This window comes from Anas acuta, chromosome W (assembly GCF_963932015.1).
Source record: "Anas acuta chromosome W, bAnaAcu1.1, whole genome shotgun sequence".
Lineage (NCBI taxonomy): Eukaryota > Metazoa > Chordata > Aves > Anseriformes > Anatidae > Anas > Anas acuta.
Window position 1 is genome coordinate 426787 of NC_089016.1, and position 71612 is coordinate 498398.

General features: G+C 48.4%; 2 protein-coding genes across 2 annotated transcripts; one reads left to right on the top strand and one right to left on the bottom strand.

Annotated features, from left to right (window-relative positions):
* Positions 1-17247: 17247 nt before the first annotated feature.
* LOC137847456 (olfactory receptor 14C36-like) lies at positions 17248-18174 on the bottom strand. Its single transcript, XM_068665725.1, has one exon. It carries the CDS (start codon positions 18172-18174, stop codon positions 17248-17250), a length of 927 nt encoding a protein of 308 aa, XP_068521826.1.
* Positions 18175-56178: 38004 nt separating this feature from the next.
* LOC137847457 (olfactory receptor 14A16-like) lies at positions 56179-57117 on the top strand. Its single transcript, XM_068665726.1, has one exon. It carries the CDS (start codon positions 56179-56181, stop codon positions 57115-57117), a length of 939 nt encoding a protein of 312 aa, XP_068521827.1.
* Positions 57118-71612: the final 14495 nt, after the last annotated feature.

A 71612-nucleotide genomic window follows, 5' to 3' on the forward strand; every position in this document is an offset into this window, starting at 1 on the left:
TTCAGCCTGTCAGAGTGATCCAGCTCCTGGAAAACAAATCACAATTTTATATGGGTTTTAAAAAAGAGGTTCTTATGTTATTTTCTTGGGACAACCTGACCTTAGCATGGGAGAAGTCCAGTCGAGGCCCTCTCACTCAGCAGTCAATAGCCATACGGGTTGCTTCCCTCAGTAGACCATACACACTGCAGTGGAGGGTCCTGCCCCGGTCTTGCCTTCTTCCTTTCCTCCCTTCAGGCTTGTCCCCTTTATTTGGCATCCTTAATTCATGCAGAGCCTCATTGTCAGAATATTAGTTCTTCTTTAGCTTTAATTTCAGTTCCCTCCAAGTTTTGGTAGTTACTGGTACTTTTCATTTCATATGGTGATAACCCAGTCTCACTGTGTGGTTTAGTTCTTATGTTTAAAAGTGCCAATGGTAAGCATTTCATTCAGGGCATTTGTGTCTCGATCATTAATTTAGCCAAATGTTGTTTTATTGTTTGATTCAGTATTTCTACTTTCCCTGAGCTTTTTGGGTACCACAGAGTATGTTATTCCCACTGAATACCTAATAATTAACATAAGACTTTCATTATTTTAGAAGTAGTGTGTGCCCTGATCAGAATCAATGTACTGGATTATCCAGTACATTAGGTGTTCTAATAGATTTTTTACCACCATTTGTGCCGTAGCTCGTGCTACTGGATAAGCTTCTACCCATTGTGTTAAATGATCTACTATTACCAATAGATATTTTATCCTCTCTACTTTGGGCAATTCAGTGAAATAAACTTGTATTTTTTCAAAAAGCCCATACACTGTTGTTTTTTTTTCTTTTTCTTTTTTTTTTTTTTTCTCCCGCCCGTGGCTGCTTGTCAAAACACTTTTTTATTTATCTTCTGACAAGTTAAGCAACATTGGGTAATTTGCTTTGCTATTTCAAAAAACAAAAAACAAAAAACAAACAAACAAACAAAAAAAAACAAAAAAAAAACAATGCAATCAAATTGGTTTAGTAAATGATCACTTAACACCTTTGTACCCCAATGTGTTTGTGCATATAAACGTCCCAATAGTTGCTTCGCATAAGCTTTTGGCAATATCTCTCACCTGTCTGGCAGTGTCCATTTTCCTTGTTCTAATTTAGCCCCTATTTTCTCCAGTTTCATTTGTTTGTTTCGTTTTGTTTTCCATCGCATTTCATAGTCACTCCAAAAATTCCATAGGGGTTTCTTTTGGATCTTGTTGGAACTGATTCTCAATTCCCAATTTAACCAGATGTTGGTATTTAGCGTTCATTATTTCCGGGATCACTATAGTTTCAGTGTGGGGTTGGTCAGGGGAATGCAATTGTCAACAGTTTCCTGAGCGGTCCCATTGGCAATCTGAGCTCACTCATAAACTCAGGTTGTTTTAAGAGTTAACTGCTTTTCTGTTTCCATGACAACTCTCGGACCCATCATGGTCCCTCTACCCCAAAGGGCTCACACTGGTGATTTTGAGATCACAGCCTGTTGTTGAGGCAGAACTATTAACATTTCTACATCCTCTTCCCCTGCACATTCAACTTCAAACAGCTCTGTTAAATACTATATGCCACACCTTTAACACCTTCAACAACTCTTTAACCCTTTTTTGTCTTTCTCCAGCCTGTACTTTTCTCATGCCAACACCAAAGGCTGTCAGGGGCCAACTTAATTCCACTCCTTTTCCCTCTAAGATCCTGAAACAATACATCAGTATAATACATTTCATCCTATTTTCCTTCTCTCCTCAAAAACAACATTAATTGCAAGATAGTGTTATAGTCAATTGATCCATAAAGTGGCCATTTAGTTTATATAGAGGCCACCACTGATTGCAATACTTAGTGAAAGTGCTCTTGCTTTCTGTGCTCCCAGTTCTAACAATATCCTTTGAACATGCCAATATGCACCCAAGGAGGCTTTCTTTAAAACGTCTTTGTTTTGGATATTACTCATTTCCTTGATTTCCGATTCCCTTTTATTTATTTATTTATTTATTATTATTCCTTACTAGTTACTGTCCTTTGTTTCAATTTCCACGCAAACCTTTTTACTGCAGGTTTTTACTATCTTTTCCTAATCTTCTTCCCAAATGTCCCAATTCTCTGGGATTAAACTCTTCTTCCCACATACAAACTTTATTATTTCAGATTATTAATGAGCCCCGTTTCAATCATAAATCCACAGAACTTCAGGAAAAGAGCTGAAGCACTCAGCCTTCTGTCTTCTAGACAAATATTACCATCTTTTCCACAAAAATTTACATTTCAACAGGACCGAATTTCAAGCCGAATGACAATTTTTCTCATGCACTTTGTTAGTAAGCCCATACAAAACAAGGAATCACTCCTGTGTATCCATCAATATGGGGGTTTAAAAGGTATTGACACCTAAATAAATTCGCTCTCCCCCTTCTTACCAAATTCCTAGGGCTCAAGCCCGAACCACCAAAGAAATGACTCTCTCCGTTCTACCGCTCTGATAATGTCTGCCCCCTCCCCCTGCCAGTACTTGGGAAACTGACCAACACCACATTAAATACACCAACACTTCTCAACTGTTAGTTACTTAGATAATGCTCCCGCCTTTTTTCTTGTCACACTCAAAGCATTTAAGAGCAAAAAATACGATCACAAGATACACTGCCAGGCCCATATATTAGACACCACCAATCAAAACTTGGATAAAACAGCACTTCTTTTTGGTCTATCACGCACTTCGTTCATCTCCGCCCACTCCCCTCGCAGAGAATACAGAACTGTGGATCAGAACTCTGCATCCATTTTGCAGTGATACTGTGTCTCACTCACACAGCACAATCATGCAATCACACAGAGAGGCCTCTAGCACCTTTAGGTCAGCTGCCCTGGTGATGTTTCTTTTCTCACTTTTCTGCCCACCTGCTAGGAGGGTTAGAGAGAGTCCTGATGCTGTGCCAGCACTGCTCAGCAGCAGACACAACACTGGTGTGATACCACTGCTGTTCTAGCTCCAAGTGCAGAGCACAGCACTGTATGGGCTGCTGCAGGGAAAGTTAACTCCACCCCAGCCAGACCCAGTAGACACGGGAGCTCACTGCATGAACTACCCTACCTGCATGAACTACCACGCAGACCACCACACCATACCCTGACTGGCCCCTGTGGTGGTTTTACTCAGGTGGGCAGCTGAGCTCCACCACAACCGCTCTCTCACTCCCCCTCTCCTCAAAGAGGAAGGGGGAGAAAATACAGCACAGAGACATTGCTTTACATACTAAACCCGAGTATGCTTATACATATGTACAATCAGGAAAGGTAACAAAAAATCCTTTAAGTTCCATAATTTACTAAATTTGAGTACGCCTATACATAGAAGGTAACAAACAATCCTTTAAGTTCCATGACTAAACAGTCTCCATTTTCCATTCTTCAGGCCTTATGTATCCTGTTCTTCCCAGATCGAAGAAAAGCAAATCCATCTCCTTTTCAAGGCCAATAGGCCTGGGTCAAAAGGCACGTCCAGGTCAGCAGGGGGCATAACAGCAAAAACCTTCGATGGCTGTAGCAGCAGGGGAGCCCATGGCGTAGCAGTCGGATAAGTAAAGAAGCCCACAGCTCCCTCACTATCTGGCAAACCACACATTTCTGACTGTGGTCCCACATGGCTTTTTAAGGCCTCAGAGACTGCTCGCCAGGTGCCAAGCAATCCTACTGCAACCTTGCCATTTTTAGTTGCAGAGTCCCACACCTTGACCTCAGTTTGGTCCCATATTTCAGGCTCATAAACTGTCCGATTGTTAATAAGGAGAATAAGCTGTAAGGTTACCAGGACAGTCTTTGTTCCTAAGGACGTATGATTCCCCATAATGCGCAACTGCTTACCAGCGAGAGGCAGTTGTGTGCACAGGTCCGCTTCTCTCAGCTCAAGCTTCTCTCCAGCTCCAGTGCCCCTATTTCCAGCAACTTTCTGTACGAGCTTCTCTGAGCAGTTTGCTGAGTCTGGCTGAACCTATCTTCATGAGGCAATCAAAATGCCTGTCCCCGTCCTGGTCTCCATTCTGCCAGCCTGTTCCTCTTCACTTCTTTTTCCTGCTTCTTTATTGATGTAACTTCATTGTGTTGCCCCTTTTTTTTTTTTTTTTTTTTTATTTTGAGGGCAGGCTCCCCTCTTATACCCTTCTCTCCACAGCAGTTCTTTTCAAAACAACTTTTCATTGGTCAAACAACTTTGAATGTAACAACAACAGCAAACACCCAGAAACATCCATGCCTTAATGGCTGGAGAACAAGAGAATGAGCTGGAGAACAAGAAACTGGAGACTGCATGAAGTCTCCTGAATCACCCTTCTTTGTTCCCTCTAAACTCTTTTATTTTCCTGATGGCCTTGTCATTAAGAGTCTAATGTTATCTCAATCATGGGGTTTTCCAACCCCCATGGCCACATTCCTAAATCTCCCCCTTCTTTATTAATATCAACCATTTTCTTGACACGAATTACCACTTCATATATAACACAGCAATAGACACAACACTGGAGTGGTATCAGTGCTGTTCCAGCTACGAGTGCAGAGCACAGCACTGTGTGGGCTGCTGCAGGGAAACGGTGACTCCAGCTCAGACAGACCCAACACAGCACCCCATGCCCTGTTTGCCTCTTCTGTGCACAACACTCCTGGTTGTTTACACTCCCTAGAGGCTTCCTTCATACTACAGAGGGGGTGCTCCTGAAGGGAAACCCCTCCACACTTTGATCCTTCTGCAGAATGCCTCTTCCCTGGAGCTAATCACCTCAGCAAGTGAGAGTCACTGTAATTGGTTTAAATTGGTTTACATACACAAGGCACAATGAAAAATGAGGTTTAATGATGAACAACAATTCTAATAAAACTGGGGAAAAAATACCACAACACAAGAATATAAATCAGGTTTGGCCTATCATGAGTAACATTGTGAGTGATTTTCCAAAAAATGCAGTGAACTTATGGCTTATGAAATACACCCAGCCATCAGTTTCCACATTACATCCTTGAGCTCCTGGTTCCTCATGCTGTAGATGAGGGGGTTCAATACTGGAGGCACCACCGAGTACAGAACTGCCAGCACAATGTCCAGGGAAGTGGAAAAGACTGAAGGGGGCTTCAGGTGGGCAAACATGACAGTGCTGAGAAACAGGAGGACCACAGCCAGGTGAGGGAGGCATGTGGAAAAGGCTTTGTGCCGTCCCTGCTGGGAGGGGATCTTCAGCACAGCTCTGAAAACCTACACATAGGACAGAGCAATGAAAGCAAAACACCCCAGCAGGAGAAAAGTAAAAAGCACAAACATCACAGCTTCCCCTAGGTAGGAGTCTGAGCAGGAGAGCTTGAGGATCTGAGGGATTTCACAGAAGAGACCCCAGGCATTCCTTTGTTTGAAAAGTATTGAAAAAGTATTGGCAGTGTGCAGCACAGCATGAAGAAAGCCATTGCCCCAGGCAGCTGCTGCCGTAGTGGCACAGGCTCTGCTGCTCAGGAGGGTCCCATAGTGCAGGGGCTTGCAGATGGCAATGTAGCAGTCATAGGCCATAATGGTAAGAAGAGAAAACTCTGCTAAAAAGAAAAAAAGTAGCAGAAAAATCTGTGCAGCACATCCTGCATAGGAAATGGTCCTCTTGCCCCAGAGAAAATTGTCCATGGCTTTGAGAACAGATGTGGAGATGCCTCCAAGTCAAGGAGTGCAAGGTTGAGGAGGAAGAAGTACATGGGGGTGTGGAGGCGGTGGTCACAGGCTACAGCTGTGATAATGAGGCCATTGCCTAGGAGGGCAGCCAGGTAGATACCCAGGAAGAGCCAGAATTGTAAGAGCTGCAGCTCCCACGTGTCTGTAAATGCCAGGAAGAGGAAATCGGTGATGGAGCTGCCATTACACATTTCCTGCCTCTGGACAAGGGAGCCTGACAAAGCAAAGAAATGACAGTGCAAAATTTAAGGACTTTGACTACAATCCACTGCATATCTCAGCAAACAACACACAAAGCAAAACATTGTCTCATTCATTTCAGGAAGAGATTTCTGCCGTTCTTTGACTTTTTTCCGGTTTGTGTGCTGAGGGGGCCCTGCATGCCCTTCAGCTCCAACACCAAGTGTCCTCCTGACAGCTCCCATCGGCTTAGGGATGTGCCAGCTCCAGGAGAGCCTGGCAGGGTGCACAGTGGCATTGCCCTGCACCCAGAGTCTTACTGTGGGGAGGTGGCTGGGAAGATTTCTCCCCCCGTAACCTCTCCTCTCCCTTCCCACCCCAGGCTACCATGAACCTCTCTCCTTGTTCTTTCCTCTCCCCATGTCAGCTGCAGGCAGTGCCCCCAGCCCTGCTGCACCTTGCAGAGGAACTGCTCCCGGGCAGAGCTGTTTCTCTGCAGTGCTGCCTGCTTGCCAGGAGCTCCCTCATTCCACCCCACCAGCCATCCCAGCTCAGTAGCACAGGCTCAGCCCAAAGCATTTTACTGAAGCCCCCAGTGGATTGGAGCAGAGCCCAGGAGCCTCAGACTCTGAGGGGAAATGGAAGACAATTCTCAAATAGTCAAAGTCTGATGCAAACTCCAAGGCTTCTCCCAGTGGTAATGAGTCCCACCGAGGGACATTACTGACAAAGCCCCCCCATGGGCTTGTTAGAGCAGAAGAGTGCAGGCAGTGATGACACGGAGGCAAAGGTAAAGTTAAGGTAGACTTGAAGCTGAGCAAACCTCGATGTGTCCCATCAAGTCCAAGAGTCAGGCCCTAACCCCAGCTTCTGGGAAGGGAGATCCTGTTCCTCCAGTGGGGTTTAGGGCTCTCGCTGGGTCAGTGCAGTGTGGGAATGGGCAATGCCAAATACAAGGCTACAGGAGGATATCTCCTAGGCTCCTGGAGGGGGATGAGGAGGCATTGAAACCCTATTGCTGTAAGGATAAACTCTCTCCTTATAGGTGTCATTGACAAAGACAAGAGTCAAGATCAGCAGATAAAGATGTTCCCTCTGTTGGGGATTTTCAGCCTTGCAAAAGAACCTTGACCATAACCACCACACACTGGTCTATGCTGTCTGCATCTGTTTCCCTGCAGGACTTTTATCCACCCTGCTTCCCCACGTTGTTCTCACCTGAGCACCTTCCTGCCTTGACTGATGTCTCTCCATCTACCCTCAGTAATCCATGAAACACAAAGCCGGGGCTCTGAGTGACCTCTGTCCTTCAATAAACTTTTCTCCTCCACCTCAGTCTCAGTGCTCACAGCTGTATTTTGTGATATTCATTCTCTCCCATGCTCTTTCCCATTGGGAAGAAAAGCACCTATACGTCTGAAGCCACCCCTCAAGCAGTCTCAGCCTATTTCTCTATTTCCTGGAGCCTCCACGTCACAGGGCCAAAGGAGCCCAGGTCTCTCAACCTCTCCATCTCATGTGCTTCAAGCCCTGAAGCCCACCTTGGCTGACCTCTGCTCCACACTCTCCAGTTTCTCTGCATTTCTTCAAAACCAGGAGCTGCACCCTGGGCCACACTGCTCCAGAAACAGGCATGGCAGCACTGAGTCAAGGCGGACGATAACTCAAGTTGGTCTGGATGGCCCTCACTGCCTCTAGTGCAGCCCCGTAAGGAGCTGGCTTTGTTCCCTGTCAGCATGTCCCACTGCCTCCTATGGTGTCCTTGTAGCACCCAGGCCCTTCTCCTCAGGGTCCCCCCTCGGCTGCTCACGTCCAACCCTGCCCTGATGGATGCAGGTATTCTGCCCCACGTGCAGCACTATCCACTTCTCCTTGCCAACTTCAGGGGAGTTCTGTTGGCTGAAGTCTGGAGGTTCCCAAGGTCAATCCCCCCACACTGAAGCTCCATTTTGTCACCTGTTCATGGTTGGGTGCAGATGGCTCACCCTAATGGTGGTGTCTCTCATTATGTAACACTGTGAGGAGTGACAGCACTCTAAAGGCACTAAGGGAGGTACTTGTTTAGTGGAATTTCCTACCCAGGCAAGAATTACCATGAGAACCATCTCTGAAACACCCAATGTCACTACAAAGCAAGCAAAACCAGGACCAGAGAAAATGAATGTTGGGCTGTTTGTATGCTAGGGTATTTTACAGGAAAATATATACCTACATATATTATGAGCTAGAAGTCTTGGCCTTGGCCTTGGATGAGCTAGAAGTCTTGGCCCAGTCCCACAGCTATGACATCATTGGCATAAGCAAAACCTGGTGGGATGAGTCCTGTGGCTGGTGTGTTACAATAGATGGCTCTTTAGGAGGGACAGGCAGGGTAGGTGAGGTGGCGGGTTGGTGATGTAAGTGAAGCATGGGCTGGACTGTGTGGAATTTCAAGTTGGCGATGGCAAAGTTGAGAGCCTCTGGGTAAGGATTAAGGGACAAACAAATAAAGGGGATGTTGTTGTGGAAGTCTATTACAGACCACCTGGCCAGGACGACAATGCCAATGAATTATTCTTTGCAGAACTAAGAGATGTCTTCAGATCAACCCCCCTTGTCCTTATGAGGGATTTCAACTTGCCAGACATCAACTGGGATCACCACACAGCTGACACAAGCAAGTCCAGGAGGTTCATAAAACACCTAGATGATAACTTCTTGGTGCAGGTGTTAAGGGAGCCAACTAGGAAAAGTGCCCTCCTAGGTCTGTTGCTGGAGAACAGAGAGGGTCTTGTGGGAGACATGGCAATTGGCGGCCATCTCAGACATAGTGACCATGAAGTGGTTGAGTTTAGAATTTTTGGTGACGGGAGGAAAACTGCCACCAAAACTTCAGCCTTGGATATGGGGAAAGCAGACTTCTACTGGAGCTTAGGCAAAAAAAGAAAGTGTACAGTTGCTGGAATGAGGGTCAAGTGATGAGGAAGGAATACAGGGATGCTGTACATGTTTGTAGGGAGAAAATTCGTGTGGCCAAAGCCCAACTAGAGTTGAAGCTGGACATGTCTGTGGGAGACAATAAAAAAGTTTTTTTTCGATATGTGAACAGAAAAGGGAGAACCAAAGAAAGTATAGGTCCACTACTTGATGGGTAAGGTCTCTTCACAGACAATTGACATAGGCAAGCAGAGACATTTAATGCCTTCTTTGCCTCTGTCTTCAACACTGATGATGGACTTTGGGACCCAGGGTGCCCTGAGCTGGAGGACCATGATGGTGAGAATGACTCCCAACAGACCCTGAACATGTGCGCGATTTGCTGCTCCACCTGGATCTATACAAATCCATGGGTGCAGGTGGGATTCATCCCAGGGTGCTTGAAGTGCTGGCTGATGTCATTGCGGGACTTCTCTCAGTTATTTTTCAATGCTCTTGGGAATCTGGAGCGGTACCTATAGACTGGAAGCTGGCAAATGTTGTGCAAAGTTAAGTTTCAAGAAGGGTAAGAAAGAAGACCCTAGCAATTACAGGCCTGTCAGTCTCACGTCAGTGCCTGGTAAAATTATGGAGAAGATGATCCTTGAAGTTATTGAAGTGCACCTGGGGAACGATGCAGTCATTGGTCCCAGCCAACATGGGTTCATGAGGGGTAGGTGCTGCCTAACAAATTTGATTTCCTTTTATGATAAGATCACCCATCTAGTCAATCAAGGGAAACCAGCTGATGTGATCTTTTTGGACTTCAACAAGGCTTTTGACACGGTTTCCCATAGGATCCTACTGGATAGAATGTGCAGCATACAACTTAACAAAAACATCACAGGATGGGTGAGCAATTGGCTGACAGGCAGGGCTCAAAGGGTTGTGGTAAATAGGGCCACATCAGGCCGGCGGATGGTCACTAGCGGGGTCCCTTTTAGGCTCCATTTTAAGGCCAGTCCTCTTGAATGTTTTTATAAATGATTTGGATGTAGGATTAGAAGGTGTTTGGAGCAAATTTGCCAACGACACCAAACGGAGGAGTTGTGGACTCTGATAAGGGTGGAAAGGCGTTGCAGATAGATCTGGACATATTGGAGAGCTGGGTGATCACCAACCACATGAAGATTAACAAGAACAAGTGACAGGTCCTACACCTGGGATGGGGCAACCCTGGCTATATGTATAGACTGGACGACGAGACACTGGAGAGCAGCACTGCAGAGAGGGATATGGGGGTTGTGGTTGACAGCAAGTTGAATATGAGCCAGCAGTGTGCCCTGGCAGCCAGGAGGGCCAACCATATCCTCAGATGCATCAAGGACCACATTGCTAGTCGGTCAAGGGAGGTGATTGTCCCACTCTACTCTGCGCTGGCGTGGCCTCACCTTGAGTACTATGTGTAGTTCTGGGCACCACAGCACAAAAAGGACATTCAACTGTTGGAGAGTGTCCAGAGGAGGGTGACGAAGATGGTGACGAAGATGGGTAAGGGCCTAGAGGAGAAGACATATGAGGAGCAGCTGAGGTCACTGGGGGTGTTCAGCTGGAAGAAGAGGAGGCTGAGGGTGGACCTCATTGCAGCCTACAACTTCCTCATGACGGGGACTGGAGAGACATGTGACCTATTCTCCTTAATCACCAGTGATAGGACCCACGGGAACGGTGTTAAGCTGAGGCAGGGGAAGCTTAGGCTGGACATCAGGAAGAGGTTCTTCACCGAGAGGGTGGTCACACAGTGGAACAGACTCCCCAGTGAAGTAGTTACTGCACCAAACCTCTCTGAATTTACGAAGAAATTGGACTGTGCACTTCGTCACATGGTCTAAATTTTTGGGTAGACCTGTGCGGTGCCAGGAGTTGGACTTGATGATCCTAATGGGTCCCTTCCAACTCTGAATATTCTATGATTCTATGCAGGCACAAGTAAAGTGTGGATCCCTCCAGCAGCTGGACCTGGATCCCCTTTCTAGCCAGGAGCTTGCCCCATGATCTCCTCCCATTCCCTAAACATGTAAACTCTAACAAGTCTCTCCTGTACAGAACCACCGAACTTTTGATGTGGGGAGGCAGCAAGCTCCCACCATTTATCTGTCTCCTTCTGTTGAATTTGGTCAGGAGTCCTTTTCTCATTTGTGCCAGCCTCCTGCCACCTTTACTTACTTCCTGTGTGTCAGGTTGGATCATTCATGAGCTTAAAGAAGTGATGATAGACCAAGGAGCAGTCATTTGAAACTTAAAGAAGCATAGATTTAGATTAGGTATGAGGAAGAAATTCTTTCCTTACCAGGGTGGTTGCCCAGAGAACCTGTGGATGCCTCATCCCAGAAAGAACTCAAGGCCAGGTTGGAAGGGGTTTTGAGCAAACCGGTCTGGTGGAAGGTATCGCTGCCTGTGACAGGGTGTTGGAATTGAATGACCTTGAAGGTCCCTTCCAAAACAATCCATTGTATCAGTAGAAGCTCAAACATCAACCAGCTCCCTGCCGCCCTCCTCTCTGCAGGGCCTTATCCCAAACAAATCCTTCAAGCAGGTCCCTCAGCCAGTGAGAGGCTCAAGTCTGCTCACCTCAAGTCCTCTGCATTGCCTTGGTCCCCTCTCTTAGCATCTGCAACTCTACCTTCTCACCTCCTTAAAATCCCTGAGCACTTCCTGTTGAGTTCTAAGTATGAGGTCCTGCAGGTCACCTCACCTCAGTGGCTCCTCAGTCACCCGTGTCAGCCAGATGTCATCAAGGAGCTCCCAAACCCTCCCGGACGTTTTGTGTAAGGGTATGTAGAAGCAGAAGGTCTGCTCCTTCTGTGGTATCTGGTCAAGGACCTTTTCCTGTGAACCAAGGGATGCGGATAAGGGAGGCCCTGATGGGAGCCAGACCTGGTCAGTTGTGCCAACTGATAAGGAAAGTGACAGAACGTGGGGATGCTGATTCACACAACGCTGTCTGATTGGTGTTCATGCTGTCACAACATGCTGTCCTATGCTGCTGCATGTCTGCATCTGTTTCCCTGCCGGCCTTAGACACCCACTGTGTTTCCCCAATTTGCTCTCACCTGAGCTGCCAGCCCCAGGCAAACACCTCCAGTACAGTGGGGCCTCAGAATGTGGCACTGGGTGTTTACAAAAAGACCAACAAGGTCTACCTGAAAGGTGAACAAATTATTCTAACAAAGGAAAAAATAATACAAATAAAAAAGAGCGTATATTCATCACTTCAAACACTTCATCTCTGTTTATGACATGGAAGTGTTTTCTCACCATGCCAGAAGGGGAGTTACTAAGAAGTGTCTGAATTGTATGAGAAATAATGATCTTCCCCACTCCTTGCGCTACCATTACTGTGTCTTGTGTCTGTTCTGATATGAGTCCAGACGCTCCCACCTACCAGGTGTTCCCACCTCTTCTTATTAAATGACCATGTCTAAGTTCTTTTTGTTTGTTTTTGTGTTGTTTTGTTTTTTGTTTGTTTTTTTTTTTTGTTTTGTTTTGTTTTGGGAGACTCCCATTGCTCTCCATGGGAAGCCTGTCCCTCTCCATTGCTCTCAGTACCTCTGTGCAGGCAGATCTGTGGGGAAAAGAGATGTGTGTTGGTGCAAAGAAGCTGTAACATGCAGCTGCAGCCTTGAGTGAAGAAGTTTGATGGCAGCAGAAGTTCTGCAAGTCCCAGGTGGCTCCTGAGAGAAATGGTGGTGTTGGGCGGGGTGAGGAGCAAGGTTGCCCACCAAGTGTCTGGCCTCAAGGGACTGCTTTTCCAAGCTGACCAGGCCTCCTTAGGTGACCTTCAGGATCAATAGCAATGAGCTCTCTGTATTGTAATGAGCCTCAGGGTGTATCTGGTGCCATGGACCTCTGATGTGGAGAGGTGATAGTGTATGCTGCACAAGAAGGGAAGGCCAGAAAAAATTCTGAAGTTTTTGGGAGTGTTATTTGGTCCCACTGGGGACCATCACTACCACAGCTCCCCTATGGCCTTGTTAGAGAAGAAAATGCTACGCAGTGATGACAGACAGGCAAAGGCAAAGTAAAGGTGGCCCTGACGTGGAGGAAACCTTGATGTGTTTTATTAAAGCAAACACCAAGGCCTGACACCCAGCCTCTGGGAAGAGAGCTTCTGTCCCTCACACTGCTCTTCAAGGGGCAGTGGGATATAGAGTGCATGATGGCAACAAAAAGAGAATGGTACAATACCACTGCACAGGGCTGCAAGACGGCCACATGGTTCCAGTGCCAGGAGCACAATGTGTCATCTCGTAGGCCCCAGTGGCAGAGACAAAAGCCTTACCCAACGGGACAAAGAGCTCTGTTATGTCAGGGCCTTCCGGCCCTGTCAGTACCCCTAGATATCTCCCCACAGGTTGTCCGAGCCTGTCGCATGCCAGAACCATTTTCCCTTCTGGTTTGTAATAAATGGCTAAGCCCCAAATAGGATTACAATCAAAGTTTACAATTTATTAAAGGAATAGAGGTAAGCAAACAGCGCTGGGTGCGCTGAGTCTCTGCTTCACCAAGATGCACAACAGTTACATCTAGCAGCTGATTTTTATGCTCCTAGGCTAATACGTAGTCATTACTACTTCTAGAAAAAATAGGGTTAGTATAATTAGTTTCCGGAATCCAAACCCTCCTACTGGAGCATGCGTATCAGTCTCTGGTGGTCCCTCTGGGAGTCTCTGGGGGTCTCTCATGCTGAAGGCTCATAGTCTTCCTCCCTCTTGTCCTTCTCCTTTGTCCAACTTGGCTGTATGTCAGAGACATGAGCAGCGTCTCTGTGCAGAAAATGAAAAGTCCCTTGCCTAGGTGGACACACTCCTCCTAGAGCATCCCAATGTGGACATGACCATATCTGTATTTAGCACTGCCGGCTCATATGGCATCCCTGATTGTGCCCAGTTTCTTTTCCTCCTGGTTGCTCTTTCTGCGGTCTGATCCAAGCCTGCTCTGATGTATGGGGTAGTTCTGACCCTGATGCAGAACATCACAAGATGGGAAAGACTGGCTCTCTTCTCCTTGGAAAACGGAATGAGATGCATTCACCAAATCCCAGAGTTTCACAAGGTCCTCTGCAAGGAAAACTTCCCCCTGATGGATGCGTCTCAGGTCAGGAACCAAGTAGAGAAACTGGGCATCCTGAAGTGCGTGGGCTCTGATGGGATTCCCCTGTGAGTGCTGAGTGTGGTGGAGGAGCTCTTTCCCCAGATCAGCTGTAGTTCAAGGTTCCCTCCTGTTATATCATCGCTCTGTTAATGTGCAAAAGATGTAACAGGTGAGTATGAAAAGACACTCCCTGATTTTGTCTAGGACCCTGCAACCTACATCACAGGTTAATCTGAGAAATACCAGAATAGCACATTCTGGAAGGTTCTGGAACACATCCTGGTCATGGAGGTCATCTTCAAGCATGTGGAGGATAAGGTGATGAGGGGTAGTCAGCATGGATTCCCTATGGGGAAATCATGCTTAAGCAATTGGATAGCCTATGCTGCGATGACTAGCTGGGTAGATGAGGGGAGAGCACTAGATGTAGTATATCTTGACTTCAGAAAGGCTTTGACACCGTTTTCCATGAGATCCTCATGGAGAAGCTCAGGCAGCCTGGCCTAGATGAATGGACAGGGAGGTAGATTGATAATTGGGTGGGTGGCAGAGCTCAGAGGGTTGTGCTCAGTGCTGCGGATTCTTGTTGGAGGCCTGTAGCTACCGGTGTCCCCCAGGGGTAAGTACTGGGTCCAGTCTCGTTCAACTTATTCATCAATGCCCTCCTTTTCTTTTGGCTTTATATCAAGATCTGCCTTTGCCCTTCTTCCTTCTGAGGGGCTGGGGCTGTGGCAGCTATGCCACAAGCTCTACCACAGCCTGTGGCAAGGTAACCATGAGCATGGTGGCCATGAGCTCTGCCTGCCCTACTCCTGCCGTGCTCCATCAGCCGGCTGCAACAGAGGGGGCCCACAGCCAGCCCTTCACTGGGCTCTGCCACCCACATCTCCAGTGCCACCACTGCTGCCTTGGGGTGCTCTGTGATGCACAGGGTGACCTCACAAGTCCTGCTGGCCAGCACATCTCCTGCAGGGCATCCAGGCCACACAGCGGCAGGGACCTCACCACTGTCCTTCCAGCCCCCTCCCCTCCCCTCACACCTGGCCTTTTCTCTGCTGTTAGGAGTGGCCCTGGGAGGTGCTTCCTGGCTTCCCCTCGCCTCCTGCCAGCTGCTGCCCCCACTCAGGCTGCAGGCACAAACATGGCCCCGCACCAACAGCACCACTTGTGCTGCCTTTGCTGCCTTGCCCTGTCCTCTCCCTCAGCTCCTAGTCTCTTCCAGGCCCCTTGTTCCACACCCCAATGCATCTCTTTCCTGTCATCACCCTCTCCCCTGCCCAGCGGGTTGGCAGAGCCAGGGCAGGACGCAGTACAGTTAGGCCCTGTAGTGCCCATGCAGAATGCTTGTGGCAAAGTGAGAGCTGAGACTGGGCTCTGTGGTGTGGAGGAGGTGCCATGGGAAAGAGGTGAGGTTAAACAGCAGCTTTGCAAGGGGGGTTCTCCCTCTTGGTATGGCAAGGGAGGCTTCTGTAGTGCCAATGCAGAATGCTCAAGCCTGTCCAGGTCCCTATGGATGGCATTCCTTCCCTCCCACATGTCAACTACACCACCGAGCTTGGCGTCATCAGCAAACTCACTGAGACTGCACTCAGTCACACTGTCCATGTCACTGACAAATGTTGTAACACCAATGCTATAAGCCCATCATGGAAGGCCACCGGATTTGACATCCACCATCTGTCTTTAGTGAAGCCATGTTGTCTGTCACCAACAGCCACCAGTTGGCTGTCAGCACTCGTCCAGAAAGGCAGGGTAGTGTGAAATGGCAGAGGGGTACTTGCAATGAACCTGTGCAAGGAGCGTGAGAGAAATCTCACAGGAACACTGGGGGCTGTTTCTAGAGACCCAGCCAGAGAAATGTCAGGGCTCTGTAAGATGCCCACATCTGAGCTGGCCTCGTGCACTGCTCATACACACGGTTTTCAGAGATACGAGTCCCTGCCTTGCACACACAGGCAGCGCACTGCAGCACTTGCAGTGTCCCTCTGGCTCCTGCAGCCACTACCTTAGGCTGGAAGACACCTCAGTTCTGTGGTGCATTGTCCTGCTCTGCCCTCTTCTGAGATGTCCCAAGGCATGAAGAAAGGGCACAGGGAGCTCGCGGGTTCAAGGAAGCACATCTCAGAGCTGCATTCAGGTCTTGTATTTTGGACTAGATGGTCTCTGAAAGTGCCTTCCCCCTGAACTATTCTGTGCTATTCAGGCAGTTGCTCCATAGCTGTTCCACTAGAAAGAAGGGACCTGAAGACACTGTCTGCCCACTGCCTTTCATGACTCACCTAGAAATAGCAGATGGCCTTTGTGTTTGCTCGTGTACCTCTCGCCATGTACATATGAATTGCCTGCTGGCAGCAGCAGCAAAGGGTTTCTGTTCCCGTGTCTCCCCTGTACATGGAGAAGGCCCTTCTCTTCTCCAGGGACATCCCATCTCCCAGGGAACCTCTCTCAGGTGAGCACATCTGTGCTGGCCTGGCTGGCCATTGCTGCAGCCTTTTGCCATGCTCCCCACAACCCAGCTGGTGGTGCTGCTCTGCAGAGTAAGGGGGTTGTGGTGCCTGGGGCAGGGAGGGTTCTCTTCAGGGCCATGCTGGACAGGGTGAGGGGCAGAGCCAGCTGGTTGGGGCCCTGCCACTGACCGCCTCCCACAGTGGCTCTTCTGTGGCCCTGGGGGACTCAGATATGCCCGGCCTGGCAGAGTGAGGAGCCTCTTTGGACTCTCTTCCTTGGGCAAGTTTGGATCTGACAGCAGCTCTGAAAGAGGACGTGAGCTTTCAGTCATGGCCCTTTTATAATGGAAATGCTGTTGTGGAGGCCAGCTGTGTCACCCAAGTGCCCACTGCCTGTCTCTGCCTGCAGTCCCAGCATAGCCACACAGCAGCACTGGCACCAAGCACCAGGAGCAGCCAGGCCTTACACCACCAGCAAGGCTCAGAAGGAGGGGGTGGCAGTGGCAAGAGAGCAGCTCTGCATGGACCAGGTGCTCCCTGGCCGTGGTGCTGGGCCTGACTCATTCCCCCCCACCACTTCTGCACACGGACACTGCCTGTGCAGAACAAGAAAATGTCTCAGAGGAAGGATATAAGACGGAAAGGCACTTTAACTTGTTTAAATACAAAAGCAAAATGAAGAATTTCTTTGTGGTCTAATATTCTAAGAACAAAACTGGGAACAAAAAATTCAGCATAAGATCATAGAAAACACAAGAAGAACACAACAACACAAAAACAGAGGTCAGGCTTGGCTGCAAACCAAGGATTAGCAAGAGTAGCCTTTTCAGTCATTTGTGAAAAAAAAATCAGAGAGATATGACCTACGAAATATGCATAGTCTTAATTTTCCACATGGCATCCTTGAGCTTCAGGTTCCTCATGCTGTAGATGAGGGGGTTCAACGCTGGAGGCACCACCAAGTACAGAAAAGCCAGAACAAGAATGAGGGAAGAAGAGGAGATGGAGGGGGGCTTCAGGTGGGCAAATATGACTGTGCTGAGAAACAGGGAGACCACAGCCAGGTGAGGGAGGCATGTGGAAAAGGCTTTGTGCCGTCCCTGCTGGGAGGGGATCCTCAGCACGGCCCTGAAGATCTGCACATAGGACAGAGCAACGAAAACAAAACACCCACACACAAGAAAAGTACTAACAGTAGTAATTCGAACTTCCCCTCGGTAGGAGTCTGAGCAGGAGAGCTTGAGGATCTGGGGGATTTCACAGAAGAACTGGTCCAGAGCATTGCCACGGCCAAGGGGTAATGAAAATATATTGGCAGTGTGCAGCACGACGTGAAGAAAGTCACTGCCCCAGGCAGCTGCTGCCATGGTGGCACAGGCTCTGCTGCTCAGGAGGGTGCCATAGTGCAGGGGCTTGCAGATGGCAATGTAGCGGTCATAGGCCATGACAGTGAGAAGGGAAATCTCTGATGAATAGAAAAAGAATACGAGAAAGATCTGTGCAGCACATCCTGCATAGGAAATGGTCCTATTGTCCCAGAGGAAATTTGCTATGGCTTTGGGGAGAGTGGTGGAGATGCCTCCCAGGTCGAGGAGGGCGAGGTTGAGGAGGAAGAAGTACATGGGGGTGTGGAGGTGGTGGTCACAGGCTACGGCTGTGAGGATGAGGCCATTGCCTAGGAGGGCAGCCAGGTAGAAGCCCAGGAAAAGCGAGAAGTGCAGGAGCTGCAGCTCCCGCGTGTCTGCGAATGCCAGGAGGAGAAACTCGGTGATGGAGCTGCTGTTACACATTTACTGCCTCTGAGCAAGGGAGCCTGTCCATAAAAAAAAAAAAATAACAGTGCAAAATTTAAGGACTTTGACTAAAATCCATTGCATGCCTCAACAAACATCACACAAACAACATACTGCCTCATTCATTTCAGGAAGAGCTTTCTGCAGTGGCTTGGTTTACCTCTGGTTGGCGTCTGAGGTTGCCGCAACAAGCAGAGGGGTCTGCTATGGGCTCTGCAGCAGTCAGTCCTGGTCTACAGCAACAGGTAAAAGAATCTGGACTGATCAGAGAGGTCCACTGGCCATTGACATCTCCCCAATGTCAGGTCATGAGGAGAAGGTCAAATAATTCCTCAAGAAACAACAAAGGTGATGTTGCTACTGTCTGTAGGCTGAGGCATATGAAGGGATTTTGTGAGCTGCCTCATGGACATGCAGCAATGCTCAGGGAGCCTTAGTGTCTAATACTGATGTTATTTCTCCATTACCATCAGACTGCTCCAGCACATGGTCAGGAGAATAGAAGACAGTAAAAACTGCATTGCCGTCAGGTAGCTGTTGCCTTGCAATTCTGCTGGCAGTGGGCAGTGTGACAGTTCTGCTTCAGCTTGGGGTGGTGTGGGGCTGTGAGCAGCCTTCCCCAGGCAGCAGCCTCTGGGCAGCAGCAGGACCCTGCTTTGCACCTCAGCCCTGATCACACCTGTCTGCACCCCTGGCTTTACAGCCTGCAGCTAGGCCCAGGAGAGAGAAGTTCTCGGGCCCTGCACACTGACACTGCAGCACACAAGCCCTGCATGCCCCTCAACTCCAACACCAGGCATAGTCCTGACAGCTCCCATCAGCTGAGGGCTGTGCCAGCTCCAGGAGAGCCTGGCAGGGTGTGCAGAGGCATTACCCTGCACCCAGAGTCTTACTGTGGGGAGGTGGATGGGAAGATTACTCCCCCCGTGACCTCTCCTCTCCCTTCCCACGCCAGGCTACCATGACCCACTCTTCCCCTTCTCTCCTCTCCCCATGTCAGCTGCAGGCAGTGCCCCCAGCCCTGCTGCACCTTGCAGAGGAGCTGCTCCTGGGTAGAGCTGTCTCTCTGCAGTGTTGTCTGCTTGCCAGGAGCTCCTTCCCTCCATCCCAGGAGCCCAGCCCAGCTCAGCAGCACACTTCAAGACCAAGGCAGTATAATGGTCCCTCTGGTGGGTCGGGGCAGAGCCCGCGAGCCTCAAACACTGAGAGAAAATGAAAGACATTTCTCCAGTAGTCCTAGTCTGATGCAAACTGCAAAGACTAGCAGCACTAATGTGTCCCACTCAGGGACATTACAGACAAAGCCTCCCCAGGGACTTGTTAGAGAAGAAAACTGCAGGCAGTGATGAAGGGGGGACGAAGGCCAAGGAAAGGTGGCCCTGAGGCTTAGGAAACCTTGATGTGTCAAAGTTTCTTTGGCAATGCCAAGTACAAAGCCACAGGTGGTCATCTCCCAGGCTCTTGGAAGGGGATAAGGAGGCATTGAGACCCTAATGCTCTAAGGATAACGTGCCTCCTCATAGACATCACTGAGAGAGACAAAAGCCAGAGCCCAGCAGACAAAGCTGTTGGCTCTGTAGGGGGCTTTCATCTTGCAAAAGATCCTTGACCATAACCACCACACACTGTCCTATGCTGTTCCATGTCTATACCTTTTTCCATGTAGGGCTTAGGCACCCATCCTGTTTCTCATCTTGTTGTCTCCAGAGAACCTTCCTGCCTTGACTGATGTCTCCCCATCTGCCCTCAGTAATCTATGAAACACAAAGACATGGGCTGATCCAGACACCCTCTGGGTGATATCTTGCACCACAGCTCTACTCTTTGAGTAACATTTCACCTCAGCCCCCATCTCACCACCCACCAATCTGAATTTTATGAAATTCTTTCTTTCTTGTACTCTTTCTTACTAGGAGGAAAAACTCCACTATCACTGCAACCACTCCTCAAGACCTGACCCAGTACCAAGCCCTGGGGAACGCCACTAGTGACTGGCCTCCAACTGGATTTGACTCCATTCACCATAACTCTTTGGGCCCGGCTATCCAGCCATTTTCTAACCCAACGAAGCGTGCGCCAGTCCAAGCCACGAGAAGCCAGTTTCTTGAGGAGAATGCTGAATGGAGAATTATGAGACTCAGCTCAGATCAAGTGAACACCATATGGAAAAGTGCCTACAGCTATCCAGTAAAGAGGTGCAGGTTTGTGAGTCCCTACGATATCCTGGTTTGGAGAGAAACAAGGGCTATGGCAAGGTTGAAAGTCCCAACAGGACCCAGGTCTTTGTGTCCATGGTTCTAGTTGTTGTCTCTGCCACTGAGGCCTATGAGGAGACAGATTATTGTTAAAATATCAGGGCCTCATTGCCTCCTCGCCCCCAGCCATGAACCAGGCAGGGGTCGTATCATTCTCCTGCATCTTCCTTCCCACGGGCTGGAGGTTAAGGCTTTGTGCTTGGTGACACACATCCAGTTTTCTTACACATCAGTGTCACCTTCACATTGCCTTTGTCTCCTTCTCCTCCAATGTTCTGCTCTAACGAGCTCCAAGGGAGGCTGTGTCAGTGCTGGCCCTTGGGGGGACACTGCAGTATACTTGCATCTGACTTGGACTTCTGGAGAGATGTCTTCAATTGTCCCTGAATGCCTGAGGTTTGTGGGCTCATCAGCAATGTCCCCAGAGGAGTGATTCCAATGCCTTGGGCTGGGCCTGTGCTGCTGAGCTGGGCCAGGCTCCTGGGACAGAGGGAGCTCCTGGCGAGAGGGCCCTGGTGCAGAGAGACAGCTGTGCCCAGGAGCAGCTCCTCTGCACAGTGCAGCAGGGCTCGGGGCTCTGACCACAGACACCCAGGCAGAAAGGGATTCCAGGCAGCCTGGAGGGTGCGCGCAGAGGAGAGCTCAGTGCAGGAGAAACCTTCACAGCTCTGCCCACGGTAAGTATCTGGCTGCAGGACAGTGCAGGGGAGATTCCTGGAAGGTGCTCCTGGATGCGGAATGTCTCTGCCTGGCCAGGAGCTGCCAGGATGTCTCTCGTGGCTCCTGGCTCCACAGAGGTCTTACCCCCAAATTCCTACCATATGACAAGGAGCATATTCCAAATGCTTCTTCCACTCCAGAGCTCTTGTCCCGCTGCTGTCTGTGCCAGCCAGATGGCACAGGGCTGTGAGGACAGGCTCTACCTTACCAACACCGCAGCCTCTGCACTGGGTTGGGTCTGCCCTGCCTGCCCATGCCTGCTTCTCTCCCTTGCTCAGCGTGGCAGCTGGTGGTGTCTGATTCTGACAGGGAGTGCTGTGCACAGCGGGTGAAGCAGGAGGAGATGATCCCTGTTCTCTCCGGCCAGACATTCACGATCCATCTGCTGGTTTTGTCTGCTGGGTATTGAACACAGAAGACACACAGAGTCACACAGCCAAACACCCCTCACTCAGCAGAGGAAGCCACTTCCCAGGAACCTTCCCTCTTGGAACCTTGAATGGAGCAGAGCACGCTCACTGGGAGCTGCTGGGCAGAGGAGGCTGCAGTGTACAGGACACTCAGCAAGCACAAAGCAGGGATCCAGACAGGGATATAGGCAAAGGTCCTCTTGGAAACAGGGAATGTAAGGCTTTAATTGGGAATTATCTCAATTTTGCTCAGAGACATTACTCGTAACACTCTATTTTATTTTATTTTTTTCTCATTTGGCAGTGTCCATGTCCACAAACAGCAAATGCCCAACATCAGCTCTGTGAGTGAGTTCCTCCTGCTGGCATTTGCAGACACGCGCGAGCTGCAGCTCCTGCACTTCGCGCTCTTCCTGGGCATTTACCTGGCTGCCCTCCTGGGCAACGGTCTCATCCTCACAGCCGTAGCCTGCAACCACCTCCTGCACACCCCCATGTACTTCTTCCTCCTCAACCTCGCTCTCTTCGACCCAGTCTGCATCTCCACCACTCTGCCCAAAGCCATGGTCAATGCCCTCTGGGACACCAGGACCATCTCCTATCAAGGGTGTGCTGCACAGGTCTTATTTTTTGTTTTCTTGGTTGGAGCAGAGTATTCCCTTCTCACCGTCATGGCCTACAACCGCTATGTTGCCATCTGCAAGCCCCTACACTACAGGAGCCTCGTGGGCAGCAAAGCTTGTGCCCAGATGGCAGCAGCTGCCTGGGGCAGTGGCTTTCTCAATGCTGTCCTGCACACAGCCAACACGTTTTCCCTGCCCCTCTGCCACGGCAATGCTGTGGACCAGTTCTTCTGTGAAATCCCCCAAATCCTCAAGCTCTCCTGCTCAGATCCCTACCTCAGGGAAGTTGGGACACTTATGTTTACTGTTTTTTTAGCCGTTGGTTGTTTTGTTTTTATTGTTTTCTCATATGTTCAGATCTTCAGGGCTGTGTTGAGGATGCCCTCTGAGCAGGGCCGGCACAAAGCCTTTTCCACATGCCTCCTTCACCTGGCTGTGGTCTCTCTGACTCTCAGCACTGCCTTGGTTGCCTACCTGAATCCCCCCTCCATCTCTTCCCCATCCCTGGACATGGTGGTGTCATTTCTGTACTCCGTGTTGCCTCCAGCAGTGAACCCCCTCATCTACAGCCTGAGGAACCAGGAGCTCAAGGACGCCTTGTGGAAACTCATTGGATACATGCTTCTTTTGCATCAATAGTGTGCCTATAATATTAAATGGTTGCACAGGTTTTCTGAAAAATCTCTTAGTACACTAGCTCTCAATTATTTTTTTATTATTAATATTATCTCTTAAAATTGTGATTTTGGTTGAATTCTATTTGTGGCATTCTGTCTATTATATTTTTTTTAATTTATTTGCTTTCACCCAATCATCCTATATACCTACAGAACTTGGCTTCCTGTTTGGATAAGGAGAATAAAGAATCCACGAGAACTTCATTGGTCTCAGATGCTATCTCTTCCCATCTCCTCTGGAGCTGCTGCCACACAGAGGAGCAGCCCCAGTGGACCTTGAGACTGCCCCTCACTGCCCGCTGGGCTCTGCCTTTCTGCCGCCTTCAGGTTGGGGCTGCTGCTTCCCTGGAGCCATGGCCAGCAGCAGGATGTGGCCTTTTCACTGCTGCTCTCTTTTGGCTTCCACATTGTTCTCTTGAGCTCTTGTACTTGACTAAGCCCTTAGGTCTCGTGTACCTTGGTGAAAGTTGTCTCTGCAGTGGCATCTCTGCCACATCTCTGCTTCTTGCAAAGCTGGTGTCAGGAATACACCCAAGGAGCTGCTCGCTTGTCCTGGTTTCAGCTAGGATAGAGTTAATTTTCCTCCTAGCAACTGGTAGGGTGGTGTGTTTGGGATTTAAGATGAGAATAATGTTGATAACACACTGATGTTTTAATTGTTGCAGAGCAGTGCTTATACCAAGCCAAGGATATTTCAGCTTCTTGCTCTGTCCTGCCAGTGGGCAGGCTGGGGGTGCAACAGGAGCTGGGAGAGGACAGACCCAGGACAGCTGACCCAAACTGCCCAAAGGGGTATTCCATACCATCTGACATCATGCTAAACAATATATAGGGGTGTTTAGCCAGGGTCGGAGGGGTGGCCGCTCGGGGATAGGCTGGGCATTGGTCAGCGGGTGGTGAGCAATTGCTTTGCGCATCACTTGTTTCGTACACATTATTATTAGTAGTACTATTACCATTTTTTTTTTCTGTCCTAATAACTGTTTCTATCTCAACCCACAGGCTTCATTTTCCTGTTTCTCTCCCCAACCCAGAGAAGGAGCGGGGAGGGTGACTGAATGGCTGTGTGGTGTCTAGCTGCTGGCTGGGTTAAACCACAACAGTGTGAGACACAGCCTTTCACTGCCAGGTACCAGGTCAACCAATGCTGGCCCCAAACTGCAAGGAAAAAAAAAAAAAAAAAAGTAAAAATGTTACATACAGAAGATGGTTCTTGAGGATACAAGACTGCAGGCACCTGTGGGCAGTACAGACACTGACCCGTGGTCTCAAGGCTCCCTGGGTGGAGATTAAGAGAAAGAAGTGAGTGCCTGTCCTGTGCCACCTCCCCGCCAGCCTTGCCCTTCCACAGGTGGAGTATTTCTCTCTTACTTGGGCACCAGCAGAGCTTTGACTCCTCATCCTCTACATGGAGATGAGCCACAGGCCTGGCTGTGTGCGAGGGGGCAGCAGACCTGAGCAGAAAAAAAGCCAGTTATTTGTCACTCCGGTATCTGAATGGTCCAGCCCCTGTGGTTGAATCTGTTCTCTGCAGCAAAGGGATGTCTCCAAGCCCCAGGTCCGTGGTTGCTCCTGCAGCTCTGAGGACCTCTCCAAGGGCATCAAAGTATCAACAGTCAGGACCTAGGAGGGTCAGCTCGCCCATGGATCACAGCAGTAGGTTGGTAGGATTCCGTAGTACAAAAGGACACAGACACCTCGTTGCTCTGTTTTCATGAATGTCTGTATTACAAATCGCTACAAATCCTTCCCTGTAAAGCAACTACATATTGCAAGAAACTACTAAGTTACCACTAGGAAAGCAAATATGGGCTTGTGATGCTTTCCCTAAATCTGCACCAATAAATATTATTTGAGGTGCTATTGGTACAACGCTCATGAATCCACTTGGTGGAGGGAACAAGGCATGGCACCTTCCCCTTCTTTCTTTCAGGCCAGTCACGATAGCTCTTGAGAAATGTAAACATCATTGGGTAACCCTAATGATATGCCTCCAAACTGTGTTTCTGGCTTTTTCCAAGGGCAAACAACTAAACAAAAGAGTACCATAGTTCTGTTGGCATAACTGCCATGAATACAGAGAACGTCAAATAGTTGTCTACCTTGCCTGGTCTCACACAGGACCCTTCTGTTGTGGGGTTGCTGAGAGCTGAAGAGCAAGTGCTGATGGCTGCCACAACGGTGCACCGGCAGCAATAGCGCACTGACCTCCAAGTCCTCCAAGCTCAAGAGCTATGTATTCCTGTGAGCAAAATGTCAAAGGGGGCAGGAGACCTGCTTGAATGATCAAGGAGATCCATGAGTGACTTAAACGGAAGAAGGAAGTATACATAACGTGGAAAAAAGGGACAAGCCACTTGGGAAGAATATAGGGACATTGTCTGAGAAAAGGTCTTTTTCAAATACATCAATAGCAGAAGGAAGAGGAAGGAAAATGTGGGCCCACTGCTTAATGAGGTGGGTGCCCTTGTGACAAAGGATACAGAGAAGGCAGAATTACTGAATGCCTTCTTCGCTTCTGTCTTCACTGCTAAGAGCAGCCCTCCTGAATCTCTGGCATTAGGAACAAGGGAGGAAATCTGGAGAAACGAGGACTCTACGTTGGTTGAAAAGGATCGGGTCAGAGATCTCTTAGGCAAACTTGACAGCCACAGATCCATGAGCCCTAATGGGTACATCCATGAGTTCTGAGGGAGATGGCAGATGTTACTGCTGGCCAATCATTTTTGAAAGGTCATGGAGATCAGGAGAGCTGCCTGAAGACTGGAAGAAAGCTCATGTCATACTGGTCTTCAACAAGGGCAAGAAGGAGGACCCAGGCAACTACAGGCTGGTCAGCCTCACCTCCATCCCTGGAAAGGCAATGGAACAGCTCATCCTGGAGGTCATCTCCAGCATGTGGAAGAGAAGAAGTTGATCAGGAGTAGTCAGCATGGGTTCACCAAGGGAAACCATGCTTCACCAACTTGATAGCCTTCTATGATGGAATGACAACTGAGTGGGTGAGGGGAGAGCAGCAGATGTTGTCTACTTTGACTTCAACAAGGCTTTCAGCACTGTCTCCCATAACATCCTCATGGGCTAGCTCAGGAAGTGTGAGATGGAGAAGTGGTCGGTGAGGTGGGATGTGAGCTTGCTGGATGGCAGAGTTCAGAGGGTTGTGCTTAGTGGAACAGTCTAGTTGGAGTCCTGCAGCCAGCAGTGTCTCCCAGGGACCTACAATGAGTCCAGTCCTGTTCAAGTTATTTGTCAATGACCTGGATGATGGAATAGAGTGCACCCTTGTCCTGGTTTCAGTTAGGACAGAGTTCATGTTCCTCCTACTAGGTGGAAGGGTGCTATGTTTTGGATTAGGATGAGAAGAGTGCTGAGAAGAGTGCTCAGCAAGTGTAAAGATGTGCTGTTTTGTGTCAAAGTGCTCTGTTTTGAGTCAAAGCTCTCCTCAGGCTCTCCTCAAAGCTCAGCTCAAGCTCTCCAGCTCAGATCCCCACCTCAGGGAAGCTGGGGTACTTGCATTCAGTGTCTGTTTAGCATTTGGATGTTTTGTTTTCATTGCTCTGTCCTATGTGCAGGTCAACAGGGCTGTGCTGAGGATGCCCTCTGAGCAGGGCCAGCACAAAGCCTTTTCCACATGCCTCCCTCACTTGGCCGTGGTCTCCCTGCATAGCATCGCTGCCATGGTTGCCTACCTGAAGCCTCCCTCCACCACCTCCCTATCCCTGGGCCTGGCAGTTTCACTTCTAATCTCGGTGTTGCCTTCAGCAGCGAAATGCTCATCTATAGCATGAGGAACAAGGAGCTAAAGGAGGCATTGAGGATGTTATTCTAATCTACAGTATTTCCCCATCAATGAGGTACCTGCACATCTTCCTCACATAAACCTGGACAAGGCAGAAACAGCTTTGTTCATGTACTTCAAAATTGCTTTTCATTCTTTGCAATACTAGTCCAATAAAAACATTTTTCTCCATCTCACTTCTTCGACCTTTTGTTGTTGTTCTCACTGTTGTTTTTTAACCCAAAGACCTCATTTGCAGGATCTGGTAAGCTTTGTAATTAACCTAATAAAATAACCAGCAGGTAGTCATTTTCTGTGACTCTTCTTTCTCATCATTTCTCTTCAGGTACAGCAGAGGTTGTGGAATGAAGAAACCAGCTGCAATGTGGAGGAAAAGCAGAGATGTGGCTGAGGGACTCGATGTTTTTTTTTTTTTTCTAAAGTACTCTGTACCAAAAAGTTCTCCTAGGCCTCTCTATTCAGTAAAAGAGATAAAGGATGAGAAGAGCATGTACTAAGAGGAATGCCATGAAAAGCCACGAAGACAAGGGCCATTTTCTGCCCCTACAGGGGACTAACACTGGGCAAGGCCCAGCTTGGGAAGCAGCCCTGTCGGAGGTTCTTGGTGGGCAGAGCTGGGCAGGAGGCAGCTGTGTGCCCTGGGAGCACAGAAGGGAAGGCTGAGGGGCACCTCAATGCAGCCTGTCAGGAGCTGCAAGGTGCTCATGGAGCATCCAGGGCCAGGATCTGCCCCGTGTCCACTAGCCCTGCCTGCCCTCCTCCTGCCATACTTCATGCAGTGGCTGCAGCAGAGGGGACCCCCAGCCAGCCCCTGCATGGGGCTCTGCCACCCACCTCGCCCTGGCCCTCTCCAGCGCCCTCCTTGTTGATCTCTGATGCACGCCAGGATCTGCCAGTGTGTGCTGGCCAACACATCTGCTGAGGGCCAGTGCGGCTGCTGCAGGGGCAGGGAGCTCTGCATGGCCCTTGAAGCCCCCTGCCGTGGGCCTGCCTCTCGCCTTGGCCTCGGCCCGGCCTTGTCTCTGCTGGCAGGAGCGCTCTTGGCATGCGCTTCCTGGCCTCCCCTCGCCTGTGCACAGCTGCTGCCCACTCAGGCTGCTGGCACAAACGTGTCCTCACCAGCAGAACCACCCCTTGCGATGCTTCTCCTGGTGTTTCTGAACAATTGAGTTTACTGGACTGTGTATGTTTAATGGCCTGGCATATCAGACCCACAAATGTGTCAGGCTCTACTGGATACCGGTGCACAGTGTACCCTAATGCCATCAAGACTTAAAGAGGAAGAACCCACCTATATTTCAGGAGTGACAGGGGGATCCCAGCAGTTAACTGTCTGGAGGCTGAAGGGAGTCTAACAGGGAAGGAATGGCAAAAGCACCCCATTGGGACTGGTCTGTGCATTCTCAGCATAGACTGTTTCAGGAGAAGGAACTTCAGAGTTCCAAGAGGGCACTACCGGTGGGGCTTTGGCATACCTGCCTTTGAGATGGAGGATCTTAAACAGTTGTCTACCTTGCTTGGTCTTCCACAGAATCCTTCTGCTGTGGGTTTGCTGAGGGTTGAAGAACAGCAGGTGCCAATGGCTACCATGGTGGCACACCTGAGGCAGCATCATGCTAACCAGGACTCCCTGATTGCCATCCATGAGCTGGTTCATTGACTGGAGAGCCAAGGTGTAGCTGTAGAACTTGGTAGCATGGTTTAGTGATGGACTTGTCAGTACTAAGGTAAAGATGCATGACCTGGGTTACACTTCCTTGAGTAGTGTAAGGCATAATGCAATTCTTTTTGCCTTCTGCATCTATAGCACAGGAAGTATGACTTTGCCCTACTCTATTGACTGGGCAGGTCTTTTCACATTAGGTTTCTGTGGCTTGAAGGAGATGATTTCCCAAAAGAGGCCATGCTCATGGGTACAGCTACAGCCACTTGAAGATATATTTTCTTTACTTTTCTTCCTGAGTTTTCCTCAGAAGACCCAAGAGACACCATGGATGTCCAGGTGTCTACTAAGATTTAAGCTGAGTTTCTCAGATTCTAATGGTTATTTCAATTTTATTTTATTTTATTTTATTTTATTTTATTTTATTTTATTTTATTTTATTTTATTTTATTTTATTTTATTTTATTTTATTTTATTTTATTATTTATTTTGTTCCTAAAGAACACCTGACTTGTCTTAGAAAGGGTTTCATGTGCTGGGCTGGGCTGCAGTTACAGGGACAAAAACCACTGCTGGCAGTGGAGGTGTAAGACCTCCAGACTCTGCTTTTCTTCCTGATGGAGGTCTCCAAAGAAGTCAGCCAGGATGAAGAGCAATAGGAGAATGATGCTCAAAACTGAAATGCAGCAAAATTCAGACTTTGAAACAAGAAGTTTTTGATTAGGTGCTTTTTGAAATCTTCTTCCTTAACTACAACATGCAAGCTCTGCAATTAGCTGAACAAATCTTGAAGTCTTTAAGAAGACTGTGGTAGAGATGTTAGGAGCTTCTTCATTTTTATGAGGTCCATGTTGTATTTTGGTGTTGAATCTATGAAGCTCAGGTATTGAGAGGAGAGTGATGTAACCGCTTGAGCAATTCAAGTCAGGAGGCACAAAAGTTGAAGTGACATGAAGTATTAATTGGTCCCAGTGAGGGCTGTTACTAACATAACCTCTCCAGGGACGTATGAAGGCAGGAACTGGAAAATTGGAAGCCATGATTACAGACGGGCAAAGCGCTGTGCTGAGAAAAGTATTTTTTTGGTTTTGTTGAAGCAGAAGAGCCAAGGCCTGACCCCAGCCACTGGGAGGGGAGATTCTGCACCCCCACATCTGGCTCAGGGCTCTTCCTGGGTTCTGTGGGATGTGGTGGGCAGTGTGATGTCATGAGAAGAACAGTGGTATGACACATCCAAGTTGCTGCACAGGGTTGAAAGGAATCCATGAGCCCTCATCGCAATGAATATATCATATCTCCTCATAAGCTCTAGCCAAGGGGACAAAAACCCCAGGGTAGTTTGGGCCTACCCTTCTTAACAGCACCCTCTGCCTTGTTGTCTGTAGGCTTTCCATTGCTGTCCCACAGTTTGACTAATTTCCTTGAAGTCTGCAAACACCCATCTCTGTTCACCACCTTGCTCTCATCCCTTGCTTTCACCCATGTCTTGTCAACCCTCACCAGCTGTTCCTTGAAACACAAAGCCAGGGTCTGATCAGAAGGTGTCCTCTGGCACCACAGCTCAACCCTTTGAGGGACATTTCTTCCTCCTCGTGGCCAGTGTGTAATTTACAAGGTCCACTTTGTGGCATTTTATTTCTCCTGCTCTTTCCTACTAACAAAGAAAACTCCATCAGGGCGGAAATCACTCATGAAGTAGGCATCCCAACCCAGCAGGCTCCTTGCGGCCTCTCAGCCAACCAGACACAAGTCACCTCAGCAGCAGCTTCCAAGCCAGGGGCCTGCTGCTGGCATTGCAGCTTCTTGGCTAGACACAGCCAAGCCTTGTGCTGCCTGCTGTGTAGTTATGGACTCAAGCAGAAGGGACAGGACAACCCATGTTGGGGCCTTCTTTCTGCCTGGGTCCTCCTGGGTCTGGAGGCAGAGGGGATCCCCAAGTCAGCATGCCAAGCAGGTGTCTTCTGTTGGCCTAGCAGGGCCACTGCCAGATGTCAGCCCAAAAGTGCAGCTCCCAGGGAGAAGTCAAGGGTGACGTGCCACCTCCAGACACAAGTGACCTCACAGTCCCTTTCTGTGACATGTTCCTGCTGCTGCCCTATCAAGTGCAGAGGCAGAAGTGACCTCACAGTCCCTGCCACAGTCACATTCTTCCTGCTGGGCCGTGAGAACCTGAGGTAGAGCTGACCTCTCTAGTCCTTTAGGCACTAGGGCTCACCATTGTGGGTTACAGAATAAAAAGTTTTAATTGTAAGGTTTTCTGTTCTTCTGTGGTTAAGGTATGGGCAAGCTCTCTGCTTTAGGGTGTTTTTAGGTCTCCCAAGAAGTCTAGGGTTAAAGAGAATGTTTTAATGCTAGTGTTAGGTGAAGGGATTAGGGTCAGCAAGTGAGTAAAGGGAAGGAAAAGGGCTATGGGATGATTTTTTTGAAGTCATATTCTGAGTTCAAGCATTAGAGGATGGTTTCCTGTCAGAGTGTTGTAGTTGCATTTAGGTTCAGGGATTAAAATTACTGCTTAAAATAAGATAAGGACAATACATGACTGTTTTAAGTCAATGTTACTAGAGCAGTTACATCTTACCGCTACAAAATCATTAAATTCTGCTGGCCATGCTCCTCTTGCCACCCCAAAATCTCACATCTCTCTTGTCCAGGCTGCTCCTGAACTCCCCATATCTTACTGGGATCAGCTTTCTGATGACATTCATGATCATAGAGTATCTGTCTCACCTCTGTTAGCTACTCCCTTCCTGGGAAGGAAGTGGCGTTGTAGTCAGGAGGGAAAAGGACAAAAAGGTCTTAAAGAGCATCCTGTACAATGTGCCCATCAGATCTGACCTCCACAAAATTACACTTCCTACCTACAAGTTTTGTTTCCCAAATGGCTTCTATGGATCCAGTGTTACTTTTCCCAGGCCCTCATGCATGCTTCATTTTTGGTTGTCCAAGGATGGGATAAGGAAAGCCAAGGAATAGATGGAAGTGAGCTTGGCAAATGATGCAAAGAATAACAGGAAGAGATTCTATAGATACATGGCTCAGAAAATAAAGGCTAAGGAGAATGTACCCTCTCTGATGAAACAGAAGGATGAACTGGTAATGACAGACATGGGAAAGGTGAGGGACTCAGCAACGTCTTTGCCTTGTTCTTCACTGCCAATCAGGCTCCCCAAGTTTTTCATTTCCCTGAACCCATAGATGGAGGCTACGGCACAAAGTCCCACCCGCTGTAAGTGAAGAGCAGATTTGAGACCACCTGATGAAACTCAACAAGTACAAGTCTATGGGGCCTGATGACATGCATCCCAGGGTACTAAAGGAATTGGCTGATGTACTTGCCAAGCCTCTCTCCATCGTATTTGAAAAGTCCTGGCAGTCAGGTGAAGTCCCTGTTAACTGGAACAAGGGAAATACCAGCCCTGTTTTAAAAAATGTAGAAAGGAGGACCCAGGGAACTACCAAATGGTGAGCCTCACCCCTATGCCTGGCAAGATCATGGAAAATTTCCTTCTGGAGTCAGTGTCAAGGCACATGCAAGACAAAGAGGTGATCTCAGGCAGCATGGCTTCACCAAAGATTAAATTGTGCCGGACAAGGGAAGACCGACTGATGTTATCTACTTGGATTCTGTAAGACCTTTGACACAGTCCCACATGACATCCTGGTCTCCAGATTGGAGAGAGACGCATTTGATGGGTGCACCATTCAGTGCATAAGGGGTTGGCTTGAAGGTCACACCCAGAGAGTGGTGTCTCCGTCACCTGGCCGTGGTCTCCCTGTTTGTCAGCACTGTCCTGTTTGCCTGCCTGAAGCCCCCCTCAATCTCTTCCCCATCTCTGGATTGGTGGTGTCATTTCTGTACTTGGTGGTACCTCCAGCAGTGAACCCCCTCATCTACAGCATGAGGAACCAGGAGCTCAAGGATGCAGTGAGGAAACTTTTTCAATACATGCTTCTTAAGCATCAGTGATGTATTCCAAAGATATATACTTAATAATAAAATATTATAATTCATATTGTGATTCATATTATATATGATTTTTTTAGCTACTAGTGTTATCATAACATAATCAATAATACTAGTCCTAACAGATGTCAAAGGGCATTTCAGAAAATGATACAGCATTTTAAAAATTATTTTTCTCTGTTAATATTTGAACAATATTTTATTTCATTTTTAATAATCGAATTCTTAACATTCTGAATATTACTTTTTGTGTTAGCTTTGGCTATATAATCTAATGTACATACAGAACCAGGATTCCTTGGTAGTTAAAGGCAATAAAGAACTCAGCGGAAATTCACTAGTCTCAGTATCCTCCTCTTCCCATCTCTTCTGGAGCTGGGGAAGCTCCCAGCATCCAGGAGGAGCTCAGGGCCAAGAGCCCAGCTGCTACAGGTAGGAGCAGTGTATTTGGATTTGACCTTGTGTATCTAGGTGACAGTCCTCTCGTCTCTATAGTAAGGCCAGAACAAAGCCTTTTCCACGTGCCTCCCTCACCTGGCCGTGGTCTCCCTGTTTGTCAGCACTGTCCTGTTTGCATACCTGAAGCTCTCCTCCATTTCCTCCACATCCTTGGACACGGTGGTGTCATTTCTGTACTCGGTGGTGCCTCCAAAGTGAACCCCCTCATCTACAGCTTGAGGAACCAGGACCTGAAAGCCACACTGAAGAAACTGATTCTAGTGGTAATACTTACGTAGCAATAAATTGGCTATCTCACTTTTCTAGTTTTACTCAAGTTAATCTCAGGCAATTTGTGATGATTAGGTATAGCATTCTTTAAAATGTAATAGAACAAATGTTTAATAAAATTTAATAAATAAAATGTTTCCAGTTAGATGTCTGCTTTCATTCCTCTTTTCCAGATGACCAGTCCTCTGTGTGACCCAGAGGCTTTCTTGGAATGTGTTTATTCCTAAATGACACCTGGTCTCTGTTTTGGCATCCTGTTAGTAAAAGGAACTTGCACAGTACTCAGGGCTCTTCTTCCCAAACTGGAATGTAGAAGACGCTCAGGGAATATCAGGCTCAAGGCCTTAGTGTTGTACTGGGGTTCCACCTGGACAGAGGGGCATGGGGGCACAGAGTCCTGGGTGAGGGTGTCAGGGCTTCACTGAGTCACCACTGGTGGATGCCCAGTGCCCCTGGAGACCCTGACCGGTTGAGAAGCAGCTTCCTGGGTTTGAATCGTGACAGGAGTGGTGGCATCAAGGAGGTATAGGGAGCCACCAAGTCCTTTGCTGGTCTGGGCAGAGCAGGAAGGGGGTCCAGGGCATTTGTCCCCTCCCCACAGCCTGCCAGGACTTGCAAGGTGCTCATGGAGCATCCAGGGCCAGGATCTGCGCCATGGTAAACAGGAAGAGGGCAAAGCCTCTCTGAAAAAGAGGCTGAAACTGAAAAATGTCCCTCCTCTGTCCTGTGGTGTGACAGCGCCACTGTGGAACAGGTTACCTTTATTTGATAGAGTTCTTGTGTAATTTGCTTTGATGGTGGCACAAAAAGAGAGTTCCTTTACCAGTGATGTAATCCTTCTTCATGTTAGGACACAACTCAACGTCCTTCACTCTGCTTTTTCTCATGGATGAACTGGATTAGGTCTCCTTGATTATTCTGAGGCTCAATGCAATGTTTTTGCCTTCTGCTACTTGTACTGGGTTCAGCAATAAAAGGTGGAAACAGGAAGCAGAGAGGAGGGGTGGGCTCATGTTGGGAAAACTTTGGTCCTCCTCCCGAACACCAGCTACGTACGTTGAGGTCCTGCTTCAAGGACGTGGTCAAGCATTGCTCACTTGTGGGAAGTAGAGAGTAGTTTCTTTCCTCTGCACTTCCACGTAGCCTTTATTTGTCTTGTTTGTTTTCCTTCTTTCCCTTTCCCCCTCCCTTTTCCCCTTTCCCCTTTTTTCCCTTTAGATAAATAGTTTAGTTCATAATAGTCTTTCTTTAATAATAATAATAATTATTATTATTATTTCCCTTTAATTAAATTATCCATATCGCAACCCGTAAGTTGTTCTTTACGTTACTTCTTCCCTTCCTCATCTAAGGAGGGGGAGTGAGAGAGTGTTTCTGGTGTTTAGCTGCCTAGCACGGAAAACCACCACACTACTCCAGCACAATATGAGTGACCTTCCCTTACTCTGCACTTTGACCTCATGGGTCATTTCACATTTTTCACTTTCAAAACCTTAGTTGGATGGGGGCCATTTCCAAAGTGGGGCAAGCTGATGGGTTCTGGCTCAGCCATTTGAATCATGCTGTACTTGAGTTTATCAGCCTGAGTTTGCTAAAGATGACCCAGGAAGGTAAACGGATGTTCACCTGTCTAGTAGGAATAAGGGAGAGTATCTCAGGTTTCCAGTGGCCATTTCAAATCTAGGTCAGTCCAAGGAACCCACTGAAGAAGAGGTTTGTCTTTGAAGGGGTTTCCTGTGCTGCACTGGGTTGCAGTTGCAGGGACAAAGACCACTGCTGGCAGTGGAGGTGCCCTGGGAACTCCACCTGGCTCCATCTGATTTTCCCAAAGGGCTCCGGCCTCCTGCAGGTCTTTTCTGACACCTGCCAGTGCAGGGAAGTGCCTCAAACACAACGGGGCCACTGGAGGTTTTCCCTGGTTATGCTTATGGTCAGACAGCAACGCTCGGCCTGAACACCCAGTTATTTCTTTACTACTCAAATGATAAAGCGACTACTCATCAGCTCAAATGATTCGATCCCTTCTGTGAAACCTCTCACGTGAAGTGTAATTTCTTTCATGAAGAAATGCTAATTTCCATGGTCTATATTAATGGCAGGAGAAGAAATAGTGATGTTCACCTGTACTTGCATTGTCATCGCTTTGTCTATCATGGTGTGCTCCCTCATCTTCCAGGCACAAAACCCATCTGGATTACACAGAACATGCTGAATGTCCCCTTTCCACCTGCCTGTCTGGACCTGGACTTCCCATTGTTCTCCTGGTTTGCCCTCCCTTTACTCTTTGACTATTCAGATCGCTCTCACCAACCCAGTTGCTGCTTTGAGTTTCAGTGAGTTCAAACTTGCCCATCTCTCAGCAGTCTTTTAATGGTTTCCTTAGTAAGACCCTCATCATTTATCATTGAATTAGTATGATATGGATTATTATTAACACAACTATCTGAAATTTCCTATTAATCACTGTAAAATACATCATGTACAGTCATCCTTTTGGGAAGGTAAACATCACTGGAGGCAACAAAATAAGGAACTTGAGCTTTGTTTTTTTTTTTTTTTTAAATTGCAGCATGATTTCCTGTTGCTTGTTTTGAAACAGGAAAACCCTTGTTCTTCCCACCCAAACAGGGCTTCAAAGGAGAAACCCTAGACCAATACCTATTAGAGAATGATCATAGAATCATAGAATCATAGAATCATAGAATCATAGAATATCCTGAGTTGGAAGGGACCCTTAAGGATCATCAAGTCCAACTCTTGACACCGCACAGGTCTACCCAAGTTCAGACCATGTGACTAAGTGCACAGTCCAATCTCTTCTTAAATTCAGTCAGGCTTGGTGCAGTGACCACTTCCCTGGGGAGCCTGTTCCAGTGTGCAACCACTCTCTCTGTGAAGAACCCCTTCCTGATGTCCAGCCTAAACTTCCCCTGCCTCAGCTTAACTCCGTTCCCGCGGGTCCTGTCGCTGGTGTTAATGGAGAAAAGGTCTCCTGCCTCTCGACACCCCCTTACGAGGAAGTTGTAGACTGCGATGAGGTCTCCCCTTAGCCTCCTCTTCTCCAGGCTGAACAGGCCCAGTGCCCTCAGCCGTTCCTCGTACGTCTTCCCCTCCAGGCCTTTCACCATCTTCGTAGCCCTCCTCTGGACACTCTCCAACAGTTTCATGTCCTTTTTATACTGTGGTGCCCAGAACTGCACACAGTACTCGAGGTGAGGCCGCACCAGCGCAGAGTAGAACGGGACAATCACCTCCCTTGACCTACTAGCGATGCCGTGCTTGATGCACCCCAGGATACGGTTGGCCCTCATGGCTGCCAGGGCACACTGCCGGCTCATATTCAACTTGTTGTCTACCACGACCCCCAGATCCCTCTCTTCTAGGCTGCTCTCCAGAGTCTCATCGCCCAATCTGTACGTGCAGCCAGGATTTCCCCGCCCCAGGTGCAGGACCCGGCACTTGCTCTTATTGAACTTCATGCGGTTGGCGATCGCCCAGCTCTCCAACCTATCCAGATCCCTCTGCAAGGCCTTTCCACCCTCATTCGAGTCCACAACTCCTCCAAGTTTGGTGTCATCAGCAAACTTGCTCAAAATGCCTTCTATTCCTACATCCAGATCGTTTATAAAAATATTGAAAAGTACCGGCCCTAAAATGGAGCCTTGAGGGACCCCACTGGTGACCGCCCGCCAGCCTGACGCAGCCCCATTTACCATAACCCTTTGGGCCCTGCCCGTTAGCCAATTGCTCACCCATCGTATGATGTTTTTATTTAGCTGTATGGTGGACATTTTGTCCAGTAGGATCCTATGGGAAACCATGTCAAAAGCCTTGCTGAAGTCCAAAAAAATCACATCAGCTGGTTTCCCTTGGTCCACCATACGGGTGATCTTATCATAAAAGGAAATCAGGTTAGTTAGGCAGGACCTACCCTTCACAAACCCATGCTGGCTGGGACCAATGACTGCATTGTCCCCCAGGTGCGCCTCAATACGTTCGAGAACCATCTTCTCCATGATTTTACCAGGCACTGATGTGAGACTGACAGGCCTGTAATTGCTAGGGTCTTCTTTCTGACCCTTCTTGAAAATCGGCACAACATTTGCCAGCTTCCAGTCTACCGGGACCTCTCCAGACTCCCAGGATCATTGAAAAATAATTGAGAGAGATTCCGCGATGACGTCCGCCAGCTCCTTCAGCACCCGGGGATGAATCCCATCCGGACCCATGGACTTGTAGGGATCCAGGTGGAGTAGCAGATCCCGCACACGTTCAGGGTCGGTTGGGAGTTTGTCATCCCCACCATCCCGGTCCTCCAGCTCGGGGCACCCTGGGTCCCGAAGCCCATCATCGGCATTGAAGACAGAGGCAAAGAAGGCGTTAAGCGTCTCTGCTTTGCCTATGTCATCGTCTGTGAGAAGACCTTCCCTATCAAGGAGCGGCCCTATGTATTCTTTAGTTCTCCTTTTTCCATTCACATATCTAAAAAAAAACTTTTTATTTTCTCTCACAGACACAGCCAGCTTCAACTCTAGGTGTGCTTTAGCCACACGAATTTTCTTCCTACAGACACGAACAGCATCCCTGTATTCTTTCCATGTCACCTGGCCCTCCTTCCAGTAGCGAAACACTCTCTGTTTCCGCCTAATCTCCATAAGAATGTTCCTGGTCAGCCACGCCGGCCTCCTGCCACGCCTGCCTGCCTTGCGATATTTAGGAATTGCCTGATCTTGTGCTTCTAGGAGGCATCGCTTAAAGAGTGACCAGCACTGGTGGACATCAAGGCCTTCAAGAGCAGCTTCCCAGGGGACCTTGCTGACTAGTTCCCCGAGCAGCCTGAAGTCCGCCTTCCCCATATCTAGGGATGAGGTTTTGGTGGCACTTTTCCTTCTGTCACCGTAAATTTTGAACTCAACCACTTCATGGTCGCTATGACCGAGGCGGCCACCAATCACCACATCTCCCACCAGAACCTCTCTGTTTTCTAGCAACAGGTCTAGGAGGGCACCTTTCCTAGTTGGCTCCGTTAGCACCTGCACCAAGAAGTTATCATCTAGGTGCTTCATGAACCTCCCGGACTTGCTCGTGTCAGCCGTGTGGCACTCCCAGTTAATGTCTGGCAAGTTGAAGTCCCCCATAAGGACAAGGGGAGTTAATCTCGAGGCCTCTCTTAGTTCTGTAAAGAATAATGCTCTCAACTGAAACACAACAAAATTCAGCCTTTAAAATGAAGAAAGATTCTTATTAGATGCTCTTTGAGATCTTCCCCCTTAACTAGAACATGAAAGCTCTACAATTGGCTGAACAAGTCTTGAAGACTTGAAGAAAATGGTGGGAGAGATATGGCTGCTTAGGAGTGTCTGTGTTTTAATGAGTTCCATGAAGTATTTTGGTGCTGAGTCAACGAAACTTGGGTACTGAGTGGAGAATGATGCAACTGTGCGAAAAAGCAAATGCAAAAGGAAAAGCTGAAGTGACTTGGAGTATTAATGGGCCCCACTGTGGGCTGTTACTAACAAAGCTTCCCCAGGGACATGTTAGGACAGATAACTGGAGGCCATAATTACAGACAGGCAAAGCACTGTGCTGAGAAAAGTCTTGGTTGTTTTTGGTGAAGCAAAAGGGCCAAGGCCTGACCCCAGCCACTGCGAGGAGAGATCTTGCATCCCTCTGTCTGCCTCAGGACTTTTCTTGGGGGTCTGAGGAATACGATGGGCAGTGTGATGCCATGAGAAGAACACTGGTATGACACCACCCTGCCTCTGCACAGGGTTGCAAGGAAGCAAAGAGGCTGCACTGCAATGACTATATGTCATCTTCTCATAAGCTCTAGCCAAAGGGACAGGGCTGTTGGGTCCTTCCATTCTTGCCAGCACTCTCTGCCTTCTCCTCTGCATGATTTAAATTGCTGTCCCACACCTTTTCCTACTTCCTGGAAGTCTGCAGACACCCATCTCTGTTCACCACCTTGCTCTCATCCCAGCATTTCCATCATTTCACAAATGTCTCATCAACCCTCACCAGCTGTTCCTTGAAAAAAGAAGCTAGGGTCCGATCATAGATACTCCCAAGCCATGGGCCTGCTGCTGGCCTTGCGGCTCAGTGGCTAGACACAGCCAAGCCTTGTGCCTGCTGCTGCCCAGTCACGGACTCAAGCAGAAGGGACGGGACAACCCATCTGGGGGCCTTCTTTCTGTCTGGGTCCTCCTGGGTCTGGAGGCAGAGGGGATCCCCCATTCAGCATGCCAAGCAGGTGCCTTCTGCTGGCCTAGCAGGGCCACTGGCAGATGTCAGCCCAAAAGTCCAGATCCCAGGGAGAAGTCAAGGGTGACCTGTCAGCTACAGACAGAAGTGACCTCACAGTCCCTGCCACAGTCACATTCCTGCTGCTGGGGCAGGAGATCCTGAGGCAGAGCTGAGCTCATCAGAGCATTCCCACCCATCTCCTCCTTGTGGCCCACAAGCTCATCAGATCCATGGCCCCTCACATCCATCTTTGAATGCCATGTGACTGCAGAGAAGTCTCACAATTCATGCCTCACGAGCAGCCCCCAGATGGGGCCAGCCACGGTTCAGGAGATGGAGGTCTGTGAAGCTGCAGGAGCCCTCTTCTCTTGCCTGGGAGATCCCCAGCACAGTGCCTGTGCCCCGCAGGGCCAGCCCCGCTCCCCTGGCCAGCACAAGAGGACTGGCCCAGCCACAGAGCAGCCCCAGAGTCCTCCCCATGATGCCATTTGCCATCAGACCCAGCAACTGCAGGAAATGCCCAGGCCAGTCAAGCCCAGTTATTATTGTTTGCTGGGCCATGTGCTTCCGAGAAATCAGATCCCAGTCCAGCCCTTTGTCCTTCAGTGATCACTATGGGACTCTGATCCATCCTGAAGCCCAGAAAAACAAGAGGGCTGTCCAGGGAGAATCTCCTTGGGTGTATTTCTGACACCAGCTTTAGAAGAGGCGTACAGAGATGTGGCAGGGATGCCACTGTAGGTACATCAGGAAAGTCATGAAGGTGCATGAGATCTCATGGCTAACTGTACTGGGTCTGGCTGGAATGTTAACTTTCCTGGCAGCAGCCCATACAGTGCCGTACTCTGTACTTGCCACTGGGGCTGCTCCTCCATGTGGCAGCTGGGCTCTTGGTCCTGAGCCCCTCCTGCGTGCTGGGGCTGCTCCCCCAGCTCCAGAGGAGATGCGAAAAGAGGGATGCTGAGACCAATGAAATTCTTAGGGCTTCTTTATTATCCGTATATAAGAGGCCTGATCATATGTCCATAAAATGGACTTTCGTTACTTTGGCTCAAAGTAAAGAAAAAAATAACAGGTAGGGGTCTAAGAATAAGACTATTTAAATTAAAAAAAAAAAAATAAAAATAAAAATGAAGTAAATAGCAATAAGAGATAAGAAGGGAATAATAGAGAAACCAAAAGATTTTCGTCTCAGTTTCTGAAATAAAGTTGGAACTTTAAGGTACATCACTGATTCTGAAAAAGCATGTATTCAAAGAATTTACAGATTGCATCCTTGAACACCCTGTTCCTCATGCTGTAGAAGAGGGGGTTCACTGCTGGAGGCACCACTGAGTACATACAAGACATCATAAGATTTAGAGTTAAGGAGGGGAGTGAGAGAGGTTTGAGGTAGGCAAACATGATGGTACTGAGAAAGAGGGAGACCACAGTCAGGTGAGGGAGGCACGTGGAAAAGGCTTTGTGCCTGCTCTGCTCAGAACGCATCCTAAGCACTGCCCTGAAGATCTGCACATAGGACACCACAATGAAAACAAAACAAACTAATGCTAAAGAAATACTAAACACAAGTGCCCCAACTTCCCTGAGGTAGACATCTGAGCAAGAGAGCCTGAGGATCTGGGGGACTTCACAGAAGAACTGGTCCACAGCATTGCCGTGGCAGAGGGGCAGGGAAAATGTGTTGGCTGTGTGCAGGACAGCATTGAGAAAGCCACTGCCCCAGGCAGCTGCTGCCATCTGGTGTCGTGGTTTAACCCGGCCGGCAGCTAAACACCACGCAGCCGTTCGCTCACCCTCTCCCCTCCCTCTCTGGGACGGGGGAGAGAAATGGAAAGTGAAGCCCGTGAGTTGAGATAAAGACAGTTTAATAAGACAGGAAAATAATAATAACAAAATAATAATAACAATAATAATAATAATAATAATAATACAATGGTGATAATAGTACTACTAATAATAATATGTACAAACAAGTGATGCACAATGCAATTGCTCACCACTCGCTGACCGATGCCCAGCCCAACCCCCGAGCAGTACGGCCCCCTCCCCCCGGCTAGCCACCCCTATATATTGTTTAGCATGACGTCAGATGGTATGGAATACCCCTTTGGCTAGTTTGGGTCACCTGTCCCCTCCCAGCTCTTACTGAACCCCCAGCTTGCCTGTTGGCAGGACAGAGTGAGAAGCTGAGATGTCCTTGGCTTGGTATAAGCACTGCTCTGCAACAATTAAAACATCGGGGTGTTATCAGCACTCTTCTCATCCTAAGCCAAAACACAGCATTCCACCAGCTACTAGGAAGAAAATTAATTCTGTTCTAACTGAAACCAGGACATCTATCCACCCCTTATTCCATATCATTTATGTCATGCTCAGGTTACACTCTTTTCCAATACATTCTAATCAGTAACCTACAGTAGTCATGGTAGTGATAACATACAGTATTATATAGTAATTAACATGGTACAATTCAGTTCATGGGCTATTCTTACCCAGTATTAAATCTCCTTGAGGTACACACCGGACCTCTCCGTTCTTTTGCATCACCCACCAAGTGTATCCAGGTCCCTGAGCGAAAACAATTCCACGAATAGGTTTGCCTTTTCCTGAGGCAGGAGTAGCCCAGACTGTTTTACCCAGTGTTATAAATGGCTCAGGATTCAAATTAGGATTAAATAAAAAAATAGGATTTATTAAAAGAATATAAAGGAATAGAGGTAAGCAAACAGCGCTGGGTGCACCGGGAGTCTCTGCTCCACCAGGACGCACACCAGTTACATCAAGCAGCTGATTTTTATGCACTTAGACTAATACGTATTCATTACTACTTCTAAAAAAGTAGATTATTATAATTAGCTTCCGGGGTCCGGTTCCTCCTACTGGAGCATGCGCATCAGTCTCCTCTGGGGGTCTCTAGGGGTCTTTCATGCTGAAGGCTCGTAGTCTTCCTCTCACCCTTTGTACTTACTCGGCACTATTCCAAGTTTATGGAACACTCTCTGTACACTCTCCACAGGTCTTGTCTCCCAACCGTCCTTCAGCTTCTTTTTTCTTCCTCTTAATCTCTTGGCCCCCCTGGCCAGATACCAAAGATCCACATAGTATCCCATAACAGTCACTAGTTGTTATCAGTTGTTCTGAAACTCCCAGACATCAAACACAAACAGCTTTCTTATTTGATGCTTCACGAGTAATTAAAACATTCTTCCCCAGCCATTCACAGACACATCTATAGCAGTGTTAAGTTAATCTCGAAGAAGACAGGAAAAAAGGCTGTAACTGTTAGAAACAGAAGTCCGGAATAACAAAAGCAAACAGGTTCACAAATTTAAGGAGTGTTTTCTGAAGACGTGATAAATTGACTAGAATGAGGGGGAGACTGGGACACACTGCATCTGTGGTTCAAGAACTAAATTGCCAGTGCAGGGCCCAGAGGCAGACAGGATTCAAACAGAATTATTACATTATTACAGACTTATTTTTTTATGGACACGAATTTATGGACACGAATTGGAATTGTTAAAACATTCCTCACACCCAGCATATTTTTTACATGCACTACAGGAACTTTATCCCCATCTACAGTACGTAACAGGTTGGATTGGGCAGGTCCAGCTCGGTTGGCAGATCCCCTAGTACTGACTAACCAGGTGGCCTTTGCCAAATGCGTATCCCAATTTTTGAATGTCCCAGCACCCATTGCTTTCAGTGTAGTCTTTAACAGTCCATTGTATCGTTCAACTTTCCCGGAGGCTGGTGCATGATAGGGGATGTGATACACCCACTCAATACCATGTTCTTTGACCCAAGTGTCTATAAGGTTGTTTTGGAAATGAGTTCCATTGTCTGACTCTATTCTTTCTGGGGTACCATGTCGCCATAAGACTTGCTTTTCAAGGCCCAGGATAGTGTCCCGGGAGGTGGCACGAGGCACAGGATATGTTTCCAGCCATCCGGTGGTTGCTTCCACCATTGTAAGTACGTGGCGCTTGCCATTGCGAGTTTGAGGGAGTGTGATGTAATCAATCTGACAGGCCTCTCCATAGTTATATTTCAGCCATCGTCCTCCATACCAAAGAGGCTTTGACCGTTTGGCTTGATTGATTGCAGCACATGTTTCACAGTCATGAATCACCTGTGCTATAGCGTCCATGGTCAGGTCCACCCCTCGATCACGAGCCCATCTGTATGTTGCATCTCTACCTTGATGGCCTGAGGTGTCATGGGCCCATCGGGCTATAAATAATTCACCTTTATGCTGCCAATCCAGGTCCACCTGAGCTACTTCAATCTTAGCAGCCTGATCTACCTGCTGGTTGTTTTGATGTTCTTCAGTAGCCCGATTCTTGGGCACATGAGCATCTACGTGGCGTACTTTCACAGCCAAGTTCTCTACCCGAGTAGCAATATCTTGCCACAATGCAGCAGCCCAGATGGGTTTGCCCCTACGCTGCCAGTTGTTTTGCTTCCATTGCTGTAACCATCCCCACAGGGCATTTGCTACCATCCATGAATCGGTGTAGAGATAGAGAACTGGCCATTTTTCTCGTTCAGCAATGTCTAAAGCCAGCTGAATGGCTTTCGCTTCTGCAAACTGACTCGATTCACCTTCTCCCTCAGCAGCTTCTGCAACTCGTCGCGTAGGACTCCATACAGCAGCCTTCCATCTCCGATGCTTCCCCACAATACGACAGGACCCATCAGTGAACAGGGCATATTTCTTCTCATTCTCTGGTAACTGGTTGTACAGTGGGGCTTCTTCAGCACGACCCACCTCCTCCTCTGATGATATCCCAAAGTATTTGCCTTCTGGCCAGTCCATGATCACTTCCAATATACCTGGGCGACTGGGGTTTCCTATTCGAGCCCACTGAGTAATCAGTGCAACCCACTTGCTCCATGTAGCATCAGTTGCATGATGTGTAGAGGGGACCCTTCGCTTGAACATCCAGCCTAGTACTGGCAATCGGGGTGCTAGGAGGAGCTGCGCTTCAGTACCGACCACCTCCGAAGCAGATCAAACTCCTTCATATGCTGCCAATATCTCCTTTTCAGTTGGAGTATAGCGGGCCTCAGATCCTCTGTATCCCCGACTCCAAAACCCCAGAGGCCGACCTCAAGTTTCCCCAGGTTCTTTCTGCCAGAGGCTCCAGGTGGGGCCGTTCTCCCCGGCTGCAGTGTAGAGCACATTCTTTACATCTGGTCCTGTTCGAACTGGCCCAAGGGCTACTGCATGGACTATTTCCTGCTTGATTTGTTCAAAGGCTTGTCGTTGTTCAGGGCCCCATTCAAACTCATTCTTCTTACGGGTTACTTGGTAGAGCGGGTTTACAATCAGACTGTAATTTGGGATGTGCATTCTCCAAAACCCCACAACACCTAGGAAAGTCTGTGTTTCTTTTTTGTTAGTTGGTGGACACATAGCTGTTATTGATCACATCCATTGGGATTTGACGACGTCCATCTTGCCATTTTATTCCTAAAAACTGGATCTCTCATGCAGGTCCTTTGACTTTATTTTGTTTTATGGCAAAACTGGCTTTCAGAAGGATTTGGACTATTTTCTTCCCTTTCTCAAAAACTTCCTCTGCTGTGTCACCCCACACAATAATGTCATCGATGTACTGCAGGTGTTCAGGAGCTTCTCCCTGCTCTAGCGCAGACTGGATCAGCCCATGGCAAATGGTAGGGCTGTGTTTCCACCCCTGGGGCAGCCGATTCCAAGTATATCGGACTCCCCTCCAAGTGAAGGCAAATTGTGGCCTGCACTCTGCTGCTAGAGGGATGGAGAAAAATGCATTAGCGATATCAATTGTAGCGTACCACTTGGCTGCCTTCGATTCAAGTTCGTACTGAAGTTCCAGCATGTCCGGCACTGCAGCACTCAGTGATGGCGTCACTTTGTTCACGCCACAATACTCCACTCTTAGTCTCCACTCACCGTTAGACTTTTGCACTGGCCATATGGGACTACTGAAAGGTGAATGAGTCTTGCTGATCACTCCTTGGCTCTCCAATTGATGAATTAGCTTATGGATGGGAATCAGGGAGTCTCGGTTAGTGCGATATTGCCGCCGGTGCACAGTTGTGGTAGCGATTGGCACTTGCTGTTCTTCGACCCTCAGCAACCCCACAACAGAGGGGTCCTCTGAGAGACCAGGCAAGGTAGATAATGGTTTAATGCCCTCTGTCTCTAAGGCAGCTATACCAAAAGCCCACCGGAACCCTTTTGGGTCCTTGCAATATCCTCTTCTAAGATAGTCTATGCCAAGGATACATGGAGCATCCGGGCCAGTCACAATGCGGTCCTTTTCCCACTCATTCCCAGTCAGACTCACTTCAGCCTCCAATACAGTCAACTGCTGAGATCCCCCTGTCACTCCACAAATACAGGTGGGCTCTGGCCCTTTATAGCTCAATGGCATTATAGTACATTGTGCACCGGTGTCTACTAAAGCCTTATACTTCTGTGCGTGTGACGTGCCAGGCCATCGAATCCACACAGCCCAATAAACTCGATTGTCCCTTTCCTCCCCCTGGCTGGAGGCAGGGCCTCCCTAATCCTGGTCAGAATCTTCTTCGTTTCTGTGTTTGAAGGACTGCCTGCTGGAAGTTGGAGCAGCAAACTTTTCAGAGAATCCCTTTTTCCTGATTGTTTTCTTTTGCAACTCATGTACCCGTGCCTCTAGGGTCGCGGTAGATTTTCCATCCCATTTTCTCATGTCCTCTCCATGGTCTCGTAAGTAAAACCACAGGGTGGCACGGGGTGAGTACCCACCATATCGTCTTCCTTGTGTGGGTGAACCCCTACCCCTGACAGCTGAGACACTGCTTTGTACAGGTGCGGAGGAGAATAATCTCTCTTCAAGTTGGTGAACCTTTTCAGAAAGTTTCTCCCAAGTGTTCTCTTTCGGTCGGTGGACACTGGTTGGTTCAGGTTGGGGGGAAGATAGATTCTCTTTAAGTTGGTGGACCTCTTCAGAAAGTTTCTCCACAGCTGAGACGCAGGCCTGTAAGGAAGAGGAGAGACTTTCTTCGTACTGCCAGAGTTGTTTAGCCACTTTATCCACTGTGGGTTCCTCATCCTCTTTCCAGGCCATTATTGCCAATGAGCTGGCATATGATGATGGTGCACTCCGTACAAACTTCCGCCACATGGGTTGTGTACGCCTGACTTCATCTGGGTCTTTGGATGTTTGTCTGAGGTCTGGATCCTCATAAATCACTTCCCGTACGGCTAATTCCCTCAGGTACTGGATTCCCTTCTCCATAGTGGTCCACTTGCCTGGTAGACATAAAAGTTCTTCCTTGAAGGGATACCTTTCCCTCACAGCTGAGAGGAGACGCCTCCAGAGGCTGTGAGATTGTGCTCCATCTGCAATTGCTTTGTCAATGCCTGCGTCTCTAGCAAGGGATCCCAGCCGCTTGGCTTCCCTGCCATCTAATTCCACACAATTGGCTCCAGAGTCCCAGCATTGGAGCAGCCAGGTGACAAGCTGCTCACCTATACAACGACCAAAATCATTCCGCACATCTCGTAGCTCGCGCTCGTTTAGGCTTCGCGTAGTTACTGTTGCTTTTTCGGCATCCTCATCTTCCTCCTCCTGAATCCTTGATGGCCCAGCGTATTTGTCATCTCCATCATCTCTATACCTAGATTTGGCAGAAGACTCTCTGCGTTCTAAACGACTTGAATCTCTATACCATTTTTTCACCTTCTCTACAGGGGCAGCTTGCACTGCTACTGCTCGTTTCTCTGACCTTTTTCCAGGGTCTGCCACAGAGGTTGGAATACCCTCTGCAGGGGCAGCTTGCACTGCTATAGCTTGTTTCTCTGACCTTGTTACAGGGTCTGCCACAGGGGTTGGAATACCCCCTGCAGGGTCAACTTGCACTGCTACAGCTCATTTCTCTGACCCTGTTACAGGGGTTGGAATACCCTCTGCAGGGTCAACTTGCACTGCTACAGCTCATTTCTCTTACACGGCCACAGGAGCTGGAGCGGCTGTGGGAGCTGGAGCAGTTGCAGGAACCGGAGCTGGAGTGGCTGCAGGAGCTGGAGCTGGAGCGACTGCAGGAGCTGGGACTGGAGCGGCTGCAGGAACCGGAGCTGGAGCGACTGCAGGAACTGGAACTGGAGTGGGTGCAGGAGCTGGGACTGGAGCAACTGCAGGAACTGGAACTGGAGCGGCTGCAGAGTCCACCGTAGGGGTCACAGTGGCCGTTGGATCTGTCACAGGGCTTGGAGTGGCCACAGGGTCTGTCACTAAGTTGATAGCAGTATCAATGGCAGCTCGATAGGCATGAGCCAGGCCCCAGCACGTTACAATGATTTGTGTTACTTTGGAACTGCCAGAATCATGACACCTTTTTTTCAAGCATTCTGCCAGTTTTTGAGGATTTTGCCATTGTTCAGGGGTGAATTTCCAAAACACAGGGGGTGCCAACTGTTCTAGATGCCTGCCCATATCCTCCCATACTCCCTGCCACTGACAACTATACTGCCTCCGGGCAGATCTCCGGATGAGCTTCCTAAGTAGTTGTTTAACTTTAAGCAGAATCTGAAGTGCATTCAGGAGGCAGAACAACAAGACTATGGTGGTCTGAGTATTCCAAGGATATTCAATATCTTGGAGAGCTATTGTAATAAGCTCGGGGGATAAGAGGGTGGTGAAGGAGGAAGGGAGAGTGATCCAGGAGGATACAGGGGTGGTGAAGGAGAAAGGGAGAGTAATCAAGTAAGAAAAAATATCCTTCCGTTTCCCCTCCACAGATTGACTCCATAATGGAAAAAAACAATAGGTATAATTGCTAATAGTTTCCAAGATACAGTTTCCAAAGTACAGAGTCGACGATGTTACTGAGTACAAATAACAAGTTAGAGTCATGACCAGGTATTTCATCGTCTCATAAGCCATTGCTACAACACACAGTACCATAATGATCTGAAACCAGGGCCCGGAGAGGATAAACAACACGACAGAGAGCAAATATTGAAAATAATGTACTATAATACTCAATTTGGAAAACAGTCGCAGCAGAGTTGAGATTAAAGCAATCAGCATTATGACAAGTGACTATTAAGCAGGTCTAATCCTTACACCAATTTTAGTTTAACACACTCTGGTCAGATCTGCCGTTATCTCAACTTTTCGGGCCCCACATTGGGCGCCAAAAAGACTGTCGTGGTTTAACCCGGCCGGCAGCTAAACACCACACAGCCGTTCGCTCACCCTCCCCCCTCCCTCTCTGGGACGGGAGAGAGAAATGGAAAGTGGAGCCCGTTCTCCTTCAGATAAACCAAGCCTCAATCTTCTTCTGGGAATGACACCTTATAAATGCCATTCCCTACAACATATTCAACTTCTCACTGGAGAAACAGATTGAACCATCCTGACAGATATTATCAGCCATCAGATGTGCCAGCTGTAGGAAACCCCTCTGGCAACCCCACCTGCAGTGCCCTGCTGCCAGAGCCTCACGGTGTCAAGAGCCTGCAGATGTGTCCTGCCACACGCTGCCCTCTGTTGTTGCGCTCCTCAGTGCCCCCAAACCCTCTCTCCTTCTCTCCTCTCTGTGTGCCAGCTACGGTCAGAGCCCCCAGCCCTGCTGCGCTGTGCAGAGGAGCTGCTCCTGGGCACAGCTGTCTCTCTGCAGCGCTTACCAGGAGCTCCCCTTGTGCCCAGGAGCCTGGCCCAGCTCAGCAGCACAGCACCCAACCATGGCATCGCTTGCTCTGTGCCCTTGGGCTCCCTGGAGGTGTCCCCAAGGCCTCAGGGCTGACAGCTCCCCAAGGCAGCAGGGTCTCTGCTGGGGTGTGGTGTCTGAAGCAGCCTGAAGTCATCACTGACTGCTTCTCTCTGTAGATGTCAGAGACTGATTTTTTAAAGTGTGATTTGTGCTTTGGACTGTGGTTGTCAAGCATCTTGTGCTTTATCCTGGCAGACAGCTCAGCACCACGTAGCTCATCCTCACCCCCGAAATGCTCATGTGTTGAGATAAGGGATGGTTTGATTGCAAAGGAAAGGAAGAGATGTTGCTGCTGCTGCTGCTGATGATGATGATGATAATATATTTTAGTAAATCAAGTGATGCACAGTGTAATTGCTCACCACACACTGACGAATACCCAGCCCGTCCCCAAGCAGGGGTCCCCCTGAACCTGGGCAGCCTGCCTCAGGATCTCCTGTGTAGGTCCTTTGACCTTACTTGGTTTTACGTCAAAATCAGTGGTGGTGGGACTTCATTCAGTCCACAGACGTCCACCATTATCTTCCACTCCCCATTAGAATTTTGCACTGTCCATATGGGACTATTAAAGGGTGAGAGAGCCTTGCTGATCACTCCTTGGCTCTCCAGTCAATGAACCAGCTCATGCATGGGAATCAGGGAGTCTCTGTTAGTGTAATACTGCCTCAGGTGCCCTGTTGTGGTAGCGATTGGCACCTGCTCTTCATTGGCCATCAGCACCTCCAGAGCAGAAGGGTCCTGTGAGAGAGTGGGCAAGGTAGACAACTGTTTAAAGGTAAGCCTTTGGATCTTTGAAGTACCCTTTCCTGAAGGAGTCTATACTAAGGATGCACAGAGCTTCTGGGCCAGTCCCAATGGGTTGCTTTTGCCACTCTTTCCCATTAGACTCACCTCAGCCTCCAATACAGGTAGCTCCTGGGATTCTCTCATCATTCCAGAAATACAATTGGGTTCTGGCCCTTTTAGCTCGATGGCATTACACTACACTGTGCATTGGTGTCCTTTAAAACCTAACACCTGCTGTGGGTCTGATGTGCCAAGCGAGTAATCCTCAAAGTCCAATACACCCAGTTGCCTCCTTCCTCCCCCCAGTTGGAGGTAGAACCCCTCTAGTCCCGCTCATAGTATTCATGACTCTGTTTGGAGGAGTGCCTGCTAGAAACAGGAGCAGCAATTTTCTCAGAACCACTTTTTGTGAATGTTTTTCCTTGTGCTTCATGTATCCATGCCTCTAGGATGGAGGTAGATTTTCCATCCCATTTACTCATGGCTTCTCTGTCGTCACACAGTTAAAACCACAGGTTTCTGTGTGGTATGTACCCACTATATCACCTTTCTTGAGTAGAGGGACACTTACACCTGAGAGCTGAGGTATTGGTTTGTACAGGTGGGGAGGAAGCTGTATTCTCTTGTAGTTCTTGGACCTACTCAGACAGTTTCTCCATAGACGAGACACACGTTCATAGGGAAGAAGAGAGAGTTTCTTTGTAATGCCATAGCTGGCTAGCTGATTCATCCACCATGGGTTCCTCTTGGTCTTTCCTGGTCATTACTGCCAACGAATTGGCATATGATTATGGTGTGCTCTGTACAAACTTCTGTCACATGGGTCATGTGCAGTTGACTTCATCGGGATCTTTGGACAGCTGTTAGTTTTCTAGGTTTCTACAAATCGCCTTCAGCATGGGTAATTCCCTCAGGTACAGGATCACAGAATCACAGAATCACAGAATTTCTAGGTTGGAAGAGACCTCAAGATCATCGAGTCCAACCTCTAACCTAACACTAACAGTCCCCACTAAACCATATCCCTAAGCTCTACATCTAAACGTCTTTTGAAGACCTCCAGGGATGGTGACTCCACCACCTCCCTGGGCAGCCCGTTCCAATGCCTCACAACCCTTTCAGTAAAGAAATTCTTCCTAACATCTAACCTAAAACTCCCCTGGCGTAACTTTAGCCCATTCCCCCTCGTCCTGTCACCAGGCACATGGGAGAACAGGCCAACCCCCACCTCGCTAAAAACAATGGCAGACTGCCCCGTGCAGCGCCTCACTTGGATGTGTCTGCAGTCTTGGAAGCTTGACTACCCTACGTTCTCCTACAAATGGACCTTGAGCTTGTTTGGAGGTTCTAGCAGGGGAGCGCAGCTACCGTATACCCTTGACCGATGAACGGTACGCCTCTATCGGGGAAGGTCGTCCTCTTCGACCGAGCGCGCAGCTTCGGGAGGGACGCACAGGATACCCCTTTGCATGGTGGTCCACTTGCCTGGTTGACATAGAAGATCTTCCTTCAAGGGATACCTTTCTTTCAGGCCTGAGAGGATTAAGTTCCTTGTGCCCTTTTCCACTGGCTTTCTCAATCACCCCTCACCTACAGGAGAATCCCAGCTGCTTGGCTTCCCTGCTCTCTAAATCCAGACTGTTAGCCCCCTTCTCTCAGCACTGGAGCATCCAGCTGACAATGTGCTCACCGAGATGATGGCTAAAATATTTTCCCATGTCTCGTAGCTTACACTGGGATAGGGATCACATGGTTTCTGATGCTTATATGACCTCTTCTTCTTGGTCATCCTGCCTCCATGATGGCCCAACTTAGGAGAAACATGCCTCTTCTATTTCCTCCTCCTTTCTTGTCTGGGTGCCTGAGTTTCTTTCCTTTCTAAAGAAAAACTGACTTTCACAACCATTGTTTTCTCTTGCATTAAGAGGCAACCGATACAGGCACAGGCCGGCTCTCTGGCCTAGCTATGGGGCCCATTGCAGGTGCTGGAGTGTCTGCAGGGCCCATCACTGGAGTTGTTCTGGCTGCAGGGCCTTTTGGATGAGTTGGAGTGGCTGCAGTGCCTATCACAGGTTTGGGAGTGGCTATAGGGGCTGTCACAGGGGTCAGTTTAACTTTGGGCGCACCTCAGGAGCTGGAGTGCCTGCAGGGCCTGTTGCAGGGTTTGGAGTGGCTTTGGACAGGCTATATGCCTGTCCTGGAGGAGAAGGGGGAGGTGCAGGAGAAAGGGAGAAGGAAGAAGTGGTGAAAAGCATCCCCCACTGTCCATCCCAGTTCCACCCACCCTGCATAGGTTTACTCCCCAAGGAGAAAAGGCAAAGCGTTTAAAAGAGTGTAATTCTAAATAATTTCTAAGAGATGAAGAGATGGTTCCTGAGGTATGGAGGCAGCAATTATTTTATCCTGTCATAAGTCAGCATTATCCAATACAGCAAAACAGTAACCTTAAACCAGCCCCCAGAACTGATAAAAAGCACGCCATGGATGACAATTAGTAATGTGTTGTACAACACAATTCTGAAAACAAGCACCACAGACCCCAGATCAAAAATATCAATGCTGTGATCAGCAACTGTTAAACTGATCTGATGCTTATAACAATTTACTTTTAAAACACTGTGGTCAGATCTGTCATCTCAACCTTTGTGCTCCACGCTAGGCACCAAAAAGCCTTCCTGTGATTTGACCCAGCAGGCAGCTCAGAACTATACAGATATTCATCCAATGGGCTGCAGGAGGGAAGAGGGAGAAAAAAAAAAGTAAAAGTTTATGAGTTGATATAAAAGCAGATTAATAGAACACAAAGGAAATAATAATAACAACAACAATAAATTGTTATTATTATACATTATTATATATTATTATTATTATTATTTATTTATTTATTTATTATAGACGCAGATATAATTATTATTATCGCCTGGCACATCAGACCCACAAAATGTATCAGGCTCTACTAGACACCAGTGCACAGTGTACCCTAATGCCATCAAGCTAGAAAGAGATAGAACCCACCTGTATTTCTGGAGTGACAGGGGGATCCCAGAAGTTAACTGTACTGGAGGCTGAAGTGAGTATAACTGGGAAGGAATGGCAAAAGCATCCCATTGGAACTCGCTCGGAGGCTATGTGCATCCTTGGCATAGACTGCTTCAGGAGAGAGAATTCAGAGTTCCAAGAGGGCACCACCGGTGGGGCTTTGGTAGAGCTGCCTTGGAGACAAAGGACGTGAAACAGTTGTCTACCTTGCTTGGCCTTCCACAGACTCCTTCTGCTGTGGGTTTGCTAAGGGTTGAAAAACAGCAGGTGCCAATGGCTACCATGGTGGTGTACCTGAGGCAGCGTCATGCTAACCGAGACTCCCTGATTGCCATCCATGAGCTGGGTCATCAACTGGAGAGCCAAGGTGTAGATGTAGAGCTTGGGAGCATGATTTAGTGATGGACTTGTCAGCACTAAGGTAAAGTTACCTGACCTGGGTTACACTTCCTTGAGTAGTGTAAGGCATAATGCAATTCTTTTTGCCTTCTGCATCTAAAGCACAGGAAGTAGTAGGACTTTGCCCTGCTTTATTGACTGGGCAGCTCTTTTCACATTACTCAGTTTAGGTTTGTGTGGCTGGAGGGGGACAATTTCCCAAAAGAGGCCAAGCTCATGGGTACAGCTACAGCCACAGGAAGATTTCTTTTTTCACTTTTTACCTTGAGTTTTCCACAGAGGACCCAAGAGACACTCTGGATGTCCACTTGTCTACTAAGATTCATTTAGAATTTCTCAGGATCCAACTGTCATTTCAAATTTATTTTATCTTATCTTATCTTATCTTATCTTGTTTTGTTTTATTTTATTTTATTTTATTTTATTTTATTTTATTTTATTTTATTTTATTTTATTTTATTTTATTTTATTTTATTTTATTTTATTTTATTTTATTTTATTTTATTTTATTTGTTCCCTTATTATCTTAAAAATGTTTCCATATGATGAACTGTGCTACAGTTACAGGGACAAAGACCACTGCTGGCAGTGGAGCTGTCAGACCTCCAAACTCTGTTTTTCTTCCCAATGAAGGTTTCCAAAGAAGTCCCCCTGGATCAATAGCAATAGGAGAATGATGCTCAAAACTGAAATGCAGCAAAATTCAGCCTTTAAAACAAAAAAGTATTTGTATTAGCTGTTTTTTTTTTTTTGAAATCTTCTTCCTTAACTACTTCATGCAAGCTCTGCCATTAGCTGTACAAGTCTTGAAGTCATGAAGAAAACTATGGAAGAGATGTCAGGAGTTTCTGCATTTTAATGAGTACCATGGTGTATTTTGGTCTGATGCTATGATGCTCAGGTACTGAGAGGAGAATAATGCAACTGCTAGAGAAAGTGAAGTCAGGAGGAAAAGTTGAAGTGACTTGGAGTATTAATGGGCCCACTGAGGGCTGTTACTAATGAAGCCTCCCCAGGGCCTTGTTAGGGCAGATAATTGGAGGCCATGGTTACAGACAGTCAAAGGCACTGTGCTGAAAAAAGTCTTGTATTCTTCTGACGAAGCAGAAGAGCCAAGGTCTCATCCCTGGAAGTGGGAGGGGAGATCCTGCACCCCCACCTCTGTGTCAGGGCTCTTCCTGGTGTCTGTGGGATGTTGTGGGCAGTGTAATGCCATGAGAACAGTGGTATGACACCTCTGAGGTGCTGTACAACATTGAAATGAATCAATGAAGCCCCATCACAATGAGTATAACATATCTCCTCCTAAGCTGTAGCCAAAGGGGCAGCTATGGCTGTTGTCTCTCTTACTCAGGCCTATGAGGACACAGCTTCTCATTAAAGCACCAGGGCCTCATTGCCTCCTTGCCGCCACCCATGAACCAGGCAGGGCTCGTACCATTCTCCTCACTTGGCAATGCACATGCCCATCTCCTACTTACCAGGAAGCGTCCTGTGGAAGGTGTGAAGGGCAAGGATCTCCATTCCCAGGGGACAATGGTCAAGGCCTGGCCCTTGTGCTTGGTGACACACATCCAGATTTCCTACACATCAGTGTCACCTTCACATTGCCTTTGTCTCCTTGTCCTCACTGCCTCCAGGGTTCTGCTCTAACGAGCTCCAAGGGAGGCTGTGTCAGTGCTGGCCCTCAGGGGGACACTGCAGGAAACTTGCCTCTGACTTGCACTTCTGGAGAGATGTCTTCAATTGTCTCTGAGTGCCTGAGGTTCTTGGGCTCATCAGCAAAGCCCCCAGGGGGTGATTGCAGTGCCTTGGGCTGGTGCTGTGCTGCTGAGCTGGGCCGGGCTCGTGGGACAGAGAAAGCTCGTGGCAAGAGGGCCGTGGTGCAGAGAGACAGCTGTGCCCAGGAGAAGCTCCTCTGCACAGCACAGCAGGGCTGGGGGCTTTGACCACAGCTGGCATGGGGAGACGACAGAGGAGAGAGGGCTGAAGGCAGCTGGCAGTGGGAGGATGCTGAGAGCTGCCTGCAGGAGAAATGTGCACAGCCCTTGACAAGGTAAGTGTCTGGCTGCAGGGCCATGCAGCTGCAGGTCCTGGAAGGGTCTCCTCTTGCTGGGTCATGTTTCTGGGAGGGCAGTGGGCAATGCAGTAGGCTTTGAGAGTCCTGCTGGGTTGCAGTGCAAGGTGAGGAAGTCTGGCAGAAACCTCTTGTATAGCCATAGGCCAGGTCTCCCTGGTCTGCCCAGAACACCCTGCTCGAGCAGGCCATGTCAGGCTCTCTGTCAGATGCCTCATAGTTCTTGCAGCCATGGAAAAGAAGACAAGTTCCCAAGGTCCGTCTGGCTTTCTGTGGCCCTCCTCCCTTAGCAGCCTTCTCCAGTGTCTTCTCCAGTTTTTCAGGGAAACAGTCTAATGGGATGGTCCTGCAACTCATATGGGGGTGACACAGGGCAGCTAAGAACAGGACTGCTTGGCAGAGTTGCTCTGCTTGATCTTCACCAAGGGACACTCCCACAGGGTATCAAGAGGAATGCATAGGAAATTTGAGGACGTTCAGCAACCCAATACCTATCCTAAGCTTTGCTGGGCCTACTGGGATAGAATAAAGCAAACAAAATACCTACAGCTCAGCTCTGCACTCAGATGAGTTGTTTGCAACAACTAACAAGTAGAATGCACTTGAGGTTCCCTCATGTTCCTGTTTTCCTCCTGCTGCATGGCAGGAAGGAATGCTAGGGAACCCACAACTATCCATTTTTCCAGTGCACTCTCAGCTAGCACCAGCTGCAGGTCAAGCAAGAGAGCTGCAGAAAATGTCTTCACATAGTGAGCCTTGGGCTGGAGGGTACTCTAAGGCTTACAATAGTTCTTCCTCAAAGAAACCTATTCTTTTTCTACTGTTTTCTCTCAAACAGGCAGCTGTGTTCAATGTCAGAGAATGCCCAACAGCAGCTCTGTGAGCGAGTTCCTCCTCCTGGCATTCGCAGACACACGTGAGCTGCAGCTCCTGCACTTCGCACTCTTCCTGGGCATCTACCTGGCTGCCCTCTTGGGCAATGGCCTCATCCTCAGCGCCGTAGCCTGCGACCACCGCCTCCACACCCCCATGTACTTCTTCCTCCTCAACCTCGCCCTCCTCGACATGGGCTGCATCTCCACCACTCTGCCCAAAGCCATGGCCAATTCTCTCTGGGACACCAGGGCCATCTCTTATCAAGGCTGTGCTGCTCAAGTTCTCTTTTTTGTCTTCTTCTTTGGTTCAGAGTATTCAATTCTAACTATCATGTCTTATGACCGCTACATTGCCATCTGCAAGCCCCTGTACTACGGGAGCCTCCTGGGCAGCAGAGCTTGTGCCCAGATGGCAGCAGCTGCCTGGGGCACTGGATTTCTCAATGCTGTCCTGCACACGGCCAACACATTTTCCCTGACCCTCTGCCAAGGCAACTCTGTAGACCAATTCTTTTGTCAAATTCCCCAGATCATCAAGCTCTCCTGTTCAGATGCCTACCTCCAGGAAGTTGAGCTACTTGTTTTCAGTCTTTCGTTTGTATTTGGTTGTTTTATTTTCATTGTGCTGTCTTATGTGCAAATCTTCAGGGCTGTGCTGAGGATGCCCTCTGAGCAGGGCAGACACAAAGCCTTTTCCATGTGCCTCCCTCACCTGGCCGTGGTCTCTCTGTTTGTCAGTACTGGCATGCTTGCCTACCTGAAGCCCGCCTCCATCTCATCCCCATCTCTGGATCTTGTGGTGGCAGTTCTATACTCAGTGGTGCCTCCAGCACTGAATCCCCTCATCTATAGCATGAGGAACCAGGAGCTCAAGGATGCCTTGAAGAGACTGATGACTGGAGATGTTTCAAAATCAAAAACATAGCCCATTTTTTTCTGCATATGACTCACAATACATTGCAGGCTCAAGGTTTATTCTGTTATCTTTTTTGTCATTTTTCATACTCCAGAGAGCATCACCACATGCTCAGAGCTATGGGGTGCATGGGAAGGAGGTTCAGCAATGGCTGGCCAGTCCACTGCTCATTGCTCATCTCATAAAGGCTCCCTGGGAGGTAGGATATCCAGGAGAAGAGCAGGCCCCCCTGAGGGTTCATGGGAGATGTGTAAAAGGAATCCCATTGCTACTGGTGCCAGCAGGCACATCATACACACACAGAGAGATGAACACGAGCGAGCACAAATGCCATCAGCCATTCCTACAAGTCTCATGAAGGCCAGTGGGGCAGACAGTGTCACGAGGTTAAGTAACATTCCCTGGGAAGGCACCTGAATCCAGCTCTGAGATGTGCTTCCTTGAAGCAAGGTCCCTGTGACCATTCCTCATGCCTTGGGGCATCTCAGAGGAGGGCAGAGCAGGGCAAAGCACTGCAGGGCTGAGGTGCCTCCCAGCCTCTGGCAGTGGCTGCAGGAGCCAGAGGGACACTGCAGGCACTGCAGTGCACTGTGCGTGGTGTGCAAGGCAGAGACCGTGTCTCGCAATAGCCCTGTGTGTATGAGGAGCATAGGAGGCCAGCTCAGATGCAGACACCTCACAGAGCGCTGCCATTGCCCTGTGTGACTCCAGAACCAACCCCCAGTGTCTCTGTGAGATTTCTCTAACCCCCCCTCTCACAGGCTCATTGCAGATGCCCCTCTCTGCTATGTCACACTACCCTGCCTTTCTGGACCAGGCCATCAAGCGTTTGGATCACAGAGATTTCTGGGGACTTGGAAAAAGCAGACATCAAACTTGTCTTCAGGAAGCACAAGAAAAAGGACTGGGAGATTTGCAGTTGTCATCTCTGCCCATGGGAATGTGATGGGGAAAGTCCTGCCGCAGGTGAAGCAGTAGGGGAGGGGAGAGAAGGGAATGTGGTGAACCTGGATTTGGCAAGGCCTTTGCCATAGTCTCCTGGAGTCTCCCTTTAGCCACATTGCTGATATTCACACTGAAGAAGGGGATGAAGTTGGGGGGGAGAAGTTGGCTGGACATTAGTGATACCAAGTCCTCCTGCCAGCCAGTTACCAGCAGCACCCTTCAGTCATGGGCACTTGGGCCAACACTGTTGACCCTTTTTTATCTCCCTTTATGATGGCATGGAGCACTTTTCCAAGTCATCATCTCATCAACATGAGTTATTCTTTAATTCAGTGACTTCTTCCCTTGGAGTTCTGCTTGAAGAGTGGGAGGTGGAGGAAGAAGGAAAAAAAAATTAAAAAAAAGTTGGGAAATATCTTTTGGTAAATGTTTGCATAAGACTATTCACAGAAAAAGCATACTTTGGTAGATAGTCCTTGTCCACAGTGCTGTCAATCGTAAATAAATAAACAAAAATAATAATAATAATAAAAAACCTATGAGACTAAATCAAGAGATTCATAGAAAAAAAAAAAAAAGAAAAAAAAGCTGGTGGTGTTGCCATAAAAGACTCTTTCAGCTGTTACTTAGAGTCCTTTTATGCACAGGTTTCCATTTTTTTCTAGATCTGCTTTCATGGCTGGTTTCCATTCTCTATTCAGAGGTGGCCACTGCCTCCAGGATGCCCTGGGGTAGCCCAGGAATGCAGGTGGGACAAGTGACGTGAGGGAGCACTTTTGGAGCACAAGCTGAGCGCCATGAACTGAGCCTGGGCCCTACAGGGGCTGTACAGGGCTGCTAAGCACAGAATCATAGAACTGCTCATGTTGGAAGGGACCTTAAAGACCCTGTGGTTCCATAAGATTCACAAACACACAAATCTCAAGCCTGTGCCACACTGCTGCTGGCCTAGGCCTTTTACTTCAGATGTAGGCCTTTTCCTGCAGTGTATACCACGTTGGTCATGGCACAAAAATACTGTTTCTACACCAGCGATCTGGAGCCTCCTTCATGTTAGGCCACATTTCAGTGTCCTTCATGCTGCTTGCAGGGTTTTGTCTCATGGATGAACTGGATCACAGAATCCCAGAATCATCTAGGCTGGAAGAGACTTCCAAGATCACCTAGTCCAACCTCTGACCTACCACAAACATGTCCTCCACTAAACCATATCACAAAGGATAACTGAGTATTCTGAAACTCCGTTAGAAAATACCATGTTGTTATCATTATCATTATCATTATCATTATCATTATCATTATCATTATCATTATCATTATCATTATTACTATTACTATTACTATTACTATTACTATTACTATTACTATTACTATCACTGTTATTATTACTTTCCCTCTGAAGCACAATCACAGAATCAGAGAATCATACAACGGTTGAGTTGGAAAGCACCTCGACGATCATCTAGTTCCAACCCCCCATAGGCAGGGACACCACCCCCTAGATCAGGTTGCTCAGGGCCTCATCTAACGTGGCCTTGAACACCCCCAAGGATGGAACATCCACAGCCTCAGCCACAGCATTCAGCTCCCTGGAATGCAAGTCATCAAGTCCCATAGATTTGTACTTCTTGAGCTTCTTCAGGTGGCCTCAAACCTTCTCTTCACTTACAACAGGTGGGAATTTGCACCCCCTGCCTCTATCTATGGGTTCAGGGAATGAAAGACTTGGGAAGCCTGACTGGCAGGGAAGACTGAAGAAAAGAACTTGTTGAGTCCCTCAGGCTTCTCCATGTCTGTCATTACCAGTTCACCCTTCTCATCCATTGGATGGGGTACACTCTCCTTGACCTTTCTTTTCTGAGCAAAGTACCTGTAGAATCTCTTCCTGTTATGCTTTTCATCCCCAGATAAGCTGAGTTCCATCCATGCCTTGGCTTTCCTTATCCCATCCCTGCACATCCAAAACTGAAACATGTGAGAGGGCCTGGGAAAAGTAACCCTGGATCCACAGAAGCCACTTGGGAAAAAAAAACTTGTAGGTGGGAAGCATGATTTTGTGGAGGTGCAGAACTGATGGGCACATTGCTCAGGATGCGCCTAAAGATTTTTGTGTCCTTTTCCCTCCTGACCACAATGCCACTTCCTTCTCAGGAATGGAAAAGCCAACAGAGGTGAGACAGATACACTGAGATGTTAAATGTCATCAGAAAGCTGATGCCAGTAAGATATGGGGAGGTCAGGAGCAGCCTGAACAAGAGACATGTGAGATTTTGGGGTGGTAAGAGGAGCATGGCCAGAAGAAATTAATGATTTCATAGAGGTAAGAGCATTCATGCAATGCCGGTAGTGCAGTAACACTGACTTTAAACAGTCATATATGGCCCTTACCTTACTCGAGCCAGTAATTTTAACACTAAATAAACCTAAATGCTGCTATAACAAACTGAAAGAAATCAATTTTCTCTCTTGATAACTGTAATCCTTTCACTTAACACATACATTAAAATGCCTTATTTAATCCTAGACTCCTTGGCAGACAAAAAACACCTGTAAACCACAGAGCTTGTCCATACCTTAACCACAGACCTGACAGCAGAAGAAGAACACCAAAAACTCCTACTAAAACTTTGCTTAATCTCTAACCCAGAAAGTGAAAAAGAGATAGGGGCTAGAGAAAGCTCAGCTCTCCCTCAGGATCTCATGGCCCAGCAGGAGGAATGTGACTGAGGCAGGGACTATGAGGTCACTTCTGTCTCTGCACTTGATAGGGCAGCAGCAGGAACGTGTCACAGAAAGGGACTGTGAGGTCACTTGTGTCTGGAGGTGGCACGTCACCCTTGACTTCTCCCTGGGAGCTGCACTTTTGGGCTGATATCTGGCAGTGGCCCTGCTAGGCCAGCAGAAGGCACCTGCTTGGCATGCTGACTGGGGGATCCCCTCTGCCTCCAGACTCAGGAGGACCCAGGCAGAAAGAAGGCCCCAACATGGGTTGTCCTGTCCCTTCTGCTTGAGTCCATAACTGCACAGCAGCAGCAGGCACAAGGCTTGGCTGTGTCTAACCAAGAAGCTGCAAGGCCAGCAGCAGTCCCCTGGCTTGGAAGCTGCTGCTGAGGTGACTTGTGTCTGGTTGGCTGAGAGGCCGCAAGGAGCCTGCTAGGTTGGGATGCCTACTTCAGGAGCGGTTTCCACTCTGATGGAGCTTCCTTTGGTAGTAGGAAAGAGCAGGAGAGAAAAACTTGCCACAAAGTGTGCCCTGGAACGTTGGCGCTGGCCTTGAGGAGGAAGACATGTCTCTCAAACGGTTGTGCTGTAGTGCCACAGGTCACCCTCTGATTAGACCGTGGCTTTGTGTTTCAAGAAACAGATGGTGAGGGTTGACGAGATATGGGAGAAAGCAAGGGATGAGAACAAAGTGGTGAACAGAGATGGGTGTATGAAGACTTCAAGGAAATAGGACAAATTGTGGGACAGTGTAGGAAAAGATACATAGGAGAAGGCAGAAGGTGTTGGCAAGAATGGAAGGTCCCAACAGCCCTGAAGGTTTTGTCCCCTTGGCTAGAGCTTATGAGGAGAGATGTTATACTCATTGCAATGGGGCCACATTGATTCCTTTCAACCCTGTGCAGCAGCACAGAGGTGTCATACCAGTGTTCTTCTCATGGCATCACACTGCCCACCACAGCCCACAGACCCCAGCAAGAGCCTTGAGCCAGACATGAGGGTGCAGGATCTCCCCTTCCAGTGGCTGGGGCCAACCCTTGGCCCTTCTGCATCACCAAAACCAACCAAGACTTTTCTCAGCACAGTGCTTTGCCTGTCTGTAACCATGGCCTCCAATTATCTGCCCTAACACATCCCTGGGGAGGCTTTGTTAGCAACAGCCCTCACTGGGGCCCATTAAGACTCCAAGTCACTTCAGCTTTTCCTTCTGACTTTAGTTTCTCTAGCAGTTGCATCATTGTCGTCTCAGTACCTGAACTTCATAGACTGAGCACCAAAATACACCATGGAACTCATTAAAATGAAGAAACTCCTAACATCTCTTCAAGCCTTCATGCCTTGTGCAGCTAATTGCAGAGCTTGCATGGTGTAGTTAAGGGAAAAGATTTCACAAAGCACGTAATAAAAATATTTCTTGTTTCAAAGCCTAAATTTTGTCTGCATTTTAATGAGTTCCATGGTGTATTTTGGTGCTCAGTCTATGAAGTTCAGGTACTGAGACGACAATGATGCAACCGCTTGAGCAAGTAAAGTCAGGAGGAAAAGCTGAAGTGACTTGGAGTATTAATGGGCCCCAGTGAGGGCTGTTGCTAACAAAGCCTCCCCAGGGATGTGTTAGGGCAGATAATTGGAGGCCATGGTTACAGACAGGCAAAGCACTGTGCTGAGAAAAGTCTTGGTTGGTTTTAGTGAAGCAGAAGTGGCAAGGCCTGACCCCTGGAACTGGGAGAGGAGATCCTGCAACACGAAGTCTGGATAAGGGCTTCTCCTGGGGATCTGTGGGATGGGGTGGGCAGTGTGATGCCATGAGAAGAACAGTGGTATGAAACCTCTGAGCTGCTGCATGTGTTGAAAGGAATCTATGAGGCCCCATCACAATGAATATAACATCTCCTCCTAAGCTCTAGCCAAGGGGACAAAACCTTCAGTGCAGTTGGGGCATTCCCTTTTTATCAGCACCCTCTGCCTTCTCCTCTGCAGGCTTTCCAATGATGTCCCACACATTGCCCTATTTTCTTGAAGTCTGCAGACACCCATCTCAGTTCACCATCTTGCTCTCATGCCTTGCATTCACTGACCTCTTGTCAGCCCTCACCAGATGTTGCTTGAAACACAAAGCAAGGGTCTGATCAGAGGGTGACCTCTGGCACCACAGCATGACCCTTTGAGGGACATTTCTCCCTCCTTGTAACCAGTGTCAGCCTTCCATGGAACACTATGTAGCAGTTTTTTCTTTCCTGCTCTTTCCTACTACCAAAGAAAGCTCCATCAGAGTGGAAACAACTCCTGAAGTAGGCATCCCAACCCAGTAGGCTTCTTGCGGCCTCTCAGCCAACCAGACACAAGTCACCTCAGCAGAACCTTCCAAACCAGGGGCCTGTTGCTGGCCTTGCAGCTTCTTAGCTAGACACAGCCAAGCCTTGTGCCTGCTGCTGCCCACTCATGGGCTCAAGCAGAAGGGACAGGACAACCCATGTTGGGGCCTTCTTTCTCCCTGGGTCCTCCTGGCTCTGGAAGCAGAGGGGATCCCCCAGTCAGCATGCCAAGCAGGTGCCTTCTGCTGGCCTAGCAGGGCCACTGGTAGATGTCAGCCCAAAAGTACAGCTCCCAGGGAGAAGTCAAGGGTGACGTGCCACCTCCAGACACAAGTGACCTCACAGTCCCTTTCTGTGTCATGTTCCTGCTGCTGCCTGTCCTGGTTTCAGTTAGAACAGAATTAATTTTCTTCCTAGTAGCTGGTAGAATGCTTTGTTTTGGCTTAGGATGAGAAGAGTGCTGATAACACCCCGATGTTTTAATTGTTGCAGAGCAGTGCTTATACTAAGCCAAGGACATCTCAGTTTCTTGCTCTGTCCTGCCAACGAGCAGGCTGGGGGTGCAGCAAGAGCTGGGAGGGGACAGACCCAGGACAGGTGACCCAAACTAGCCAAAGGGGTATTCCATACCATCTGACGTCATGCTAAACAATATATAGGGGTGGCTAGCTGGGGGAGGGGGCCGGACTGCTCGGGGTTAGGCTGGGCATCGGTCAGCGGGTGGTGAGCAATTGCATTGTGCATCACTTGTTTGTACATATTATTATTAGTAGTACTATTATCACCATTGTATTATTATTATTATTATTATTATTATTATTATTATTATTATTATTATTATTATTATTATTATTATTATTATTATTATTATTATTTTATTGTTATTTTATTATTATTTTCCTGTCTTATTAAACTGTCTTTATCTCAACTCACAGGCTTCACTTTCCATTTCTCTCCCCCGTCCCAGAGAGGGAGGGGGGAGGGTGAGCGAACGGCTGTGTGGTGTTTAGCTGCCGGCCGGGTTAAACCACGACAGTCTTTTTGGCGCCCAACGTGGGGCCCGAAAGGTTGAGATAACGGCAGATCTAACCAGAGTGTGTTAAACTAAAATTGGTGTAAGGATTAGACCTGCTTAATAGCCACTTGTTATAATGCTGATTGCTTTAATCTCAACTCTGCTGCGACTGTTTTCCAGACTGAGTATTATTGCATGTTATTTTCCGTATGTGCTCTCTGTCATGTTGTTTGTCCTCTCCGGGCCCTGGTTTCAGACCATTATGGTACTGTGTGTTGTATCAGTGGCTTATGAGATGATGAAATATCTGGCCATGACTCTAATCTGGTATTTGTACTCAGTAACATCTTTGACTATATTCTTTGGAAACTGTATTTTGGAAACTATTAGCAATTATATCTGTTGCCTTTTTTCATTAGGGAGTCAATCTGTGGAGGGGAAAGGGGAAGATATTTTTTCTTACTTGATCATTTTCCCTTTCTCCTTCACCACCCCTGTATCCTCCTGGATCACTTTGCCTTCCTCCTTTACCACCCTCTTATCCTCCGAGCTTATTACAATAGCTCTCCAAGATATTGAATATCCTTGGAATACTCAGACCACCATAGTCTTGTTGTTCTGCCTCCTGAATGCACTTCAGATTCTGCTTAAAGTTAAACAACTACTTAGGAAGCTCATCCGGAGATCTGCCCGGAGGCAGTATAGTTGTCAGTGGCAGGGAGTATGGGAGGATATGGGCAGGCATCTAGAACAGTTGGCACCCCCTGTGTTTTGGAAATTCACCCCTGAACAATGGCAAAATCCTCAAAAACTGGCAGAATGCTTGAAAAAAAAGGTGTCATGATTCTGGCAGTTCCAAAGTAACACAAATCATTGTAACGTGCTGGGGCCTGGCTCATGCCTATCGAGCTGCCATGGATACTGCTATCAACTTAGTGACAGACCCTGCGACTACTCCAAGCCCTGTGACAGATCCAACGGCCACTGTGACCCCTATGGTGGACTCTGCAGCTGCTCCAGTTCCAGTTCCTGCAGCCGCTCCAGGTCTAGCTTCTGCAGATGCTCCAATCCCGGCTCCTGCAGCCGCTCCAGTCCCAGCTCCAGCTCCATCTCCTGCAAGTGCTCCAGTCCCAGCTCCTGCAACTGCTCCAGCTTCTGTGGCTGTGTCAGAGAAACGAGCGGTAACAGTGCAAGTTGACCCTGCAGAGGTTATTCCAACACCTGTAGCAGACCCTGCAACGGGGTCAGAGAAACGAGCTATAGCAGTGCAAGTTGACCCTGCAGAGGGTATTCCAACCTCTGTGGCAGACCCTGAAACAAGGTCGGAGAAACGAGCAGTGGCAGTGCAAGCTGCCCCTGTAGAGAAGGTGAAAAAATGGTTTAGAGATTCAGGTCGTTTAGAACGCAGAGAGTCTTCTGCCAAATCTAGGTATAGAGATGACGGAGATGACGAATACGCTGGGCCATCAAGGATTCAGGAGGAGGAAGATGAGGATGCCGAAAAAGCAACAGTAACTACCCGAAGTCTAAACAAGCGTGAGTTACGAGATGTGCGAAAAGATTTTGGTTGTTGTATAGGTGAGCAGCTTGTCACCTGGCTGCTCCGATGCTGGGACTCTGGAGCCAATTGTGTGGAATTAGATGGCAGGGAAGCCAAGCGACTGGGATCCCTTGCTAGAGACGCAGGCATTGACAAAGCAATTGCAGATGGAGCACAATCTCACAGCCTCTGGAGGCGTCTCCTCTCAGCTGTGAGGGAAAGGTATCCCTTCAAGGAAGAACTTTTATGTCTACCAGGCAAGTGGACCACTATGGAGAAGGGAATCCAGTATCTGAGAGAAATAGCCATACGGGAAGTGATTTATGAGGATCCAGACCTCAGACAAACATCCAAAGACCCAGATGAAGTCAGGTGTACACGACCCATGTGGCGGAAGTTTGTACAGAGTGCACCATCATCATATGCCAGCTCATTGGCAATAATGGCCTGGAAAGAGGATGAGGAACCCACAGTGGATAAAGTGGCTAAACAACTCCGGCAGTACGAAGAAAGTCTCTCCTCTTCCTTACAGGCCTGCGTCTCAGCTGTGGAGAATCTTTCCGAAGAGTTCCACCATCTTAAAGAGAATCTATCTTCCTCCCCACCTGAACCAACCAGTGTCCACCGACCAAAAGAGAACACTTGGGAGAAACTTTCTGAAAAGGTTCACCAACTTGAAGAGAGATTATTCTCCTCCGCACCTGTACAAAGCAGTGTCTCAGCTGTCAGGGGTAGGGGTTCACCCATACAAGGAAGACGATATGGTGGGTACTCACCCCGTGCCACCCTGTGGTTTTACTTACGAGACCATGGAGAGGACATGAGAAAATGGGATGGAAAATCTACCGCGACCCTAGAGGCACGGGTACATGAGTTGCAAAAGAAAACAATCAGGAAAAAGGGATTCTCTGAAAAGTTTGCTGCTCCAACTTCCAGCAGGCAGTCCTTCAAACACAGAAACGAAGAAGATTCTGACCAGGATTAGGGAGGCCCTGCCTCCAGCCAGTGGGAGGAAAGGGACAATCGAGTTTATTGGGCTGTGTGGATTCGATGGCCTGGCACGTCACACGCACAGAAGTATAAGGCTTTAGTAGACACCGGTGCACAATGTACTATAATGCCATCGAGCTATAAAGGGCCAGAGCCCATCTGTATTTGTGGAGTGACAGGGGGATCTCAGCAGTTGACTGTATTGGAGGCTGAAGTGAGTCTGACTGGGAATGAGTGGCAAAAGCACCGCATTGTGACTGGCCCGGATGCTCCATGTATCCTTGGCATAGACTATCTTAGAAGAGGATATTGCAAGGACCCAAAAGGGTTCCGGTGGGCTTTTGGTATAGCTGCCTTAGAGACAGAGGGCATTAAACCATTATCTACCTTGCCTGGTCTCTCAGAGGACCCCTCTGTTGTGGGGTTGCTGAGGGTCGAAGAACAGCAAGTGCCAATCGCTACCACAACTGTGCACCGGCGGCAATATCGCACTAACCGAGACTCCCTGATTCCCATCCATAAGCTAATTCATCAATTGGAGAGCCAAGGAGTGATCAGCAAGACTCATTCACCTTTCAGTAGTCCCATATGGCCAGTGCAAAAGTCTAACGGTGAGTGGAGACTAAGAGTGGAGTATTGTGGCGTGAACAAAGTGACGCCATCACTGAGTGCTGCAGTGCCGGACATGCTGGAACTTCAGTACGAACTTGAATCGAAGGCAGCCAAGTGGTACGCTACAATTGATATCGCTAATGCATTTTTCTCCATCCCTCTAGCAGCAGAGTGCAGGCCACAATTTGCCTTCACTTGGAGGGGAGTCCGATATACTTGGAATCGGCTGCCCCAGGGGTGGAAACACAGCCCTACCATTTGCCATGGGCTGATCCAGTCTGCGCTAGAGCAGGGAGAAGCTCCTGAACACCTGCAGTACATCGATGACATTATTGTGTGGGGTGACACAGCAGAGGAAGTTTTTGAGAAAGGGAAGAAAATAGTCCAAATCCTTCTGAAAGCCAGTTTTGCCATAAAACAAAATAAAGTCAAAGGACCTGCATGAGAGATCCAGTTTTTAGGAATAAAATGGCAAGATGGACGTCGTCAAATCCCAATGGATGTGATCAATAACAGCTATGTGTCCACCAACTAACAAAAAAGAAACACAGACTTTCCTAGGTGTTGTGGGGTTTTGGAGAATGCACATCCCAAATTACAGTCTGATTGTAAACCCGCTCTACCAAGTAACCCGTAAGAAGAATGAGTTTGAATGGGGCCCTGAACAACGACAAGCCTTTGAACAAATCAAGCAGGAAATAGTCCATGCAGTAGCCCTTGGGCCAGTTCGAACAGGACCAGATGTAAAGAATGTGCTCTACACTGCAGCCGGGGAGAACGGCCCCACCTGGAGCCTCTGGCAGAAAGAACCTGGGGAAACTTGAGGTCGGCCTCTGGGGTTTTGGAGTCGGGGATACAGAGGATCTGAGGCCCGCTATACTCCAACTGAAAAGGAGATATTGGCAGCATATGAAGGAGTTTGATCTGCTTCGGAGGTGGTCGGTACTGAAGCGCAGCTCCTCCTAGCACCCCGATTGCCGGTACTAGGCTGGATGTTCAAGGGAAGGGTCCCCTCTACACATCATGCAACTGATGTTACATGGAGCAAGTGGGTTGCACTGATTACTCAGCGGGCTCGAATAGGAAACCCCAGTCGCACAGGAATATTGGAAGTGATCATGGACTGGCCAGAAGGCAAATACTTTGGGATATCATCAGAGGAGGAGGTGGGTCGTGCTGAAGAAGCCCCACTGTACAACCAGTTACCAGAGAATGAGAAGAAATATGCCCTGTTCACTGATGGGTCCTGTCGTATTGTGGGGAAGCATCGGAGATGGAAGGCTGCTGTATGGAGTCCTACGCGACGAGTTGCAGAAGCTGCTGAGGGAGAAGGTGAATCGAGTCAGTTTGCAGAAGCGAAAGCCATTCAGCTGCCTTAGACATTGCTGAACGAGAAAAATGGCCAGTTCTCTATCTCTACACCGATTCATGGATGGTAGCAAATGCCCTGTGGGGATGGTTACAGCAATGGAAGCAAAACAACTGGCAGCGTAGGGGCAAACCCATCTGGGCTGCTGCATTGTGGCAAGATATTGCTGCTCGGGTAGAGAACCTGGCTGTGAAAGTACGCCACGTAGATGCTCATGTGCCCAAGAATCGGGCTACTGAAGAACATCAAAACAACCAGCAGGTGGATCAGGCTGCTAAGATTGAAGTAGCTCAGGTGGACCTGGATTGGCAGCATAAAGGTGAATTATTTATAGCCCGATGGGCCCATGACACCTCAGGCCATCAAGGTAGAGATGCAACATACAGATGGGCTCGTGATCGAGGGGTGGACCTGACCATGGACGCTATAGCACAGGTGATTCATGACTGTGAAACATGTGCTGCAATCAAGCAAGCCAAACGGTCAAAGCCTCTTTGGTGTGGAGGATGATGGCTGAAATATCAATATGGAGAGGCCTGTCAGAGTGATTACATCACACTCCCTCAAACTCGCAATGGCAAGCACCACGTACTTACAATGGTGGAAGCAACCACCAGATGGCTGGAAACATATCCTGTGCCTCGTGCCACCGCCCGGAACACTATCCTGGGCCTTGAAAAGCAAGTCCTATGGCGACATGGCACCCCAGAAAGAATAGAGTCAGACAATGGAACTCATTTCCAAAACAACCTTATAGACACTTGGGCCAAAGAGCATGGTATTGAGTGGGTGTATCACATCCCCTATCATGCACCAGTGTCCTGGTTTCAGTTAGAACAGAATTAATTTTCTTCCTAGTAGCTGGTGGAATGCTGTGTTTTGGCTTAGGATGAGAAGAGTGCTGATAACACCCCGATGCTTTAATTGTTGCAGAGCAGTGCTTATACTAAGCCAAGGACATCTCAGCCTTTTGCTCTGTCCTGCCAACGGGCAGGATGGGGGTGCAGTAAGAGATGGGAGGGGACAGACCCAGGACAGGTGACCCAAACTAGCCAAAGGGGTATTCCATACCATCTGACGTCATGCTAAACAATATATAGGGGTGGCTAGCCGGGGGGAGGGGGCCGGACTGCTCGGGGTTAGGCTGGGCATCAGTCAGCGGGTGGTGAGCAATTGCATTGTGCATCACTTGTTTGTACATATTATTATTAGTAGTACTATTATCACCATTGTATTATTATTATTATTGTTACTATTATTATTGTTATAATTATTTTCCTGTCTTATTAAACTGTCTTTATCTCAACTCACACGCTTCACTTTCTGTTTCTCTCCCCTGTCCCAGAGAGGGAGGGCAGAGGGTGAGTGAATGGCTGCGTGGTGTTTAGCTGCCGGCCGGGTTAAACCACAACACAGTGGCAGGGACTGTGAGGCTACTTCTGCCTCTGCACTTGATAGGGCAGCAGCAGGAAGGTGTCACAGAAAGGGACTGTGAGGTCACTTGTGTCTGGAGGTGGCACGTCACCCTTGGCTTCTCCCTGGGAGCTGCACTTTTGGGCTGACGTCTGGCAGTGGCCCTGCTAGGCCAGCAGAAGGCACCTGCTTGGCATGCTGACTGGGGGATCCCCTCTGCCTCCAGACTCAGGAGGACCCAGGCAGAAAGAAGGCCCCCATATGGGTTGTCCTGTCCCTTCTGCTTGAGTCCATGACTGGGCAGCAGCAGGCACAAGCCTTGGCTGTGTCTAGCTAAGAAGCTGCAAGGCCAGCAGCAGGCCCCTGGCTTGGAAGCTGCTGCTGAGGTGACTTGTGTCTGGTTGGCTGAGAGGCCGCAAGGAGCCTGCTGGGTCGGGATGCCTACTTCAGGAGGTCTTTCCTAACAGATGGAGCTTTCTTTGGTAGTAGGAAACAGTAGGAGAGAAAAAACTGCCACAAAGTGCACCATGGATGGTTGTTACTGGCTACAAGGAACAAGAAATATCCATGGGAAGAACTGGTCTTGCTGCTAGAGTCTGAGGCAAAGAAGGCATTAAGTACCTCAACATTTACCTTATCTCTAGATCATTAACAGATTTCCCCCATGTCCAATGAAGGATGATGATTCTTCTCAATCCTCTTTTATTTAAAGTATTTCTATAAGCAGTGTTTATTGTCTTTGACAATAATAGACATATGGAGCTCCAGCTGGGCTTTGGCCTTTTGAACTTTGACCTGCACAGCCCCATAACATTCAGGACCCAGCTCCAGACAAACTGACAGTATGCATGAGGATGAAGAACAGAAAAAGTAGAATCTGGCAGCTTTCCACCCACTGATTTTCTGTGACTTTGTGTTGCAGTTCCATTCAACTGGTTACTCCTGTGTTATCCAAAAGTTCCCACAGCTCGTAATGCTACTATCTTGTCAGAGATAGCAGTCACACCAAGGTTGAAGCATCTGCCTGCAGACATGAACGGCTGACAGAAAGGAGCATCAGTGTGGGGGAATGTTGAGAAACTGCAGGATTTTGCCTAAAGTAACTTCTTGATGTTTACAAGGAGAAGGACCCAGTCCTGCAGAGGAAGAGTAACCCCATGCATTAGGGCAACCTGGGACCCTGCTGAGTGAACAGTGGTGAGGTGGAGGAGGGCTTGGGCACCACGAGGGATGCCATACGAGCAGTGGTGCCTCCTCACGAGGAACCAGATCAGCTTCCTACAGAGCTACCTTACGAGGAACATGGCCACCAAGAAGATCTGAGTTATCAGACTCAGCTCAGATCCCCTGAGACACTGCATGAACAAGTGCCAACAACTAGCCAGTAAAGAGGTGCAGGTCTGGGAGTCCCTAGGACATCCTCATGTGGAGAGGAGCAATGAGAATGGCAAGACTCAAGGTCCCAAAGGGACCCAGGTCTTTGTGTCCATGGTTATGTCTGTTGTCACTGTCACTGACACCTATGAGGAGACAGCTGATCGTTAAAGCACCAGGGCCTCATTGCCTCCTCGCCGCCACCCATGA

Coding starts and splice junctions, on each gene's coding strand:
- LOC137847456 (XM_068665725.1), bottom strand. CDS start 18,174: ATGTGTAACAGCAGCTCCATCACCGAGTTTCTCCTCCTGGCATTCGCA.
- LOC137847457 (XM_068665726.1), top strand. CDS start 56,179: ATGCCCAACAGCAGCTCTGTGAGCGAGTTCCTCCTCCTGGCATTCGCA.